The 72089-nt window shown below is 42.2% G+C and overlaps 1 protein-coding gene and 1 non-coding gene across 2 annotated transcripts; both read right to left on the bottom strand.

Moving 5' to 3' along the window:
• Positions 1-18211: 18211 nt before the first annotated feature.
• LOC124596013 (extensin-2) lies at positions 18212-46128 on the bottom strand. The gene is made up of 3 exons (XM_047134968.1): positions 46039-46128; positions 25195-25450; positions 18212-20582 (listed from the first exon to the last, which is right to left on the bottom strand). Exons 1-3 carry the CDS (start codon positions 46060-46062, stop codon positions 20155-20157), a joined length of 708 nt encoding a protein of 235 aa, XP_046990924.1. The 5' UTR covers positions 46063-46128; the 3' UTR covers positions 18212-20154.
• On the bottom strand, positions 24580-24654 carry Trnal-caa. The gene has a single exon. It is a non-coding gene; the product is annotated as a tRNA-Leu (tRNA).
• Positions 46129-72089: the final 25961 nt, after the last annotated feature.

Below are 72089 nucleotides of genomic sequence, written 5' to 3'. Positions count from 1 at the left end.
CTCTCCTGCGGAAGGCAAAGGTCCCGAGTTCGAGTCTCGATCCGGCACACAGTTTTAATCTGCCAGGAAGTTTCAGTTTTTCATCTTTATGTATTTTGCGCTTCACAGAAATGCTCGTAGCACATGCTCCTCTGTTTAAAAAGTTTTGTCAGTTAGGAATCTAACTGAAGCTCCCGCCGCGGCAAGTGAACATTGTACCACACTCGAAAATTTGAACTTTATTCAGACTGTTAAAAACACTCGGAAAACTTCAGAGGCGATTTTATCTCGAATTTTTGAGTGTTGCATCGAATCGCTTTGGAATATTTATATTTCATTCTGAACTTCACGTACCGTAAATATTAAAAAAAGAAATGAAAATCCCGATTACCGTGTGGTCTTGTCATATGCTGTGTGGAGGGGCAGAGTCACCCTGCCGCTCTCCTGCCACTCGTCCTTTTCCCAGACCTTAGAACCGCTACTCTCCACTCACGTAACTCCTCTGTGGGTATCACGAGACGGAGTGCACACCGTTCCAGCACTCCCACGAAGCAAAAATCCCTGGCAGTGCCGTCAACTGAACCTGGGATCTGCGCGTAGTAGTCACACACCCTCACAACTCAGCAACGGATCTGGATATTTTTGCACAATTACTGCAACCTATATCCAGTCGAAACTGCTTACTGTAGCACATCCTTAGTCTCCATAACAGTTTCTAACTGTGCATCCCCTCCCCTCCCACCTCACACACAAGCACACACATACCTCCCTCACCAAATTAACTATTCATTGTATGCATTTTATTGTATGTTAACCAGGGACCTAGAAACGACGAAGAGGCTCCATCCCCGCCGCAGCCGCAGTGGTCCACAACCCCACGACGACTACCACAGTCCACTTCACCCCTCCACCGCCCCACACCGAACCAGGGTTATTGTGCAGTTCGGCCCCCGGTGGACCCCCAGGGAACGTCTCACAACAGACGAGTGTAACCCCTATGTTTGCGTGGTAGAGTAATGGTGGTGTACGCGTACGTGGAGAACTTGTTTGCGCAGCAATCGCCGACATAGTGTAGCTGAGGCGGAATAAGGGGAACCAGCCCGCATTCGCCGAGGCAGATGGAAAACCGCCTAAAAACCATCCACAGACTGGCCGGCTCACAGGACCTCGCCGCAAATCCGCCGGGCGGATTCGTGCCGGGGACCGGCGTTCCTTCCAGCCCGGAAAGCCGTGCGTTAGACCGCACGGCCAACCAGGCGGGCTACAACTATTCATTGATGACTCGCGATAGTTCCTATCAACCAAAATCTTCTTTTATCCCCAATTCCGTCTAGTATTTCTTCGTTTCTTGACCAATCAAAACATCCAATCTTCACTGTACATTTCAGAGTTTATGTTCTTTTTTAGTACTGTGAAATATTCTTGTAAAACTTGTTTTGATATCGAAATGCTTAAATTTCAGTCTAGGGCTACAAAACTATGTGAAAATTTAGTTTTGAACGGAAATCTGTGGAAGTCCAGCTACTCGATGCGAAATTCAGGCTAGCCAGTACGTAAAAAATTCACTTGCGAGAAAGTGATTCGTTTTCAATGAAATTTACATATTAATATGTTGGCCCTAAGTATCGTTAATTTTCATGTTAGTCTTGCAAGCAATCACTCTATCAGAAATGTTATTGTAATTACAAATCATATGAAAATAAAAATTAACGCATCTGATTTTCTATTAAAACTGCTTGAAAATTCACCAGGTAGCACTTTACTGAAATCTTTTACTGGTATTAAGACTCAGAACTGATACTGATATTTTCACTAAAACGCCCTGGCGATCACTGGGCCTTGTAAAGGATATGAACTTTAGTGGTAAACAAATTTATTGGCCTACCTGCGCGTACGAATCGCTCGTCTTCTCTGCAGCCTGTCGCTATTAGGATAATGAAGTGTCTGTCCAAAATCAATTTTCATTTACTGTACTTGCGATGTGCAGTGCAAGACAGTATCTTATCAGTTTTCAGAAAAATGCTTCTGAATACACAACTCGTGATGTGGCATGCGAGTATGCAAACACAGTCATGAGAGCAAAGAATGAAGAATGAGGTACTAAACTTAACGAGTCATAAATGGGAACAAAGCCCCAAGTATAACTATGGTTCATTAAGCCATAATAATAATACACCTTTTCATAAAGTTCTCACACCTAACCAAGTTAACAAAAATATTTCTTAATAACGTTCTTGTGCACAATTGCTTCCTTGACGCTTGTTTCAACTATTAGACAAGTCCTTTAATTTTAATTAAATGACAGTTAAAATTAATAAAATCTTAATTATCATCTACAAAAAATAAATTTTACGTACGAGTGGCGTTCTGTAAATATTGCAACACATTTTTTTCTGAAAGCAAGTTGGTTTTATTCAGGATTCTAATACATCGTATTATTCTCGACTCTTTTGGCTACAAAATCCTGTTTCTCAACATGATCTCCGTTCAACGAGATTGCCTTACACCACCTTATTGGAAGGTCCTGTATGCCCTTGTGCTTCACTATAAACTTTAACCATGTTCCAACAATAATAAACTACACACATACAAATATAAAAAGACCAGATTCTTCATTCTTGCATTCACATCATCTCATTTCCTCAGAAAATTTTCTCAAAACAAAGTATTACAAAAATCATTTTTTATATATGAAGATAGTATCTGTTCTTTCTATTTCCGAAGGAACAGATACCATCGGTGACCATGCTGCTCGATAGAATGAAATTACAATGAAATGAATACCCCTAGCTGCATACAGGGATTGATATAAGTCAACGGGGACTTTAGAATGTGTACCCCGACCGGGACCCGATCCCGGACGGGATGTCCTGCTTACATGGCAGACACTGTATCCATCTGAGCCACCGAGGACACAGAGGATAGTGCGACTGCAGGGACTTATCTCTGGCACGCCTCCCGTGAGACCCACATTCCCAACTTATTCATAGTGCCCTTCCCATTATGTCCGAAAGAACAGATACCATCTTTATGTGCCCGAACTCTTACGGGGATCGGCAAAAAGCCGCGAGTAATGAGTATAATGGGCAGGGGCACTATGAGGTGCGGGACAATAAGCTGGGAATGTGGGTCTCACGGGAGGCTTGCCAGAGATAAGTCCCTGCAGTCGCACTATCCTCTGTGTCCTCAGTGGCTCAGAGTTGCCGGCACGGTAGCTCAGTGTGTTCGGTCAGTGGGTTTGCTTCTCTCTGTAATAAAAAAACTGAGTTGATGGGTCACTGATGAACTTGAGCAATCGTCATGGACCGTCCGCCACGAACAAACAGAACGAATAGTACCGAACACACAAAAAAAGAGAGAGACAGATGGGTATGGATAGAGCGTCTGACATGTATGTAGGAGATCCCGGGTTCGGGTCCCGGTCGGGGCACACATTTTCAACTGTCCCCGTTGACTTATATCAACACCTGTATGCAGTTAGGGGTATTCATTTCATTGTAATTTCAATCATTAAAAAGAATAATACTATATCCGCACACGGCAGGCCAGCTTCCAACGTTTTAAAACCAAGTGCATAGCCAGACTGTCCAACACACACTGCTTTCTACTTTCTTCAAAAGAAGTAACGTGTCTGCCCAACATCTGTGGTCTCAAGAACACACTCACTGCACGAAGAATATGGTTATATCGACACAATGGAGGTTGAGTGCATTTGTCAAATTCGCAACTTCATTCACATTTATGGGCAAAACTTCTTGAAAATCGTCATGGTGAATAAGACAGCGCCCTTTCAACTGTTTATCATTAACACTCACTCCCATATCTGACTACAGTCTAGAAACTTTCAGTAACACTTAAAATAATATTTGAATTTAATATATTTATCTTTTCCAGAAATTATTTTTTTTTGCGATTTCCAGTCAACATTTTATCCTGTTTATTCAGTCATTTGTCGGTTTTCTGCTAAAAGTGTTTCACTTCCTGATCTAATTATCTGTCACACTGCATCACCTTTTCTTATCTCTGTTACAGTCGTCTCATAACCTCGTTTCTAGGCACTAGCTGTTCTGATCTTGGAAGTCCTTTGTCATCCGTAACAGAATTACAATGTCACGGGGAAATCGTAACGTTTTTATTTCTGCTCCCTGAACATTAATTCCTTGCCAAGTTGTCCTTGGTATCCTTTACTGTTTTTGGTCAGATTCAGTAACCCTGCTCCACCCCATTCGTAATGCCTACTACCCTTCATGTCCTTCAGTTTTTTTCTATAATGTACCTCACAAACTTTTCAGTTCTATTTTTTCGCTTGTTTATTTTTTAGTCTGCATATTTTCACTGTTTCTGCTACTATACATGGACGTCTGTAGCTATGATTTTGAAGAGGGTGTTTCTTTCATTTCCACTCTTCTGCGTGCCATCGGTCTTTTTTCTCGTCATGAACTCATTGCTGTACAATGATTCCTGTGAATCCCATTACATAAACCATAACTAGCAGTAAACTGCAACGACATTCGAGTCACCAGATATGAATGAAATCATTTACACGTAAGTTATGTTCCATGCTGCATAAAGAAACGATGAAGGTACGTAGCAATAAAACAGTAATACTTGCCCACGTCAGATATGTGGGGCAGCCGTTATATGTTGCGGTAATAGCTCCTGGACGAGTTTAGTTTTATTGTTTGTATTTCTGTAAGCTGTTTATCTTGCATATCCTGCTACAGTGATTATTTACGTTTTATTATGCTAACGCTGTTAATACTCGAACCGCCATCACGATTACGTGATTCTATTTATGATTAACAGATACAAGTGCATTTGTACGCCTGCTTTACACAAGGTTACTGTAAATTGTAACATCCTGAAACACCAAGGTCACCTTATTTTGAAACTCAGCAAAATAATCCTGTTACAAGAAATTAGAATAAAAAGAAATGCTGTACATGCAAGGAGGTCAATTTTCACAAGCTGCAATTAGCCCGATGCGTTCCGAAATAGAGCCCGTGGTGAGCCATTACGTTCCGGCAAAGTAAAGAGCCTTCGAAATACGTTCGCTACGTGCATGACATGATCCCCGCTTTCGAGACAGGTTTGAACAATTACTCCTGCGTTCAGGTAGGCTACTAATTTTCCAAGAAGTAACTGCTGCAGTACAGCGTCAAACATTTGCCCAATGGCGTTTATTATAGTTGCAAATGTTTCTCATACAAGCGAACGTAATCGATTCAGAAACTGAGACAGGCTCTGAATATATGTTTAACATCACTGATGAATTTTTTTCAGAAATATGTGTGTTTGAATTTGTTTTTGCTCACGTGCTTGTATGTGTGTGAGTGTATGTGTGTGTGTGTGTGTGTGTGTGTGTGTGTGTGTGTGTTCAATGGTTCAAATGGCTCTGAGCACTATGTGACTTAACTTCTGAGGTCATCAGTCGCCTAGAACTTAGAACTAATTAAACCTAACTAACCTAAGGACATCACACATATCCATGCCCGAGGCAGGATTCGAACCTGCGACCGTAGTGGTCGCTCGGCTCCAGACTGTAGCGCCTAGAACCGCACGGCCACTCCGGCCGGCTTGTGTGTGTTTGTATCTGTTTGTGTATTAGAGGGTGATTAAAAAGTCATGTCCCTTAGGTGAAAGTCTACATTTTGCTCTTTTGACAGGAATTTTGGAGCCCGTGTTTATTATACAATTTTTTCTTGTTTTGGTCCATACTACCTCTTCGCAAAATGTGGAAATTCAAGAGCTTGCAACAGAAGCGATTCATTTCATAGTATAGAAGACGAAGAACTGCTCAAAGCTCTTAATGCATATATTTTAGATCTCATGTTCACTAGACACATTTGCTTCGAATGATTGTTCCTGTCGTACTCCTGGATACGACTTTGTCCTATGGGCCAAGGCTGTTGAAACATGAATGTAAACTTCGTCCTACGGGACATGACTTTTGAATCACCGTGTGAACAGGAAAGCCACCGACAAAGTTTCAGAGGTTGTTCTTGGATACCGTCTGAGTATTTCGATACCAGGGACGTACGGTCTCCAGCAGCTCGTTTCTGAGTAATACTGTAATTATGATCTATTCGGTTTGTTACCGCAACCACCCTTGTGTCTATGAAAATATCTACACAGCGGTGAAGATGCTTGTAATACGCAATAATCAAAACATACTACATACAACATAAAGTAATGCAACAATCCTCAGGCAATGCAGAAAGTACTGTGATTTGGTTGCCATCGGTGTGGAAACAGCTCAATGTAGAGTCGTATTGCCATTCGTCCACTGCATGTAGTGAACCCATAGAGTGAAGAGAATATTGGCCAATTCTTCATCAGCAATCCTACCTGTAGAAATACGGTCAACACTTGCACTTTTGTGCACTATTCTCAGTGCAAGTACACATAACGCCACTTCGGGCAAGAAACCGGACGCAATGCAATAACTGGTTGACAAGCTGTCAGAGACCGCCCGAGATCGTGGGTCCATTATCTCAAAATACTCAAAACAATACCCTGAACAACTTTTGAGCGTTTGTCAGTGGAGTTGTGGTTTACATACTAAATCTCCACGACGCAATTATATAGTTCTGCTCTTTGTCTGCAGGTAGGTACAGAGGTTAATATTTCTATTTTTGCTAGCTGCAGTCAGTCGTCTGCTTTACTTTTCATTCTTCTGTTTTGTTGATGCGATCTTCTGTCATATCGGGTGAACCCTAAATTTGCTCATTCGAGCACCACTATAAAATTCTCTGCATACTAACATTACATGCAAGTGTCTACCAGAATTTATATTTTCGGTAGAAAACGATCATCAAAAATGGCAATTTGGCAACACTGTACTTTCCAGTCTGCACTGTCTAAGTTGGCTGTACAGTTAGCGGATTGTGTGGAGATATTTGCTAGGATGTTCGACTTTGTGAGTTCAACTCCAAATCTACTTCTTTATTTTCTAGTATAGTTTTCTATGTTTTCTGGCTTCTTAATCACCATACGACAATTGCAGCAGTTCTATGTAAAATACATCCGACTATTTAATACTAACACAAAAATTAGATTCCAATTGTTTCTATCGTTCCATTGTTGAAGACGTATTTTGTCTTTCAACGTTTACGCTGTTATCTTTCGCACATTACATCCTTCAATGTTTTCCTGTCAATCGATACGCTATCCACGATGGTGTATTTCAGGTATTACGACATAGTGTATTTTAGATATTGCGACTGACCAATCTTACGTATTGTACTACTAGCTGATTACCCAGCATTGCCCGGATATGAATTTATTCCAGTCTTCTATTAATCCGCCTCCTCCTTCCTCGCCCTCTCTGTGTCAATCTCCTCTTCCCCTCTCTCTGGCCATCTCCTCCTCTTTCCTTTACGTTTCCATCTCAGTCTCTACCCTCTCTCGCTCCGTCTCCTCCTCTTAACTTCCCCTGTCCACTTCCTCCTCTCCCTCTCTCCATCCCCTTCCCCTCTCTCACTCTCTGTCCATCTCTACCTCCCTACTGTAGGTTTCCATCTCCTCTTTCCTTCCATCTCCTCCTTACCCCTACCTGTCTGTCCATCTCCACCCCCCTCTCTCTGTCCATCTGCGTCGAAATTCACCTCTATCTCTTGTGAATGTCGCCCTGTTGTTCCGTTCTCACGGCAGCTGAATGTTTATGATATCAGATCTCGCGAACAGTGTCGTACAATGACATAATTTTGTAGTAACATTCAACGTTACAAGTGGATGCCGCCTGCGAAATTTGTTGCTCATGGAGTTAGTAGCAAAGAAGTAATAAATACAAACGCCACGAATGATGCAGCAGTTTTTCACACACGTCAGTGTTTATGACTCCATGTCTCTTGAACTGTGTGTTGTACAATGATATAATTTTGTAGATACATTCAGCGGCATATGTGAATACTGACTGCGAAATGTATTAGTAGCAAATAGGTAACATAATTAAACGTCATGCACAGTGCCGGAGCTTTTCACGCATCTCAATTTTTATGACGCCATCTCTCCAGATACTTTCAGTGTAAACACGTATATTGTCTGCAACATTTGTAGCAAATAAAGCTAGTAGTAATGACGTAACAAATTGAAACGTCATATCTGTTGTTGCAGTTTTACTGCATGAACAGTGGAAATGTGGTCAGCTACGATTTTTTTTCCATTCATTATTTTTTGGGGGTTGTGAATCAGAAAAAGTTCCTTAAATGTTTGAAATTATGTGTCAAGTTTGCAGCAAGTCACTGAGCGCGTTCATTCTCAAATACTGGAGAATAAAATCTGGGTATCTTCATGTCAAGGTCTAAAAGACTTTTTATCCCCCTCTCGTTTGGTTGTCTTACTCCTAAGCGATTCTCACCGCGCAGTGATTGGTATGCATACCAAGTTTGGTTGAAATCAATCCAGTGGTTTAGAAGGAAATGTGGAACACACAAATGTAATTTGCGAATTTTTGGCGTAGCAGAAGAAGCATCGGTAAATACAGACGGCCTGCTTATACAGGTTGTACGTGAGGAATTAGGCACTGAACTCAGTAAGGCGGGCATTGACTGGAGCCATCGGGTAGGACAAAGACTATCAGGTGCTACGAAACCTCATCCAATAATTTTGAAGTTCGTTTCATACCGAAAAAGGGCGGAGATCTTCAGCCACAAGGAAAAATTAGCAAGAACAGGGCTTACAATAAGGTAAGCTCTTACGTAGCGACATCCAAAGGTTTTGAACAATGCCGTATCGCATTTCGGTCCTCAGAATGAGTCAATTCAGGATGGCAGAATAATTATCAAGGACGCAGCTGGAAAGAAGGTAGTTACAAACGCGACAGAACTGAATAGCATTCAGTGAAACTACGTTAGCCAAAGTGAAAATTTAACACCTCTCGCCTTGGTCTAATACTACTCTAGTGTAATATCCCTTATACTCTAAATACTGTCTTCCGATTTTATCAGCTTTGGAACTATCTTTATATCTGTGCCTTAACTTGCCGTTCTCGTAATTGTAACTCTGCAATTATTTTTGTGGTAGTGCCTTCACTTATTACCCATATATTAATCTTAACTTAGTATTTCTTAATTTTAAGTTATTTGCTGTTAACAGCATTTGCCTGAAAATTCTCTACTACTGATTGTTTTAATTTCATGTTTGACGCTGGGCTATAGATGACAAAACAATTTTTGCAAATTTATAGTTTTTGGATTTTTTCCTTTCTCTTGGTCAAATTTCTTGATTCTACGCCAACGGGAAATACCATATAGGTTTTGATGAGTGACTTTGCGTAAATCAAAATACGTGACACATATGACCGTATCTTTTGATTACATTGACACAGAAGCTTCAATTTTTATACCGCCATAGTTCTTAGTATGAGACATAAATTTCAACGAGATACATCTAACCGTTCCTAGGAAGTAGGGGTATTACCAGACGTACAGACTGTCAGAAAAAAAATTACAAACTTTTTCCCGTGGTATAATTGTAAATTTACAGTTTTCGGATTTTTTTCCTTGGCTGTGTTGTGAAATCTTGCTTCTTGCCAAATTTCATTACTCTACTCCAACGGGAAGTACTCCATAGCATTTGAGTTTGCGAGTGTTAAAATACGTGTCATAAATGGCCTTAACTTTTGACTGTATGGACGAAGAAGCTTCAATGTTTCTCACCACCAATGAACCAGAGACCTCAGTATGTGACACAAATTTCAGCTTGATACGTCTACTGGTTTTGGAGAAAAAAGGCTTTTAATAGTCGGACGGACAGAAAGACAGGCAGACAGACAGCAAAGTGTTCAAGTAAGGGTTCCATTTTTACCGTCTGAGTCGCGGAACCCTGAAAACTGGACCAATAATTCGGGAACGAAAACAAAAGTAATTAAGGTAAACCGCCTGGCTTTTGTAGAAGATTTTCCAATGCTTTCAGAAGGTCTGAAAGAAGCAGTTAGTGAAATAAATCTTCTAGGGAAGGTAGAGGACAGAACTGATCTCAAAAGTTCAGTTGAAAAAGCTAATTCATAACAAATATAAAAAAATGCCCGATACTACAAAGGAAGTAAAATAATTTAATAGAGCGAGTTTGTAAATTCAGATATCTCGGAAAAGTTATGCAGCAGAATAGACTAGAAAAATTTGCAGTAGGTATACGAGTTAATAAAAAGGAAAGGGCATAATTATGATTTGACAAAATGTATCTATATTATAATATGTGTACGTAGTGAAACAAAACTAAAACACTAAAACACAGTTGAAACACCAGAATGTTTATACGCATGTGAACACTTAAAAATGTACTCTAAACTGGACAGAATAGAGGTATTTGAAATACGGCTTATTAGAAAAATGATGAGTGCATACATACCACAGATGGTTGGAAAGTGAGAGGCAACGAGGAGATTTACAAAAATGTAGAGAAGGTATTATGAATAATAGCAAAAGAAAAATTAATTTTCTGTGGACACCTCTACAGAATAAAAGAGAACACGCTTGCGAAACAGATAGTCCTCTATTTCTGGAAAAAGGAACTGACATTAATATGGACTAAATATAGAAAATAAATGTAAACAAAAAGTCAAAGAATTGGAAATAACAGAAAGAAAACTTTATAAGAATAAAATACTGAATTCTGGGAAGATTCAAGGCAGACGAAATAAAAAATCGGGAACAACGTCGGCAGAAGAAAGGAAATGACAGGCAGAGGATGAAGGAGTACTGGAAAAATATTAATCAAGAAAACAAAAAAGAGGAATGGTTGTTGTTAGATGATCCTGGTTGGTCAATATGGTGATAAGAAAATGAAAATAAAACTTTGTGGCTAATGGTTTCCGTACTTTGCTCTCACCATGCGCCAGTGTGACGGAAAGTGTTCTTGATACAGATTACTGTGAGAGGTATCACATGGCTCCTCTCATGTGAAGCGAATGGGTTTCAGTGGAGAATGTAGCGACTGAATATTCCCATCGTCAGTGGAACGAGCAAAGGTTTGGGGCCTTTCGGCCACGATAACTGGTTCAGTGGAAACGTGCTGCCAGTTTGGAGATGGTGACATCAGCGGCGTGCCCACTGCGGACTACTGGAATTCCAGGGAGTCACCTTGCGCGCTGGAGGCCGGCCGGCGGCTTCTGCTATAATTACGGCCGTCTAGTTGGCAGCCGAAGCCGCGCCGCTGCATTTGGAGCAACAGGAGCGGTGGTTGCGAAACAACCGGAACGCCGCTCCTCACGTGCCCTTTAGGCGGTGCTCTTGAGTTGATCTACACCTGTCCTTCTTTCAAAATCTTCCTGTCGTAAATGCTGCCAAAGGTCGATTTCTCACCTGTGACCGTAATCTGACTGTTGGTGGCGTCATGTTTATGTCTCCAGCAGCTCATCAATCTGCAGATAATTTTTTAGGGAACAAAGAACGTTGCTGAAAATAAATATGGGATTTGAATCAATCACTTTGCTTATACTCCTCAAACTACAAAGTGGAAAACGGAAAACATTTGATGCACCTGAAGTCGGCAACTCGTCTTACATCATCCGCATCCGAGCTAAGTGATGTGAATTATGCTAACTCCTCACCATCAATGGGTTTCCCAAATTCCAGAACACATGAAATGTCTTTTGACATTATTTTGATGTCTATATTAAACAGAGAACATTCACTTTTTATATTCCTTCAAAAAATGGTTCAAATGGCTCGGAGCACTATGGGACTTAACATCTGTGGTCATCAGTCCCCTAGAACTTAGAACTACTTAAACCTAACTAACCTAAGGACATCACACACACCCATGCCCTAGGCAGGATTCGAACCTGCGACCGTAGCGGTAGCTCGGTTCCAGACTGAAGCGCCTAGAACCGCTCGGCCACAGTGGCCGGCGTCTATACTTCGAAATCTTGAAATTACGACTGTAGCGTCACGATAAACTAATTTCTTTTTAACTGATTATTACCAGAAACCAGATGACAGTTATAAGAGTCGAGGGGCATGAAAGGGAAGCAGTGGTTGGGAAGGGAGTGAGACAGGGTTGTAGCCTATCCCCGATGTTATTCAATCTGTATATTGAGCAAGCAGTAAAGGAAACAAAAGAAAATTTCGGTGTAGGAATTAAAATCCATGGAGAAGAAATAAAAACTTTGAGGTCCGCCGATGACATTATATTTCTGTCAGAGACAGCAAAGGACCTGGAAGAGCAGCTGAACGGAATGGACAGTGTCTTGAAAGGAGGATATAAAATGAACATCAACAAAGCCAAACGAGGATAATGGAATGTAGTCGAATTAAATCGGGTGATGCTGAGAGAATTAGATTAGGAAATGAGACGCTTAAAGTGGAAAATGAATTTTGCTATTTGGGGAGCAAAATGACTGATGATGGTCGAAGTAGAGAGGATATAAAATGTAGACTGCCAATGGCAAGGAATGTGTTTCTGAAGAAGAGAAATTTGTTAACATCGAGTATAGATTTAAGTGTAAGGAAGTCGTTTCTGAAAGTATTTGTATGGAGTGTAGCCATGTATGGACGTGAAACGTGGACGATAAATAGTTTAGACAAGAAGAGAATAGAAGCTTTCGAAATGTGGTGCTACAGAAGAATGCTGAAGATTAGATGGGTAGATCACATAACTGATGAGGAGGTATTGAATAGAATTGGGGAGAAGAGGAGTTTGTGGCACAACTTGACTAGAAGAAGGAATCAGTTGGTAGGACGTGTTATGAGGTATCAAAGGATCACCAATTTAGTATTGGAGGGCAGCGTGGAGGGTAAAAATCGTAGAGGGAGACCAAGAGATGAATACACTAAACAGATTCAGAAGGATGTAGGTTGCAGTAGGTACTGGTAGATGAAGAAAGTTGCACAGGATAGAGCAGCATGGAGAGCTGTATCAAACCAGTCTCAGGACTGAAGACCACAACAACATTACTCTTTATGAGTGTTTCTAACATGCCTGAGAAGTAATTCTTATGTTCAACATTAAAAACAAAAAAGCTTCAGTTGTAGGAAATGAGTCTTCTAAGAAACGCTGTGTATTACAGTATTATTGGACATACCGTAATTAGTAAATAAAAAAGTAGACCTAGATCTTGAATCCAGCTGTCTACCTTGGGTGTCCTAACGGAAAACTCTACGTACGCTCTACTTACACAGCACACCTACGCGGTACTGAATGACGATGACTGACGTTCATGCTGGATTGCAATGGTCCGTAGATGCCTTTCTTTGACCTCCATTTCCCACGGAAAATATGTATGGCATGAAGAGCATGTAATATGTGTTACGTGTTGGCCGCAAATTCCCAGGTCAGTGACAAATCCCGTATTAATTTTCTGCAGTGTATAATGATCGCTGCAAGGAAGCAGGTCACTCGAGTGGAAATGAATGGAAGCTTTGCAATGGCGTGTGATCAACTACGAATTAATTGCGAAAAAATGATGTCGCTCGATTTACTCGATTAAATATCCACGACGAACAATAATCTTGAATTGTAATAGAGGACAGTCCTCATAGTGACGTACGTTAATAACTTCTAATTCGGTTTTATACCTGCTGCTTGACAGGGATCCCCAATATCCCCCACCCGAAATTCTGTTGCTTCGTGGGCGAACTAATGGTAATACTGGTTGTCCAAAAAAGGGAGAAAGAACGGAAGTTGAAGTACAGCGCATCTTTAGCTGGGGAGCCTAAAAGACGATGCATTAGATCAGTTAAGGAGGATTGGGGAAATGGAATGGCCATGAATTTATGTATAAGACGTCCTGGTGTTCGCCAAGAATGAATGACATACACTACAGAAAACATTGATCGGGTGGACTGGAAGAGTTTTTAACGCAGCTCCTTCCGAATACCAGTCCGCCACTGTGTTGTCTCGTTCAAATGGCAGATCATGCAAAATTTGTAAATTTTCCGGTGTTGCTTTGGTTTTTGTCTTCTCCTCTCACCGAGCGAAACTACTTCTGCTGCCTATGCAGCGTAACAAAAGCTTGCTAGACACTCCGTATACACTTGAATAAACTGAATCTCCCAAACAGTCATCAAGATAAAAAATATTAGTAAAAAATACATTACTTCTGAAAAATATTGCTCGGCAAGGTAAAAGTACTTTCCTCCTCATAAATTCTCGTGGCTTTGCTAAAGGAATGCCACACCTTCCCACATGCGCAGCTCATTGTTCCGTGTAAATGTCAAGGACGTGTTGGCACAGGGATGTGGTGCAAGAGTACAAGGAAATGGAGCGTTTCCTCGCGGTTCTCAGTATAGTAAAAACATTACCCACTTAAATTCTTTAACGCAAAGCTTATTCTACTTCAACCCGTAATAGCAGGATCATGCCATACACATACAGGGTGAACCAAACTTCGGTCATTCGGATGCCACACTGCATTCCTTATATGCTAACAGTACAAAAATGACTCTACGAAAATTTATTTGGCACGGTGCATATTTTTGGTAGAAAATGTAGGTTAAAGAAAGGCAATTTGCAACACTTGCAACAAGTCTCTTCAGTCAATATTTGGTCACCGCTGTGCAGTTTTTGTACTGAGTAGAATTCTCCTTTAGAATACTGGAAATTTCTAGAATCAAATTTCGGTTCTAGATTCAATTTCTTCATTTTCTATTTTTAGACTGCATGATCGATTATCGGACTTCTTTACAGATTACCACAATTACAAGGTGCATTTAAAAAAATACATATAATTATTTAATAATAATTCAGAAATTACATCCTAATTGGTTTTATATTCCACTTTTAAGACTTATTTTGATTTTAAATGTACACGCTGTTCTCTTCCACGCAGTGTACCCTTACATGCTTTCCAGTTCATTAACGTGCTGTGACTGATAGTGTATTTAAAATATTACAACTGGCCACTCTTACTCTACGTTTAACATCTCAACACTGTTAATTTTTTTTTAGTTATTTCAGTCCTGTAACAGCTAATTTCTTTTTATTTCTTCTTAAGCGTTTATTACTCTTCATGAACATTTCAAACACGCCTGAGCAATAATTCGTATTTTCAACATTTTAAAAAAAACTTTAGCTGTAGGAAATGTGTCGTCTAAGAAACAGTGTACACCATAGTATTACTGGACATACCATAATCAGAAAATAAAAAATTAAAAAAAAAAACGGCTATGCAGTACTGAATGACGATGTTTGAAGTACGCTCGATTGTAGCGCTCCCTCGTTGGCTTTATTGGACCTCCGTTTCCCACCAAAAAGCACGTACGGCCTGAAACTTTACTGAGGTAGTTTTGACTGTCGGTGTACAAGGGTTTGGCCAGTGGCGACCGGCGGTGCAAATTTTGGTTCCCCATTACAAAAACAGGCTGTCCCAGAAGGGATATTCGGCGATATTACAGGAGCGATCGTTCGAAGCAAAAAAGGGTAGTAAACATGGGCTCTAAAATGCATATCTTAAGAGCTGTGAGTTGTGCACCATCTTCAATACTGTGGAACAAATCCCTTCTACTGCAATCTTTTTCCTTTCCATATTCTAACGGTTGCTAGTATGGATCAAAAGAGGACGAAACTTTCCGGTAAAAACGGGTTGTAAAGTGCATACCTTAAGGACTGTGATCAGTTATTCCTCTTCGCTTCTGTGAAAACCGTCTCTTCTCCTGAACAAGAGCTCGTAGCTGTTAAGGTATGTATTGTAGTGTCTACGTTTAGTACCCTTTTTTGTTTCGAATGATTGTATCTCTCGTATCACTGGATGTCCATCATTGTATTTATAATAGGGGAACCAAAATTTTCGTACTCGCACGCCGCCATACGCAGGTGTAACAGGTAAAAGTGCTTATATTTTTATATCTTTTACCTTAATACGTACACTCATCGGTGTGTTGGTTGTTTTATCTTTGTGACGAACAGTGTTTCCAGAAATACGTCAAAACCTTTACGGCCTGATGTTTTGTGCGTAGTTGTATTGTACCACTAAGAGGACTGCGCCTGCCAGTATGGACTAACCGTTTCGCCGTCACGTGTCGACACTTCAACACCTGACGTGCTGCCCTTGGGAAAATAACCATCAATGATTTGCTCTTGCCACATGTACCTGTAGGTATTAATCAACCTACAAACAATCGACTTGTAATGGCTATAATTATTAATCTACAAACGACGTAAATACATATGGCAAGGAGCTATTGTTGTCAGTTAAAAGCTAGGCTCTTACAAATGTTCATATAACTACTTCTTATGTCAAGGTCGCTAATTACTACAAACATTAACATTACCGGTTTAAGCACATTATTGTCTTCAGGTGTGACAGAAATTCACAAAACTTCATGTTACATAAAGCAGTTATAATTTAATTTTTTGCTAAAGAATATTACATGCATACTTGCGAGTAGTATGGACAATTCAGTTGAGATTTTTAATTCAAAGTTCTAGATGCACTTCTACACGTAAATGAAAAGTGTTGGCTGCCACATAAATAGGCCTTTATTGATAAAGACAAATCACTAGCTTTAGCAATCAGCGATCATCTACATCTGCATCTACATCTACATGATTACTCTGCAATTCACATTCAAGTGCTTGTCAGAAGGTTCATCGAACCACAATCATACTATCTCCCACCATTCCACTCCCGAACAGCGCGCGGGAAAAACGAACACCTAAACCTTTCTGTTCGAGCTCTGATTTCTCTTATTTTATTTTGATGATCATTCCTGCCTATGTAGGTTGGGCTCAACAAAATATTTTCGCATTCGGAAGAGAAAGTTGGTGACTGAAATTTCGTAAATAGATCTCGCCGCGACGAAAAACGTCTTTGCTTGAATGACTACCATACCAACTCGCGTATCATATCTGCCACACTCTCTTCCCTATTACGTGATAATACAAAACGAGCTGCCCTTTTTTGCAACCTTTCGATGTCCTCCGTCAATCCCACCTGGTAAGGATCCCACACCGTGCAGCAATATTCTAACAGAGGACGAACGAGTGTAGTGCAAGCTTTCTCTTTAGTGGACTTGTTGCATCTTCTAAGTGTCCTGCCAATGAAACGCAACCTTTGGCTCGCCTTCCCCGCAATATTATCTATGTGGTCTTTCCAACTGAAGTTGTTTGTAATTTTAACACCTAGGTATTTAGTTGAATTGACAGCCTTGAGAATTGTACTATTTATCATCACGACGCTATTGGATGAAAACGGTATGTATTTCTTACCTTACGTCTCTTCAACGTCACTCAACGAAAACACTCGTTTTGGCGCTGTAATTGTATAAGGATGACGAAGTTAGACTTTCCTGATTTAGACTTAAGCCTTCTTGCCTTTTTCCTAATCATTTCAAAAATTTGTTGGCGTGATTATAGAGCGCCATAGTGTTTTTCTACATCTCTCCCCTCCATCCGTTGTCCAGGTGGACGAGAATTTCTTGGTTAATGGCCTTAACGATCATGAGACGTCCTCCCTTCTCTCTTTCTCTGAAAACTTTTCCGCGGATCACCCTATCTAAAAATAATGTGTGGAGTAGTACGAATCTTGGAACACTAGAGTAAAACACGTCTTTTTAAACGCAGGAGAAATGGGTTGTACCGTGACTTGGCCTAAAAAGTATGTTCACATACCTGTGAGATTTACTGCTCGAGAAGAAATCTAGAAATTTAAAACAACCTGATCCAGTCAATTTACTACCCGATAATCATCTTAAATAGATGGCTTTAATGAAGACATTAAAACTTTACCTTACGATATTACCTTATTATTACGTCACTGGGAACAAACCTCTTTCTCACAAGAGTATCAGGAATGATAATGTGGATAGAACATAAGCAAAATAAAAAAAAAAAAATGTTCCTGCCTCCCCAGCCGACTCCGTTGTCCGGCACAATATTTTGAAGCCTGCCATATCCAGCTTACATTTACGAGTGATGGTTCGTCCTGAAATCGTCGCCGCTACTGCAGAAAGGCAACATATTTTATATCTGTTACATGTCGAAGACACAAGTAAGCCAGCAGATTATACTTCACCGTTGGTCATAAGGCGTGGTCAGATCCTTCTAGAGAAGAGCGTTGGTCTTTTATCCTGACGGATCTCTTGTCTGTTGTCTGGTGGTGACACATCGGCCTAGAACGTCAGGAATTTAACGAATATTTACTGACATTTACTCACAGTTTCATGCTCAAAAGAGAATCAGATACCGAAACCATGAAAATTACAGGGAAGGTTATGTCAGTAAATCTGTGATATTTCTTTACGTTCTTTGTATGAGTATGTAACTTTGCGCATTGGTAAATAAAAGGTGCATGTGTGCGTAAGTCTTTATTCAACGTGCAAGAACACAGAAGACTTCTTAAGTCGTTTAAATACTTACATACAAAAATCTTACAGTACAGTATTTGTACAAATATTGACTTCTCTCAGATAGAGATTACACTGAAATTAAATGGCGTAATGTGTCACACGTATTCCCCTCTAAGTATCTGTGAATGACATTGGGCCTCTGAGAGTTCGGGGAAATTACAGTGTGTGTACAAAACAGAGTGACACTGAGATATGAAAAATTATACAGTATGAGTGATATCCCATTCTTAGTTCTCATTATGAGCGTAATAATTAAGCGTAGTTTAGCACCATATACATTAATTCAAGGAAAAGTAGATTTAAAATATATTACGCGTTCATAACATTGACGTGTGAGAAGTTTATGTAAAGTCGCTTGCTATGAAAGGAATACAGGTTGCTTCCTTACCGTGCCGTATTAAGGAACGTAGAAAGGAAATAAAGTGATCTATTTTACGTTTTGGTAATGCTTTATTTATAGAAAAACTGTTTGAAAATTCACTTCTAAAATACTGCAAAGACTAGAAAAATAATGAATAGAAAATGTACGGTCCTGTTCAGCGGCGTAACTCTGATAAATATTTTATCAAATTTATAGGTGAAATAACTTTTACTACAATTTAGGTCTTTCTGAAACAATAAAAGAACTAAGCGTTGCATGTGCGGCCCGAAGAATCTGTTCAAAAGGCTCTCTATAAATTGTATGGTAAAATATACGTAGACAATGTGCATGTCGTATATATGCTTCCAAGAGACATTGGTATCATTTTTAGTGTTGGTATAGTTGAAGGAGGAAGATAAAAACATATGTTTCAGCTATCCTTTAAATATTTCAGTTAAAGTTCTCGTTTATATTGCATATATAAGTTATATATGTTTGACTCTGCGTCAGTTTGGGGCGATCTGGAAGTTATATTATTCTTGGAGAATCAAGGTGGCCAAGATCGCTAGCAATTATTTTTGACCAATTTCGAGAGATCTAAGTTGTCATCATCGGATGTTGTAACGTTATTAGTTGTACATGCTTGTTACAATACTGAATGTCACGTAGTGATGTTGCGTCAAGTACAGCATGGCAGAGAACATCAGCTAGTCATCAATACAACAACGCACAACTGAAACATATAGCTGTTGTGCTGATGTCCCAGCATGCACTCAAGTGTGATAGGACATCAGCACAGAATGCTGTATGTTTTAACTGTATGTTATTTCGTTTGTGGCAAGCTGATGTTCCCTGCCACGTTTTGTTTGACGCTACGTGACTATGTGACTCCCAGTATTGTAAATAGAATCTACAATTAACAGTGTTACAAGATCCAATGATGACAGCGTAGATCTGCCGAAAGCGGTCTTAGCAACAACAAAATTGCTAGATGTCTTGCTAACTTGATTCATCAAGAACAACACGTATAAAAACTTCAGCCATCCAAGTAATGACGTCTGCGCCAAATTTACATAACTTATCGAAAGGAAATAAAGCTGTATAATGTTATTAGGGAAGTTGTTAAATAGTACAAACAATAGGATAGTTCTTGGTTCCTAAAACAGGAATAAGGTATGTTTAATATGTAATTTCTTTACATCATTTATCAACATGTCTGTCGGTCACCAAGTTATTCAGCGTTGTCAGAATAACCTTCTCTGACGTTTAATCTGGCAGCTGTTATCGGGGTGGTTTCATGCTATCATTACAGTAACGAGCTCGCAACTTAAACCAGTGGTGACCTCCATTGACAGGAACAAATATTTCCGTTGGCACGATGCAGTGGCCAGTCTACCTCCTGCTTTAATAACGATAGAAATATGAGGAGGAAGAACTGAATATATATGGTGTAACTTGTGGATACAATAAATAAAGCATAGGTTTTATTGGTGGAAACTTCGTTAGGGGACAGAGAAGAGGAAGAGGTCAGCGACCGGAGTAGGTGATGGTGTAGGACCCAGTGTTGACGTCAAAGTTGCTGGCGGGGTGTCCCCGGAAGATGTTGGGGTCGACGCTGATGGGCGGCCGGGGGTATGAGGGCTGGTTGAAGTAGCGGTGCTGCTGCGGGGGTGGGTTGTAGTAGTTGTTCTGCGGGGGTGGGTTGTAATAGTTGTGCGCCGGCGCCGGAGCGGGGGCAGGCGCGCTGTACTGTGGGGGTGGTGGGGGCGGCGGGGGCGGCGCCGAGAAGGCGGGCCGCGAGCGGAAGCTGCTGCTGGGACGGCTGTTGTAGCCCTCCGACTTGTAGTAAACGCTGGGGTCCTCGCGGTACTGTCCGTCGTCGTAGCCGTCCGGGTTGTCGTAAGACGGCGACGCCGTGTTCTGCAGCGTCGGTGGAGGCACGTTGATGCCCGTACCTGCAACCACGCACACAGCATCGCGCTCAACGTACAGTGTAAGAACAGAGGATAGAATATAAGTTGTCACTGATAGAAGGAAATTCTTGGTTACACACAGTACAGGGCAAAGCTTATCCCTTATGGACATTGTAGAGTCCGTGACTGTTAACTGAATGTAAATACATAAAACTGCAACCAGTCACCTTTTTTAATAGTTATTTATTATTCCACGAACCCGTTTTCGAACCTTTTCAGGTTCATCTTCAGATGGTATTTTGGAAGTTACATCGCTATTTCTAGCATAATGCTAGGTGCTGGCTTGTGATAGTATAGGCGGCTTTTTACTGTTAGTGTCCATCTGTCTGCTTCCATTTTGGTGGCCAGTTGGTACATCACTTCACACGCTTTGACACAAACTGTATGCATTTACACTGTAATAGCGAAACTTTGCCAGTATGCAGCATGTGCTATACAACTGTTGCTGAGTACAGCACATGCTGGCCACCTAAAATGTCGCAAGCCGTCACCCAGCATTACGCTAGAAATAGTGATTTAACTTCCAGAAAACCATCTGAAGATTAACCTGAAAAGGTTCGAAAACCGGTTCATCGAATAATAAATAACTATTTAAAAAAGTGGCTGGTTGCAGTTTTATGTATTTACATACATTACAGGATTATTCACAAGGACCTCTGGGGTTTCAGAGGACTACTACATGGAAATTATGACATACAAGAAAATGACACATTTCAGTGGATAGGACATCTCTACAAGTTTAGATTCATAATACGCGGTGTGGAAAAATTGTAGAGCGCCCTGCCAAGGAGGGGCTACAGTTTTAGCCATGTGATTCTCATCGGAAGAGTACGCATGTGCTGTATTGTATGCTAGACAAGTGGACGTACCACTCATTGAATCACATCACATCATCACTGACTGTTTGTGACCGGCGACTGACAAGCTGTACTTTCTAGCCGGTATCGCTCCGCTAGCGAAATGGCAGCCAAGAAGGAAGAAACGAAAATATTCACTTCTGCAGTGTACCGTTTTTTTGGATACCAAACATCCTGCCGCGACTGAAATAGAGCAGAAGTTCCCTGCACAGAACAGAAAACCCCACAAAAACTGCAATAGACTAGAGTAGAAATATGACAAGAAAAAAAAATGGCCACTTCTGAGACTGGTCTATGCCAAGGCAACAACTTTTCCAAAGGCTGGCAGGAGATCTTTGGACTGACTACTTTCACGAATTGCAAGAAGCAAAAGCTACAATGGTAGATGGGAATTATCAGACGAACCGGGTGCGCCGGCCGGGATGGCCGAGCGGTTCTAGGCGCTACAGTTTGGAACCGCGCGACCGCTACGGTCGCAGGTTCGAATCCTGCCCGGGCATGGATGTGTGTGATGTCCTTAGGTTAGTTAGGTTTAAGTAGTTCTATGTTCTAGGGGACTGATGACCTTAGAAGTTAAGTCCTATAGTGCTCAGAGCCATTTGAACTACTTTTGAACTGGGTGCTGTACGATTGTTGACAAGAGAAAACTATCGCTCTCCCTCTCTGTCATACAGTGCTACTGTGCACTATGCGCCATGCACTATTTAGGAGCACAAGAAGGCTAACGCACAACCACCAAATAAGACCAACTTTTGGTCTAAAATTTCTTAGTCATATAATATTCTACACAGTTTTTAGTTTAAAAATTTGCCCTTACAAATTTCATCCGTTGTTTGTTGTTATGTGGCGTGTTTTTTTTTAAGTAAGGCCCCTTTTGTTGTAGACACTATAGTTCAATTCTTTTATCTTGGCGGCTCACGCATGCCCGCCTAGACGCGGGAGATTGCTGCGTTGCCAGTTGCACACGACGCACGCGCCAAGAGAAGCAGCACCATAATGGCTTAGTTCGCAAGCTTACGTTTAGGGGGGAGCGCGCAGTTCATGAAGTAAAGCCACCACGGCCGCATTAACCCTTTCGCTGCTACAAAGACGTGCTCCCTACATTCCGCGCTGTGGGCGATTTTGTCACTGCACTGCTCGCCTGTGCAGAAACATTGTGTTCTGACTGCTTTGACACTCTTTATCATTCGATTCCACAAAAACTATTTGGCTCAAAAATTAGAGTTTTACCTATCTTCTTGACTGATACCTTCCCCCCATAAATGACTTAATTTTGTTTCGATGTTCAACGCAGTTCTTATGCAGCATTAAATATAGTAAACCATAGCACGAAATTTTGAAGAGTTTGCAGAGGTAAAGTCCATAGAGTATACTTTCCGGATGATCGATTTTAGTTGCCACAATGTTGAGAATGAAATGTGGACAAGATATATGACGCGCACTTTATTAGTACGGGCGCATACCGCAACGAGCGCGTGCGTCGTGTACCGGCATGCCTCGGGAACAACTAGGCTCCGTTTCAGCTCTGTAGCTAACCTGTACGGTTCTGTTCTGTGCTTTCAAAATGTTTAAGATTATCAACTCGCCCGCTGCGTGTGAGGTTCGCTCAGTAATACGGTTTTTGTCAGCAAGGAACATGTCTGCTGCAGAAATTCATCGACAGATTTGCGAAGAGTCCGGTGATACTGATAGGAGTGAAAGCAAAGTGCGTAAGTGGGTACGAGAATTCAAAGATGGCCGTGACATCGTCCATGATGAGGACCACTCCGGTCGCCCTTCTTTGAGTACAGACGATTTGGTGGCTTCAGTTAAAGCGAGGATTCGCGAGAACAGGCGCTTCACAATAACAGGTCTCTCAAATGAATTTCCTGACGTGTCGAGAACAGTGCTTTACGACATTGTTTCTGAACACCTAAATTTTAGGAAACTGTGCTCCGGTTGCGTCCCGAAACTCTTAATAGAGGACCACAAAAACCAAAGTTTGAGTGTGAGATGAAGTACTTCACTCGTTATCACGAAGATGGTGACTGCTTCTTGAGTCAGATCGTAACTGGAGACGAAACATGGGTTTAGCATATCACGCCTGAATTGAAGCAACAGAGCATGGAATGGAGACACACACACTCGCCTGTAAAGGTGAAGGCCAAACAGACTCTGACCCAGTCAAAATCATGGCGTTGGTGTTTTGTGATAGGCAGGGTTTTTTTGTTGGTCGACTTCATGCAACGAGGAACCACTATCAATGAAGAAGCATACTGCCAAACCCTGAGAAAGCTACGCAGACCGATTCAAAACAAAAGATGCGGCATGCTGACAAAGGGAATTGTACTTCTCCATGACAATGCAAGACTTCACACTGCAGGTCAGACCCGCAGTTTATTGGACAGTTTTGGCTGGGATATTTTAGACCACCCACCCTACAGTCCTGATCTAGCGCCGAGCGATTACCATCTAACCGTTACATTGATGACGACGACGTGAAAACTATCAATGAAGAAGCATACTGCCAAATCCTGAGAAAGTTACACAGATTGATTGAAAACAAAAGACAATCTAACAAAGGGAATTGTCCTTCTCCATGACAATGCAAGACCTCACACTGCAGGTCAGACCCGCAATATATTGGACAGTTTTGGCTGGGATATTTTAGACCACCCACCCTATAGTCCTGATCTTGCTTCGAGCGATTACCATCTGACCGTTACATTGATGACGACGACGTGAAAACTATCAATGAAGAAGCATACTGCCAAATCCTGAGAAAGTTACACAGAGTGATTCAAAACAAAAGACATTCTGGCAAATGGAATTGTCCTCCATAACAATGCAAGACCTCACACTGCTGGTCAGACCCGCGATATATTGGACAGTTTTGGCTGGGAAATTTTAGACCACCCACCCTATAGTTCTGATCTAGCGCCGAGCGATTACCATCTAACCGTTACAATGATGACGACGACGTGTAAACGGCAGTGAACTCTTGGTTATCGGAGAAGGCGGCAAGTTTTTATGAAGAGGGTATTTTAAAATTGGTAGAGAGGTATGATACGTAGAATGAAATTTTCACTCTACAGCGGAGTGTGCGCTGATATGAAACTTCCTGGCAGATTAATTAAAATAGTGTGCCGGACCGAGACTCGAACTCGGGACCTTTGCCTTTTGCGGGCAAGTGCTCTACCAACTGAGCTACCCAAGCACGACTCACGCCCCGTCCTCACAGCTTTAATTCCGCCAGTACCTCGTCTCCTACCATCCAAACTTCACAGAAGCTCTCCTACGAACCTTGCAGAACTAGCGCTCCTAGAAGAAAGGACACTTGCCCGCGAAAGGCAAAAGTTCCGAGTTCGAGTCTCGGTCCGGCACACAGTTTTAATCTGACAGGAAGTTTCAGGTTTGATACGTGTTCGAACAAACTTGGCAACTATGTCGAAAAATAGAGTGAAGTATGTATCTACTTTCTGAAAATAAATTTACTTTTTTGTAATAACCTTTCGTTGTGTACTTATGTTCAAACGGACCTTGCTTAAAAAAAAACACGCCTCGTATATGCAAGAGTTTTTTTTCCTCTCTAGCACGATCAAAAGGAAAGTGAACCAAATTTTTGCCGTCCCTATTTGGAGATGCCCGTTCTTCGGGTTTTTGAGGTACGGTGGCCTCGCTGGCCGACTCGTAAGAATCCTTTCAAGGGCAGAGTGAGGTCGCGAGGAGATGAAGGTGAGCGCGGCAGCTGCGCTTACCCGCAGGCTCGAATCCCCTCCTGGAGGCGCCGTACTCGATCTCGCGCAGGTGTCCCGAGTCGTCGACGTAGCCGTACTTGCCGTACACCTCGCCCGTCGGGTGCTTCGTCTCGATCTTGAAGGAGCCGTCGGCCGCCTCGTAGCCGTAGCTGTAGGAGCCGTCGTCGTTGTGGCGGTTGATCTGCTTCAGGATCGGCACCGGCGTCGTCTGCGGGCCCTTGTACTGCGCAGCCGCCACGGCGGCCAGAGACACCACCTGTCCCAACACACACGTACACACTCCTATTACACCATACAGTGAAGGCTTTCACCACCGGTCGTGGTAGCTGCCAGCGGATCTTCATCTACATCTACATCTACATACATACTCCGCAATCCACCATACGGTGCGTGGCGGAGGGTACCTCGTACCACCACTAGCATCTTCTCTCCCTGTTCCACTCCCAAACAGAACGAGGGAAAAATGACTGCCTATATGCCTCTGTACGAGCCCTGATCTCTGTTATCTTTGTGGTCTTTCCGCGAAATGTAAGTTGGTGGCAGTAAAATTGTACTGCAGTCAGCCTCAAATGCTGGTTCTCTAAATTTCCTCAGTAGCGGTTCACGAAAAGAACGCCTCCTTTCCTCTAGAGACTCCCACACGAGTGCCTGAAGCATATCCGTAACACTCGCGTGATGATCAAACCTACCAGTAACAAATCTAGCAGTCCGCCTCTGAATTGCTTCTATGTCCTCCCTCAATCCGACCTGATAGGGATTCCAAACGCTCGAGCAGTACACAAGAATAGGTCGTATTAGTGTTTTATAAGCGGTCTCCTTTACAGATGAACCACATCTTCCCAAAATTCTACCAATGAACCGAAGACGACTATCCACCTTCCCCACAACTGCCATTACGCGCTTGTCCCACTTCATATCACTCTGCAATGTTACGCCCAAAGAATTAATCGACGTGACTGTGTCAAGCGCTACACTACTAATGGAGTATTCAAACATTACGGGATTGTTTTTCTTATTCATCTGCATTAATTTACATTTATCTATATTTAGAGTTAGCTGCCATTCTTTACACCAATCACAAATCCCGTCCAAGTTATCTTGTATCCTCCTACAGTCACTCAACGACGACACCTTCCCGTACACCACAGCATCATCAGCAAACAGCGGCACATTCCTATCCACCCTATCCACAACATCATTTATGTAGATAGAAAACAACAGCGGACCTACCACACTTTCCTGGGGCACTCCAGATGATACCCTCACCTCTGATGAAAACTCACCATCGAGGACAACGTACTGGGTTCCGTTACTTAAGAAGTCTTCGAGCCACTCACATATTTGGGAACCAATCCCATATGCTCGTACCTTAGTTAGGAGTCTGCAGTGGGGCACCGAGTCAAACGCTTTCCGGATGTCAAGGAATGTGGCATCCGTCTGATACCTTTCATCCATGGTTCGCAAGATATCATGTGAAAAAAGGGCGAGTTGCGTTTCGCAGGAGCGATGCTTTCTAAAGCCGTGCTGATGCATGGACAGCAACTTCTCTGTCTCAAGGAAATTCATTATATTCGAACTGAGAATATCTTCGAGAATCCTGCAACAAACCGATGTTAAGGATATTGGTCTGTAATTTTGAGGATCCGTCCTCCTACCCTTCTTATATACAGGCGTCACCTGCGCTTTTTGCCAGTTCTCGGGACTTTACGTTGGGCAAGAGATTCGCGATAAATGCAAGCTAAGTAAGCAGCCAATGCAGTAGAGTACTCTCTGTAAAACCGAATTGGAATCCCATCAGGACCTGGCGATTTATTTATTTTCAACCCATTCAGTTGCTTCACAACCACAGGGATGTCTATCATTATGTCCTCCATACGGGAATCTGTACGAGACTCAAACGGCGGTATGTTTGTACGATCCTCCTGCGTGAAAGATTTCTCATATGCTAAATTTAAAATTTCAGCTTTCGTTTTGCTGTCTTCCGTTGCCAGGCCAGACTGATCAGTGTGTGACTGGATGGAAGCCTTCGACCCGCCTACCATTTTACGTAATACCAGAATTTCCTTGGGATTTCAGCAAGATCTTTTGCTAAAGTATGACGGTGGTAGTGGTTGAATGCTTCGCGCATCACTCTTTTTACAAGAGCACGAATCTCTACTAACTTTTGCCTGTCCTCATTCTCCCGATATTTCTTGTACCGCGAGTGCAACTGTCTTTGCTTCCATGTTGTGTGGTCGCGATCTATTAAACTTTATCGTTCCTGACGTTTCGTCCTAAACTGCGCTGGATATCTTCAGAGGTGCTCCTGGTTCTACTGTGTCTTGCCCACTGACGGGTTGGGCGTTGGAGAGTGACTTAAATCCTGTGAAGAAAGGTCTCAGTACAAGTTTACAGGTGACTGGCACAGGTATGCGCGTCACAGACTAAACTAAATTATCGAGTTGTCGTATGTCAAAGATAAAGTTTGTATATCGATTCTTTAGAGCTGCTGGCCATGTATCACTAAATTTCATCTCTTCTTCTGTCAAAATTATCACCATGTTATGTATTTCGATGGCTTCTCGAATAGACGTGGATAATACAGGGTTATTCTAAATGATAGGCCCGTTTTCAAAACTTCGTATTTATTCAAGTACAAATCCAAATGAACTTGCTTTATACCAATGAAAAGAGGAAGTTCGAATATAATGTTTTATATCAATTTTATAAATTTAATAATTTGTTATCAATTAGTTTTTAATAATTATTTAATAATTAGAAATGTGATAAACGTTAAACGTGGTCACCGTTGGCTGCACAGCAAACATCGACGCGGTAGCCAAACTCGTCCCACACACGCGAAAGCGTATCTGCTGTTACTGAGTCACGGCAGCAGTGATCCGGTTCTGCAGATCGTTCACAGTGGTTGGTAGAGGCGGGACGTAAGCAGCTTCCTTCACATAACCCCTTAAAAATAGTCGCAGGGTTTGAGATCAGGAGGTCTCGGTGGTCAGAATTATAGAGCCAGGACCTCAAGTCCCCTGCGTCCGATCTAGCGCTGAGGAAGCGAGTCATTGAAAGAGTCTCCTACATCACGGTGCCAATGAGGCGGAGCTCCATCCTAATGTAAAATAAAGTCCTGGGAATATTCCATAAATAGAGGGAACAGGCATTGTTCCAAGATGTCCAGATACGCGTTGAAACAAAGCCTATACCGTGCCCGAAGCTATACTGAAGTTACCAGGGAAAACTGCTTGAAAATTCTAGTTCATTTTGAGACTGGAGTGTTCAAACAGACAGACAGATAAGAAAGTGTGAGTCAAACATTAATCTACGGTAACTTCTTTCTGCCACTCGATTTTTGATGAAATGAAGCCTATGTGTTGCCCCAAGCTACACTTAACTTACCACTGAAAACAGCATAGAAATCCGTCTAGTAGTTTTAGTGTTGAAAAGCGGACAAGACGGTTTTACAGTTTTATTATTAGAGTAGATTTTATTTGGTAAAATTAGGGCCTTAAAACCCTCCCTTACATGTAACAGATATATTCTGGGAGTCAACGCTACAATATGCATAGTATATGAGCAATATACAAGGTTATTCAGCTAAGCTGTTTCTCTGAGATGTTTCCTTAACCTTTTAAGATATCGTAATTCTATTTTCTCCCACATGAATAGCGAAAAAGTCCTCATTACAGAGATATCGGTCTAAACCTCGCTTTTTCAAATGCAGCTATAGTAATTTCTCCTGCTAATATTGGAGTCTTAAAAGTGTTTCACTTTCAAAATTCGTTTTCTGACCTTAAAATGTTCAGAACTGAGTATTTGTCTGTTTTGGTCATGAAACCACTTGTTCTCTTACGCGGAGCTCGCGCCAGGCTGACGGGGCTGTCTAGCTTGATGCAGATAAGAGTGTCTACTTACTTAGCGGAATAGTGGGAAAAATTTAATTCAAAATGTACTAATCACACGTGCTTACATGAGGTTGAACCGAGACGCGAACTTGAAGCAGAGGATGGTTCACCAGTTAACTACGGTCACAGTTCTGCTCTGATTTGCCGTAGCCTTTAACAAAACGTTTACTTCGAAGATTGAATTGAACAGTAAAACAGGGAATTCAACTATAGAGATTGTTAAATAATTTCTTCGCATCATGAACACACTTACATTGTAACAGAAAGAAATTTACAAAACTGACTTTGATTCTCTTGTACTAGTAGACACTGCATTAACCGCAGCAATGTAAGAACTCCATTTGCTGGAGATGACAGTAAAAAAATGGGAACACAACGAAAATGCACACCCGTTATACACTCGGTAATGAAGTTAAACTAATAACTATACAGTGTTTCGAAAGGATAGGCTAAACACACTTGACGGTGGCGTGTTGATTGTTGTTAGAAGTAGTTTATCTTGTAGCGAAATTGAAGTAGATGATTCCTGTGATTTAGTATGGGAAGAGGTCATTCTTGGCAACCCGAATGCAATAATAATTGGATCCTTTTACCGACCTCCCAATGCAGATGATATAATTGCTGAAAGGTTCAAAGAAAATTTGAGTTTAATTTCAAACATCTACCCGACTCATGCAATTGTAGTTGGTGGTGACTTCAGTTTACCGCCGATATATTGACGAAAATACATGTTGAAATCCGGAGATACGCATAAAACATCATCCGAAATTGTGCTAAACGCTTTCTCTGAAAATTATTTCGAGCAGTTAGTTCACGAGCCCACTCGAATAGTAAACGGTCGTGAAAACACACTTGACCTCTTTGCAACAAACAATCTTGAGCTAGTAACGAGCATCAAAATGGATACAGGGATTAGTGAACACGGAGATGTCGCAGTGCGACTGAATACTGTAACCCCCAAATCCTCCAAAAATAAACGAAAAATATTTCTATTCAAGAAAATACATAATAATTCGCTTGACACCTTCCTGAGAGACAATCTCCACTCCTTCCGAATTAACAATATAAGTGTAGACCATATGTGGCAAGAATTCAAAGAAATAGTATCGACAGCAATTGAGAGATCTATACTAAATAAATTAGCAAACGACGGAGCTGATCCCCCATGGTAACCAGACCGGGTCAGAACATTGTTGCAGAAACAACGAAAAAAGCATGCCAAATTTAAACGAATGCAAAATCTCCAAGATTGACGATCTTTTATAGAAACTCAAAATTTAGAGCGGAGACATCAATGCGAGATGGTTATAATAGTTTCCACAACGAAACTTTGTCTCGAAACATGGCACAAAAACCAAAGACATTCTGGTCGTATGCAAAGTATGGTAGCGGCAAGACACAGTCAGTGCCTTCTCTGTGCTATAGAAAAGGAAATGCTGTCGACGACAGTGCTTCCAAAGCAGAGTTACTAAATACAGCCTTCCGAAATCCCTTCACCAAAGAAGACGAAGTAAATATTCCAGAATTCGAATCAAGAACAGTTGCCAACATGAGTAACGTAGAAGTGGATGTCCTCGGAGTATTGACGCAACTTGAACCACTTAACAAAAACAAGTCTTCCGGTCCAGACTGTATAACAGTCAGGTTCCTTTCAGAGTATGCTGATGCAATAGTTCCGATCCGTAGTCAAACGCCAGAAAGATGCACATGTTACAGCAATATTCAAGAAAGGTAGTAGGAGTAACCCACTAAATTAGAGGCACTTATCACTAACGATGATATGCATCAGGATTTGGGAGCATATGTTGTGTTCGAACGTCATGAATTACCTCGAAGGGAACGGTCTACTGGCACATAGTCAACATGTATTTAGAAAACATCGTTCTTGTGAAACACAACTAGCTCTTTATACGCACGAAATGAGTGCTACTGCAAGAGATTCCAAATTGATTCCGTATTTCTAGAGTTGAGAAGACTTTTGGACTGTACCACACTAGCAGCTTGTAGTGAAATTGGATGCTTATGAAATATCCTCTCAGTTATGTGAGCGGATTCGTGATTTTCTGACAGAGAGGTCACAGTTCGTAGTAATTGACGGAAAGTCATCGAGTGAAGCAGAAATAATATATGGCGTTCCCCAAGGTAGTGTAACAGGCCCTCTGCCTTTTCTTAACTATATAAACGATTTAGGAGACAATCTGAGCAGTCGTCTCAGGTTGTTTGTAGATGATGCTGTCGTTTATCGTCTAGTAAAGTCTTCAGAATATCAAAACAAATTGCAAACTAATTGAGAAAAGATATCTATATGATGCGAAAATTGATCCTAAATAATGAAAAGTGTGAGGTCAACCACATAAGTGCTAAAAGGAATCCGTTAAACTTCGGTTACGCGATAAATCAGTCAAATCTAACGGCCATAAATTCAGCTAAATACCTGCGAATTACAATCACGAACAAATTAAATTGGGAAGAACACATAGAAAATGTTTTGGTGAAGGCAAACCGAAGACTGCATTTTATTGGAAAAACACTTAGAAGATGCAATAGATCCACTAAAAAGACTGCCTACACTGCGCTTGTCTGTCCTGTTTTGGAGTACTGCTGCGCGGTCTGGGATCATTATCAGACAGGATTAACAGAGTACATCGGGAGTTAAAAGAAGAGCAGTACGTTCTGTTCTATCGGGAAATAGGGAAGAGAGTGTCACGGAACATGACACAGGATTTGGGGTGGACATCATTAAAATAAAGGCGTTTTTCGTTGCGGCGGAATCTTCTCAAGAAATTTCAATCACCAGCTTTCTCCTCCGAATGCGAAAATATTTTGTTGACGCCGACCTACATAGGGAGAAACGGCCATCATAATGAAATAAGGGAAATCAGTGGTCGCACGGAAAGATACAGGTGATCGTTTTTTCCGCGCTCTTCGAGATTGGAATAATAGGGAATTATTGTGAAGGTGCTTCGATGAACTCTCTGCCAGGCACTTACGTATGATTTGTGGAGTATCCATGTAGATGTAGACGTAAGGTGATGAGAAGAGAAAGGATCAACATTTCTCAAACGCGCAGCAACTGTTTATGGGACGTGTGTCCATCATCACCAACAACAGAATAAGCAGCAGAGCATCGTCTGGAAACATCCATGATCGCCTACAGCGAACATTTCAGAAGTCCAATTTCTGTAAGACAGTTGATGACAGTGTTTTGGGATATGAAACGTCCATGGCTAATTCATTACTGTCCTAAATTTCGAATAGTGAACAGTGTTAGCTGACGTGAGCTACTGCGAGTTATGAATTCCAAAATAAAACTAAAAGGATGCGACAGAGTAGAAAAGGTGTTACATCAGATGACAATAATGTTTACCGTTATATAGCTGTGAAAAGTGTAGCGCACTGAAAATCCATGTTTTGATCTGCTGGAGCACCCACCATACAGTTCTCACCTAGTTCCGAGTGCTTTTCATCTGCTTGGTCCAATGAAAGAGCACCGGCGTGAGTCCAAGTTTTAATCGGATAACGTCACATAGTTAGAAAGACTAACTATGTGACGAAAAGATGTATAATTCATTGACATGGTTTATACCACATCAGCATGTATAGCAGGACGAAGCTGTCAGTGGATTAATCAGATTTAAAGATGACAACAGAAGGCCGTAATCGGTAATGTAAGAACTGTCATTATAAGCTGATCTTGTAGTAATAAATTAATCATTACATAAACATTTGTGAGCCTCAATAACGTCCGTCCAAAGACATGATACGCCACGTCCCTACAAATATTTTGTGCCTTTGCTTGTGTGGGTATCATCTCCCATATCGTAAAGTATTTCAAAGATGCTGTATACGCTAAATGAAATACAGTCAGTCTTAATAAAGCCATATCAGAAATACTGTCGGTCCAAGAGAAAAACGCCCCCTCTTCTCAAACAACACATTTTCTGATTTTGCTGTTTCAGTGTCGCCTTATTTTCCAAAGACGTAATGCTGGCTGTAATTTGTTTGTTGTATTTCGCAGGTATAAGTTGTAAAGAAAAGCGGGTACTACACAACATGTGTAAGAATCAACAGGAGACAATAGGAAGGAAAGACCAAAAACGAAGTTCTCGGATTAAAAACCTCACACAGGGATGCATTGTTTGTCACAGTGTTTCCCTCTTACTGTTCAGTCCAAAGCAACGATGGAAATAAAATACAAGTTCAAGAGCGGGGTCGAAATTTAGCGTGAAAAATATTAATGGTAAGATACGCTGATACCATTGCTATGTTGTGTGAAAGTGAGGAAGAATCACGGACTTAGTGAATGGAATGAACAGTCTGCTGAACATAGATTACGGATTGAGAATAAACTGAAGGAGGACGAAAGTAAAGAACTGTACCACCTAGCTTAATATCAAAGTTGGGTACCACAAACTGATGTGAAGGAATTCTGCTACCTTTGAAGCAATATCGCATATGACAGTCGAAGAAGCAAGGAGGACGTAAAAAGCAATTAGTACAGTAAGAAAGGGCTCTCGTAGCTAAACGAAGTCTACTAGTTTCGGACACAGGTCTAAATTTGAGGAAGAGGTTTCTGAGAATGTACATATGGAACAATGGGCGGAAATGAATCATGGATTGTGGAAAACCTCAAAAGAAGAGAATTGAAGGGTTTGATATGTGACGCTATAGAAGGATTGTGAAAATTAGGTGAAATAAGAGGAACCTATGGAAAATATTGACTAAAAGAAGGGAGTGAATGACACGAGATTTGTTAAGATATCAGGGAGTAACTCTCATAATACTAGAGGTAATAAATACAGGGGAAAACAGGGATTGGAGTATAACCAACAAACAACAGGGGACGTTGAGTGCAAGTGTTGCTCTGAGATGGAGAGGCTGGCATCGAAGAGTAAATCATGACGGGTCGCATCAAACCAGTCAGAGGCATGATGAATAGCTCCTCCCCCACCTCTCCAGAAAGATAAAGTGGAAATATTTCAGCCACCAATAGCATTTGTCGAAGAACACGTCTCTTTCATTGCTAATGTGTGAGACATTTCCTGTCCTAACGATCGCTGCTGTAACAGTCGTCCTTTGTCCAGCATGAATAATTTATGCCGATATTAGTGCATTGTTCTGAATGTCAGACAGCGGAGGCCAGGGAGGGTGACATTTCGCGCCGACCTTGCCTGCCGTTCTCACTTGCTGTTACTCTGGAATGCCAATAACGGTAGCAGCGAGCTGTTAGCTGCTCTGACCTGCCACTCACCACGTGACGCTGTTGTGTACTCACTTCCTTCTCTCCGGGCGTCTTTCAGCGTAGGCGGTGAATGCGAGAAGCGGAATTGGTCGAAAGAGCATACCGTTTTGAGCTTTCACAAGGCTGTACAGTGAGATACGTAACAATAACTCAGCTTATGACTAAGCACACTAACAGTGTGCTCACATGGAATAAAACCTTGAAAGATCTAGATAAGTTACCTGCTGTGGACTGTACTACTCAGGTTTCTTTGGGAAGGAAGGAACGTGTTTTTCGGGTTGTATGGTCTATGAATTTGATAAAAGCTTTGTCTATGTTAATAAGGAGAGAATTAACTTGATTTGCTTTTAGAACATACTTCATTTACTTTTCCATGTAATAACCACCGTTACCCGCCACATTGCCGTATAAACATCACCGATACCCGTGACTTTTTAGGGTGTGGAACTAAGCTTAGGCAGTCCAGCGTATTCCGCCTGATTTGTCACCCAGGTTATAGCTGCGTCTAGAGATTCCACGTCACCTGCAGAAAAACTGTCATGCAGATATATTTTATTATTTTAAACAAGGCTGCGCTTCAGCGACCCTGCCTACAGAAATTTGATACGATTGTAAAATAACAGCCAACCAGATGCAGTTTATTAATGTTTTATCATGGTTTAGACAAATAAAAATTTGTCTTGTTCAGAAGGGAAATGGACTCTTAGAACCACAGATTGGAGCCAAAAGGCTCTTGCCTACTGCAGTGTGCATTTCAACCGCAAATATCAACAGTTAAAATGCGTAATTGAAGATAACAACCCAATGCTGCAGGGCTTTGTCGTAAAACTTTTAAAATAAAACGCATGTGCCAATGGATCCAGTATGGCACATCGTGTCGCTAGCCACGTATGTGCCATACCAAATGCCAGCTGGATCCAGTGTCACGTCTGTTTTGTTTTAAAAAACTTACGTCAATGCCATACTAAATCTCAGCTTGATCCATTGGCAAGTGTGTTTTATTTTAAAAGTTTTACGACAAAATCCTGTAGCTACTGGGCTACTACAGGTCCAGCCATGACGTGCCAAATTTCACATATACAGGGTGTGTGAGCTGCGGGCGTGGCAAGCCCCTGCCTGTCACTCGGGTTTGCTCGCTCCTTCTCGGAAGTACCCGGAATAGGGCACAATTTATCTAGCATTGCAGTGAGTTCGGCAGCGCTGTTTACCCTTCGCTGTTTGTTCATTGTATGAAGGACGTCCACAGGTGCAATGGCTGTTTGCTCAAAAAGAGGCAATCTATCGATCTATCGTCACAATCCTTGAATGGAAATGACAGAAGAGAGAGTTCAGAATTCTCAGCTCGCATTAGCGACGGGTTCTGCTTATTTACTACGAAACGACATTACTGTACCATACAGAGAGAATTTAAACATTTTGATGACAACGAAAGAGCAAAAAATTACAACGATCAACAGATGGGATTCATTGTTGCATACATCAAGACGTACTTTACGCTAAATTTACAAAAAATGTGTGTGAAATATTATGGGACTGAACTGCTAAGGTCATCAGTCCCTAAGCTTACACACTACTTAACCTAAATTACCCTAAGGACAAACACACACACCCATGCCCGAGGGAGGACTCGAACCTCCGCCGACACCAGCTGCACAGTCCATGACTGCAGCGCCTAGACCGCTCGGCTAATCCCGCGCGGCTAAATTTACAGGCAGAGAGTACTTGAAGAAATTGATGGTACGAATAGTAAAATTCCAGAAGTGGCCATCATTATACCGCTGTCAGTTGCGACAGTCTTCAATGGAAATGAAAGAAAAGTACGGAGACTTCATATATTAAGTTGTTGAAGTCAGGGGGCATGCCTGGAAAGATTCTTTGGTTTAAAACTCACCGTTGTTGAATTTATGAAATAAAAGGGGCGGAGGAACAAAAATTAGTACATCCGGAATGGATTGCAGACTTCGAATTTTAAATGCACTTGACTGCACAGTGCCCACAGTAAAACATTGCAAGATAACTTCTTTCTGATTTGAAAGGGATGCGTTTAAAAAGAAAATCGAGTTTTTGAAGGGATACATTCTGACAAAGACAGTCCAGTTCCCTAAGCTCACTAGAGTTAAAGAAAGCGTGAGGTTTGAAGAATTCATTGTGGCCTTGCAGAAATTAAGAGGATAGTTTTATAAAGGTTTTGAGGTCGCTGTCAGTCTTATATCTCTTTTCGAGCTTTTTTGGAGGCCGTTTGCCTTTTTAGATGAAATCACCCTGTACATGTGCAGACGTAACTGATTAACTTTCCAGTTTCAGTGATAAATATTTTTACGTTAGAACTGTCCAGGGCGTCTACATTTCCCTCATCTCCATAGTGAGGTTGCAAAAGTGCTACATTATTTCGATCGACATATTCAGGTGAAAAACTTTTTTCGATTATCAAACGAAATGAGTCAGAATTGTGTGGCAACTTGAGTCCGAAACTCTGTAGAATTGTCTGCGTCTGTCCGTATGCCGACAGTTTGTATAAATAAAATGTGTATTATGTCTTCTGCTCACCAAAAGTAATTAATTACCGAAAACTTGATTTTTTTTTTGGTTCTATGTTGTTGAGAAGCGTGAAATTGACTGCACTGCCATTTAAATGCAGCGCGTTCGCTGATTTCCCCCCTTCCCCCTCCTCGCACTTGGACAGCGTGGAGTGGCGGCCGGCAAAACGTGATGCGAAGCTGAGCACTTGGGCACTCGGACCGGGGCATAGCCCACGAACCGAAATCTAGGGCACCTTGGTGCTACTGTAGACAAATTTCTATTTATCGAGACCATGGTAAAGGGTTCATAAGCCTTTAATGCTGCAACTGATTGTCTGTTATTTTCCAATCCTGTGAAGTTTCATGCAGCTACTCCTTCAGATTTGGATAAAAATAAAAATCAGGCTGTTATCATGATTGTTGTATCAGTCTGAAGCAGAAGCATCCAAATCGTACATCAGAGTGAGAACACAGCTAATGTGGTCAACAAACGTGGTTCATGGTTCTTGCTCTTTACAGTGACACGATACACAAATTACAGCACCTCCACTATGGTACACGAGCAGCGCGATGCATCTGTGCGGAACGATTTTCTTTGTAGAGAACACCAGATTGTCCAGTGTTCACGACCGTCTTCCCCGTCTCAGAGAAGAACGAATTTTTGCCAAGCGTGTCTTCCTACCAGATATACTATACTCAATGGATTGCGAAAGTGACTAGCGTTGTAATCCAGCGGATACAATGTAAACTATAGATCCTACATTGCTGAACTCGCAGTGTGCTACCTAGCGAGACACCGGGGTGAGCTGCATATGGATTCAATCCACATGGAAGATTAACGCTCGCTGGTCTTGTTCATCAGCCAGCTTGAGTGTGGGTTTTAGGCGATTTTTCACGCTCATTTTAGCAAATAATGGGCTGGTCCTGAATCTCTACCGCAGAAAATACGATACACAAACAAAATATGTTATGCTGATCAAAGTTTATGCGTTTCAGACTTATGTCGCAACGCTTAGGTTAAATGATGACTCTGGCGACACAAAAGGCATCATGGCTCTAAGTAAAACTGTTAGATCTTGAAAACATCGAACACCGTACTACGAGATACACCCAAGGAGAGATATGTAAAGATGGAGCAGCAACAAGAGAGAAGTATTGGACTAAAAAGGCCGTACGACAAAATTATAATCTTTCTCCGTCATTGTTCAGTCTGCACATCGAAGGAGCAATGACGATAATAAAGGAAACCTTCAGAAGTGAGATTAAAATGCGGGATGAAAGGAGAACAAAAACAATATTCGCCAATGAATTTACTACCACTATTGAAAGTGAAAAAGAATTACAGGGCCGGTTGGAGGTAGTTGAGAGCGTAACGACAACAGAATATCTACTAAGAATATACCAAAGAGAGATGAGATGAGATAAGGAGTGAGATTAGTGATAAAGTTAGTAACAAGACTGGTGAAGATGCGAAAGTGTCCTGCTATCTTGGAAGCAAATAATGCATGATGAATAGAGCAGAGGTTAGCACTGGCAAAGAGAGCATTCCTTAGTGACAAAAATCAACACTAATTTTAGGAGGATATCTGGGAATTTATGTCAGGAGTATTTATACACTATGAGTTTTCACCATGACATAGGTGTAGCGCCTTTGATTACTAAATAAATCATCCTGGGCCCGGGTTCTAACTAAGCCATTGGTTAAATTTTGATTAAAAGTCACCAGAAATGGCGGCCGAAGACTTTCGTCATAAGAAATCACGTTCGTTCTCCCAACAGTCTTGTCAAAGAGAGTGGAGGAGCAGACAAAGGTTCAGGACATTTTCTTGCCCTGGCTGTGCGAAACTGCCCCTAAAAGACTGAAGAATCTGCAATGATCAACGGTATGAAGACGCATAAGGCAACAGAAACCACTGCACTGATGACACATCATACGTAACCACGGGATATGTGATCTACAGTTAATAAAGTGTCATAAAATTCCCCCCACTGGCTAATGATAGCGGATTAGTCCTTCATTCAAATTGCCGGGAGGGCCGCCAAGAGAGACGTATATTAAATAATTAATGAAAGCGTTCAATTCTATGAGTCGAAGATTCGAATGTAAGAAGTCTTTAAATGATAGGGAAGCTAGAAAGTCAGAAGGAAAATGCAAAGTATCAATCTAGATACACTGGTGGTCAGCGAAGTGAATTAAAAAGAAGATAAAGATTTCTGGTCAGGTAAATATCAACTGCAGCAGAAAAAAGTGCAACGGGAGTAGGATTCGTCATGTACAGGAAGGTACGACAGAGAGTGAGTTACCGTGAACAGATCAGTGATTGGTCCATTTCCAATAGCGGCGACAGTGGACCAACGCTAACAACAATACTTCAGATATATGTATCAACTTCAGAAGGAGGAGGAAGGTAGAATGTATGAGAATATTGAACGGGTAAGTCTGTAAAGGGAGATGAAAATCTAACAACCATAGGTTAGTGGGACGCTGTAGTAGGGAAAGGAACAGAAGATACAGTTACAGAAAAATATGGAATCGGTAACAGGAATGAGAGGGGAGAAAGTGTAATTAAGTTCTGCGATAAATTTGAGCTGGTAAATGTGATCAAACTGTTTAAAAATGACAAAAGAGAGAGGTGTATTTGGAAAAGGTCTGCTTGGCAAGAGTTATAGGAAACAAACAGCAAAGGATATGAATAGTTAACATCAGTTATTCGTCTGTGAGGACGAAGATGTGGAGCAAACATTGATGAGACTCAAAAACATTGTACGATACGCCTTCGACAAATACAGGGTGGTCAGAAACTGTCGGAAAAGCATGTAAAGGGTATTTCAGGGTAGGTTATGCTGAGAAATAATTGTTAAGGAAAGATTTCGGTACGTTGCGCTACCAAACTGCTCGGTCGCACATCTTGGTATGATGCTCGATGACTTCTTGAAGGCTTTCTAGACGGCACCGGACTATCGTTTAGAACGCAAAATACGAGCATACCGAGTAACAGACAAGATTTGTAATTGGATACAGGACTTTCTAGGAGATAGCTTTCAATTCATTATTCTTAACGGGAAGAAATCGACATATGAAAAGATAATTTCTGGGTATAACAAGGGAGTGTTGGAGGTCCATTACTGTTTATAAAATGCACATAAATGATGTGGTAGATAACATTGGAAGTTCCATGATGCTTTTTTTCAGACAATGATGTTGTCTACAGAAAGATTGTAGTGGTAGAAGTAGTAGCAAAATATAAGAGGATATGAGGAGGATCAAAGATTGGTGCAGGGCCTGGAAGTTGACCATGAACGTAAGTAAATACCATAACATATCGCCGATAAATAGGCGAAGAGAGCCATTATTGTCCGACTACATTATTGGCGAAACTGGAAATAGTAATAACCATAAAATAACTATAAGTGACCTACTGAAAGTGTAGGAAATGTTCAAATGTGTGTGAATTCCTAAGAGACGAAATTGCTGAGGTCATCAGTCCCTAGACTTACACACTACTTAAACTAACTTATGCTAAGAACAACACACACGTCCATGCCCGAGGGAGGGCTCGAAGCACCGGCGGGAGCGGCCGCTCAATCCGTGACATGGCGCCTTGAACCGTGCGGCCACTCCGAGCGGTGAAAGTGAAGCTACCACCGAAAACTAATAGTTGGAAAAACAGATGCCAGACTGAGATTCACCGGAATAATGTTAAGTTAATGTAATTCATCCAGAAGCCTAACAAAACATTAGTTCGGTCGGTTCTTGAGTATTGTTCATAAGTATGGGGCTCTTACAAAGTCGGATTAATAGAAAATGTAGGTAAGATCCAACGAAGAGTGGCTCGTTTCGTCACAGGAATGTTTACTCGGTGTGAGAACGTTACGAAGATGGACAGCAAACTCCAAGACATTCGCTACAAGAGAACAGTTCAACTGAGGCTGAATGCTGCATAGTAGATATTGTTGTCACACCCTTCATGAACAGGTTAGGCATTTTCCAGCGGGATAAAGCAAGATCCCACACTTAACTCACATTAGAAATTCCCTGAGGAATATGAAATGATTGACAGGCCTGGCCAGTGTTCCTATTTTCCACCTGTAGAGGATGTCTGGGATGCGGTGGGCAGACGTGTATTTCATACAAAATTCCAGACAGCAGACTTCACAAACACACCCAGTATGTGTTTCAGGCATGGTGAGTAATTCCTGAAGATGACATTCGCAGGTTGTTGGCATCCACGCCATGACGAATATAAGTCTGCCCATACCTGTTGGGGTGGCACCATTAATGTTAAGTAGGTAACTGAAAAAGTAACTGAAAAAACCGCATTTTAACTATTAGATATTTTTATTTTAACCTTAATATGTACCTGTTTCGGTCGTGGACCATCTTCACAGGATATACTTGGTCTGTTTATGCCTTATATCATTGAAGATGGTCCACGACCGAAACCGGTAGATATTAAGGTTCAAATAAAAGCATCTGATGGTTAAAATGTCCGCCCCCGGTAGCTGAGTGGCCAGCGCGACAGACTGTCAATCCTAAAGGCCCGGGTTCGATTCCCGTCTGGGTCAGAGATTTTCTCCGCTCAGGAACTGGGTGTTGTGTTGTCCGAATCATCATCATTTCATCCCCATCGACGCGCAAGTCGCCGAAGAGGCGTCAAATCGAAAGACTTGCACCCGGCGAATGATCTATCCGAGGGGAGCCCCTCCTCACACGACATTCTTATTATTATGGTTAAAATGCGTTTTTCCCCGAAAATTTAATCATTTAATACACGTTCATGACGATCGTCTCCTAAAACCTTGTTAAAAAGGCTCGTTGACTTGTGCTTCATGTTATAGCACGTTCCACGTCTGTCAGTTCATAAAATTAAGAAAGAAGTCTATGCTTAATGCAGATGAACCACCACTGTCGATAATGACTGTTGGAGTATGTATCGATTTTACATTGTTGCGCGTCTTTGAAATACGTTATTGTTGACAGCGAAAGTGGATTCCTGAGGCAGGAGACAGTGGTGCCCGCGCCTGCGTGGTTAGGCCGCCAGCGACGCGCGTTTCGCCGGTCGAGCGAGCACGGGACGAAGTGGAGCGGTGAGGTGAGGTGGGCTGGGGGCGAAGAGCGCAACGGGAGGCAAGGAAGGCGAGGCGAAGCACACGCCTTTGTGGCTCTCAAGGCCCGCGCTGACCGCTGGCATTCCGCGCTGGGCAGGTCCAACCTTGGGTGTGGCCAGCAGGTCGCGTGTTGCTTGCAAGCTGTTGCCAGGACGCGGCACTACACCTCCTCTGCAGACAAGAAAACGACGAGGGCCAGCCGTGGCAGACCAAACGATGGAGTACAATATTTGCACACAACGGAAGTTCCCGTAAATCAGTTCTGAAGCAAAGGATTGGTATTTAAAATTTCGTCGACGACTAGATCATTAGTCACTGAGCGCACGTTTGTACTGCTGAACGATGGGGAAGATTGCAAAGGAACCATCCTGACGTTTGCCCTAAGTGATTTAGCGAAACCACCGAAACCGTAAATCTGGATGACCCGACAGAGAAGAATCGTCCTACCAACTGAGGATCCAGTGGCTTACCACTGCGCCACTCAAGTTGACAGATTATGCAAGAAGTGAAATGTTCACGGAAGGAATAGGCCTTTGGTAGAATGAAAAGATACAAGAGAACACAGGAGAGGAATGGATGGGAAGCTAACTCAAATGGCTCTGAGCACTATGGGACTTAACATCTATGGTCATCAGTCCCCTAGAACTTAGAACTACTTAAACCTAACTAACCTAAGGACAGCACACAACACCCAGCCATCACGAGGCAGAGAAAATCCCTGACCCCGCCGGGAATCGAACCCGGGAACCCGGGCGTGGGAAGCGAGAACGCTACCGCACGACCACGAGATGCGGGCTGGGAAGCTAACTCTTAAGGCCCGGTGAACATTCAGGGCGTCACTGACAGAGGTAATACACACATGGAACGATTTCAAAACACGTCTGTCGTAATATCTTTGAACGGACAGTCCTTGCAAGTATCGTTAAGGAAAAAACACGAACATCGTTTCCCGGAACAAGTTATAGGTTGGTTCAAATGGCTCTGAGCACTATGAGACTTAACTTCTGAGGTCATCAGAGAACTACGTAAACCTAACTAACCTAAAGACATCACACACATCCATGCCCGAGGCAGGATTCGAACCTGCGACCGTAGCGGTCACGCGGTTCCAGACTGAAGCGCCTAGACCCGCACGGCCACACCGGCCGGCAAATTATAGGTCAATCACACGACTGTTAAGGCATCCGTTACTACAGAAATAATACGAATCGAGAGAAACAGCGACTGTTGCAAATTTGTGTGCGATTCTTTATTAGCTTCACAGTTACGATATAATACTGTTGATTATAAGTTTCGGCCGTTACAAAGCATCTTCAGATCTACAAAAATGAAAGATACGAAACTACTGCATTCAACTTAAAACTTGGTGCACATATGGCTTATAGTAGATCTGTGGCGAAGCACATGGCAAGACTCGTCACGTTCTTCGCTACAGATACACTGTCAGCCATATGTGCTCCACGTTTTTCGTTCTATTAACATAGTTGTTCATGGTATGATTCTTGGTAAAACCATGGTTTGTCGTACATCTGAGTATGTCACATTACGTCTGAGAATGGTCTGTTTATGATCGAAACTGACTGTTTAATACAGTCACAATACAGCTGTGTGAAATCCACGATATTCTAAAAATTTCTAGACTCTGGAAATCATTCCCTCCGCAAAATAATAGTTATTTTCTATACCCACACCGCTATTTTAACTCCCAGGAGTATAATCAAGAATAAATATATTAAATATGATTGAGGTTGAAGAAGTTAATAAAAGAGAAAATATTTGAAAATATATTTTGCTACAGAAACCACATTAATATCCAAAACAATAATGACAGAAATGTAAAGCGTTACTTATCGCTCGATGTAGGGATATTAATACAATGTTTTCAGCAAGGGTCGTTGAAGTGGGTGAAAGGAATTTATTTCCAGTATTCGAATGGCTGCTCGAAATTAATAGTATTAAATGCAGATTCGTAAGCAGTTAGGAAAGATTTATCTGTTTTAATGTTTCATTAAAGGGAAGCAGTGGTTGGGAATGGAGTGAGACAGGATTGTAGCCTATCCCCGATGTTATTCTTTCTGTATATTGAACAAGCAGTAAAGGAAACAAAAGAAAAATTCGGAGTAGGAATTAAAATCCATGGAGAAGAAATAAAAACTTTGAGGTTCGCCGATGAGATTGTAATTCTGTCAGAGGCAGCAAAGGACGTGGAAGAGCAGCTGAACGGAATGGACAGAGTCTTGAAAGGAGGATATAAGATGAACATCAACAAAAGCAAAACAAGGATAATGGAATATAGTCGAATTAAATCGGGTGATGCTGCGGGAATTAGATTAGGAAATGAGACACTTAAAGTAGTAAATGAGTTTTGCTATTTGGGGAGCAAAATAACTGATGATTGTCGAAGTAGAGAGGATATAAAATGTAGACTGGTAACAGCAAGGAAAGCGTTTCTGAAGAAGAGAAATTTGTTAACATCGAGTCTAGATTTAAGCGTCAGGAAGTCGTTTCTGAAAGTATTTGTATGGAGTGTAGCCATGTATGGAAGTGAAACGTGGGCGATAAATGGTTTAGACAAGAAGAGAATAGAAGCTTTCGAAATGTGGTGCTAGAGAGGAATGCTGAAGATTAGATGGGTAGATCACATAACTAATGAGGAGGTATGGAATAAAATTGGAGAGAAGAGAAATTTGTGGCACAACTTGACTAGAAGAAGGGATCGGTTGGTAGGGCATATTCTGAGGCATTAAGGGATCACCAATTTAGTATTGGAGGGCAGCGTGGAGGGTAAAAATCGTAGAGGGAGACCAAGAGATGAATACAGTAAACAGATTCAGAAGGATGTAGGTTGCAGTAGGTACTGGGAGATGAAGAAGCTTGCACAGGATAGAGTAGCATTGAGAGCTGCATAAACCAGTCTTTGGACTGAAGACAACAATGTTTCATAGTTTACGTCAGAATTTATCATGTATTCTCGAAAATAAACACGATAACAAAATTTTTAAAAAATGTCGATTTAAACAGAACGTGTAGTAACTCACTGTAAGTAAGAGGAAGCACTAGAATTCTGTGGATATCATACACAATAGTGTTTCGATATTAATATCAATTGTTGGAGACATGCTATGCATAATAACTAAGAGTAGCAAATAGACATTTCGTGAAGTAAGTACAGAAAGTAAATAGCTCTACAGTGTTTCTAACGTTTAAAAATTTTATAGTGAAGTAATTATGCTAGCTTCTACACACATGTAAACAAATACAAGAAGAACAGCAAGTTGGGGTAACTCTCTGTAAGCATTTACAAAACATTAATAATGGTCCTAATGCTTCGAAAGTTTGAAACTTTTGTGCAAAAATAAACGTATATGTCATGAAATACATAAGTTGAAGCAGAATTTTCGTTGAGGTGATTTTCCATGGGCAAATGCAAAAGATAAATATTGGCTATAATGCTCCCGAAATTTAGAACTTTTATGCACAGATAGTCACACAATTTTCCTGTAACTTATTAAGAAATATTAATAATGGCCTAAATATTTGGGAAGTAAAAACTTTGAAAGTGAAGTAAAATTGAAAGTTAGCTAGGCACAGTTTAAACTTTTGATGTAAAAATAATGACGTAATATTGTTAGTAAGCACAATGAAGTAAAACTATATGTTGGGATGACTTTCAGGAAGGAATCGGAAAATATGAGTAGTGCGGCTTTAATCCTTGGGAAGTTTGAAACTTCCATACGTAAATAATCATGCAGGCTTGTCAGTATACATACTGAAGTGAATCTGTAAGTTCTGAAGATTTTCAGGAAAGAGATTAGATAAAAAGTGGCTTTAATGCCGGGAAAGCCTGAAATTTTTATACACAAATAAACTTCTTAGTGTATAAATAAACAAACTGACGAATGTTAAATGATTTTTTGTGAACTGTTAGAAAAAATAAATGGCGACTTTAATGTTACTGAGGGTTAAAACTTTGAAAACCAAGTAATCATGAGATATTGTAAACGCATAAATAGAAATAAAACTGAGGTAAGTTAGAAAGGGAGGGCAGAGAATGTAAGGAGGCAAGACAGAAGCGACTTACGATAGCGAGCGTGGCCGGCGACATGTCTTGCTGTTAGCGTGCGTCGGGCCGGAGTGCGGCGGCGCGGCCACACGCCCTGTATATATAGCCTCGCCTCGGCCGACGCCAGCCAAGCCAAGCCAAGCCTCGTCGCTGTCCACCAAGGCTGGGGCGCTCCAAGGCTGCGGCGGCTGGGGCTACGACGGCGACAGCAGCAGCACCACTCATCTCCTGCGCCGGGTGGGTGTGCGTGCTGGGTGTTCCTCCCTGCGTGGACCGCGGACAGAGGCCACGCGTCCTGAGGATGTCTTCACAAACGCTTCCTGCTCGCCTCCGTATGGCACCCAGCCTTGACACGCCTTACACGTCCGCCGTTTCTCTCTTTCCGCTTACGCAGCTGTGATCCACAGGCTCCGACAAGTGAGCTTTAGGTGCTACCGTCGTCATTCCTGTTGAGCTGCTGTCCAGCTGTCGACTGGTGCCTCCAGCTGCATATTTAATAACTACAAGTTTCAGATTGGCATTCAAATCCTGTGACCAACAACAAAAATGAACAATAGATTGGAATTAAATAAAATGAGGCATGCTGCTGCTAAAATATTAAAACTAGGAAAACGGAAAATCTAAAGAGGAACTGGCGATTTCGAATGTTAAAATAAACACATTAATCTTTTATATATAAAATTACATTATATTATATCATAAAATGTATCTTCGTATGTATATACGTATGTTCCACATACTCTCTTGCTACACATAACTTACAGTCTGGGAAGAATTGTGTAGGGGTAAGAACCACGTACCTACAAAACGGCTGGGGTGGGGATAAAAAGAAGTACACATCACGATGCGCAAATACGCAAACTTCACACAGCCAGAGTTAGAGAATGAGAACAAGCAGTGACTAGCAACAAAACTTTATACACTACTGGCCATTAAAATTGCTACAGCAAGAAGAAATGCAGATGATAAACGAGTATACATTGGACAAATATATCATACTGGAACTGACATGTGATTACATTTTAAATCTATTTGGGTGCATAGATACTGAGAAATCAGTACCCACAACAACCACGTCTGGCCGTAATAACGGCCTTGATACGCCTGGGCATTGAGTCAAACAGAGCTTGGATGGCGTGCACAGGTTCAGCTGCCCATTCAACTTCAACACGATACCACAGTTCATCAAGAGTAGTGACTGGCGTATTGTGACGAGCCAGTTGCTCGGCCACCATTGACCAGACGTTTTCAATTGGTGAGAGATCTGGAAAGTGTGCTGGCCAGGGCAGCAGACGAATATTTTCTGTATCCAGAAATGCCCGTACAGGACCTGCAACATGCAGTCGCGCATTATCCTGCTGAAATGTAGGGTTTCGCAGAGATCGAATAAAGGGTAGAGCCACGGGTCATAACACATCTGAAATGTAACGTCCACTGTTCAAAGTGCCGTCAATGTGAACAAGAGGTGACTGAGACGTGTAACCAATGGCACCCCTTACCATCACGCCGGGTGATACGCCAGTATGGCGATAACGAATACACGTTTACAATTTGCGTTCACCGCGATGTCGCCAAACACGGATGCGACCATCATGATGCTGTAAACAGAACCTGGATTCATCTGAAAAAATGACGTTTTGCCATTCGTGCACCCAGGTTCGTCGCGGAGTACATCATCGCAGGCGTTCCTGTCTGTGATGGAGCGTCAAGGGTAACCGCAGCCATGGCGTCCGAGCTGATAGTCCAAGCTGCTGCAAACGTCGTCGAACGGTTCGTGCAGATGGTTGTTGTCTTGCAAACGTCCCCATCTGTTGACTCAGGGATCGAGACGTGGCTGCACGATCCGTTACAGCCATGCGGATAAGATTCCTGTCACCTTGACTGCTAGTGATACGAGGCCGTTGGGATCCAGGATGGCGTTGCGTATTACCCTCCTGAACCCACCGATTCCATATTCTGCTAACAGCCACTGGATCTCGACCAACGCTAGCAGCAATGTCGCGATACGATAAACCGCAATCGCGATAGGCTACAATCCGACCTTTATCAAAGTCGGAAACGTGATAGTACGCATTTCTCCTCCTTATACGAGGCATCACAACAACGTTTCACCAGGCAACGCCGGTCAACTGCTGTTTGTGTATGAGAAATCGGGTGGAAACTTTCCTCATGTCAGCACGTTGTAGGTGTCACCACCGGCGCCAACCTTGTGTGAATGCTCTGAAAAGCTAATCATTTGCGTACCACAGTATATTCTTCCTGTCAGTTAAATTTCGCGCCTCAGCACATCATCTTCGTGGTGTAGCAATTTTAGTATAGTAGTATACATAGTTTCAAACCTTTACGAAACATCTTCTCTCTGACAACCCCAACAAAATTATGAATGGAATAAAAGTTTGTCGCTAACTAAATTTTCGATCTTCATGCAGTAAAACTGCCATATGAGGCACGACATTTTAATTAGGTAATTACTTCTTTACTGCTAAACGTATTCGCGAAAAATTTTGTAGTCAGTATTCACATAGAGTACTGAATGTACCTGCAAAATCATATCATTGTACGCACATATTTCGAGAGATGTGATGTCATAAACATTGAGTTGTGTGAAATTGAAACTGCAGGGTGAAATTCGCTAAAGATGGAAATACATGTGAAATACGTAAAATATATGTGATATATGCAGACAATCCCACTGGTAAAAAGGTCCTCCTAAACTCCTGGATTTCAACGAAATTTGAACACATATTACTTACTATCCGGAAAGAAATACCGTAGGGGTAAGTATCTGCAGCCTTCTATTGGGGTGGGGGTGATAACGTGGCGAGAGACGGGGAAAGAGAAGACAGACTGACAGAAAGGAGGAAGGAGAATACGGAAACAGATACTAGGAATGAGGAGATTTACAGAGAGAGAGGAGGTGATGGACAGGGAAGAGGAGGAGATGGAGAGAGAAAGAAAAGAGTAGGATGTGGACAGACAGAAGAGGAAGGAGGAGAGGAACAGCGAGATGGGAAGGATATTGACAAAGAGAGGGGGAGGACGGACGTGGTCAGAGAGGGAAGCAGCAGATGGACAGAGGAACAGGAGGAGATGGAAGGAAAGTGAAAGGTGGAGTAGGTGTACAGAGATAGGGAGGTGGAGGACATGGACTGTGAGGGAGGAAGGGGGATATGGACAGAGAGGAGGAGAAAGAGGAGATAGACTAATAGAAGACTGGAATAAACAGATACCTAGCCAATGCCAGGTAATCAGCCAGTAAGGAATAAAAAGAATGATATACGAGTAAACTGCAAAATAGATTATAAAAAATCTCCTATAAACAAATAAGTGCTCAAAATGGGAGATTTTGGACAGATACTTCAGTAATTTATGGTAAGAAGTATATGGAAGTCAAAGTAAATCTGAAATACAGTATTCCTCAACATAATATCAGAAAGAGAGTGGTCAAATTATTTGAAATCCTCGGCGGCGAGTAATCAAGAAGAAACTGAAACAAGAGGAACATGCTGAATCTTATCTGAATAAAGCGACTGAAGTCATTAAGGACGTGGGAGATAAGAAATCACTGGGCGCAGGCAATATCAATATCGAATTACTCAAACAGACATTACACGGTTTGTTACAGAGACGTTTACACTTCGTGATCATTGGTTGACAAACGGAATATGTACCAGGAGAGTGGAGTAAAGCTCTGATGTATAATACATCAGGTAACAATGCGAAATTTTCAGTAATTAAATATAATTCAACAGCAGTAATAAAAGATTAGTCCTTATTATCGGTACACGAATTTCAGTTGCCCAACGTGTCTTCAGAAAGACAAAGTGATGTTCAGATTGGATTTTTACTCTCATATAAATAACCGAAAAAATGGAGAGAATTCAATTTACTGTTACAATACGTTCATACATCATACAAGGCAGATAGTGTGAAACGAAACCTGTTATACGAAAAATTTGGAAACATAGGAATCCTAGCGCACTCATGGTCAGCTCTTCAATATGTGTAAAACAATATAAAATTTTACCCTCTGAAATGTTGATCAATCTCAGAAAACATTTACCACACTGTCAGACACCATTGTGAACGGTCACCTGCACGTTTCAGTATTTACATTCATCATGCTATAAGATACTGTCATAAAATGGAAAGAATATTTCTGTTATTAACAACATAAATTTTAGAACTTTATTGTTTGCTAACAACCAGGTCATAATAGGCAATACTGAGAATGACAGACTGGAAGCAGTACACAGAATCATATTGCTGCTACAGAGGTGATGAAATTTCGAGAACTACAAGTACTGATAGCGAAGATTGTAATAAATGTACAAATAATCGGCCAAATAAGTGAATTTAACTATCTAATGTATCATTTTAAGTATACTAAACCAGGTAATGGAAGCTTCTAAGATTTTCGCACTTCTGTGCCACACTGCAACGACCATTACAACGCCATGTTCTAAACGAAACCGTGCTCAGACAACACAAACTTATTTCGTCCATTATTGTCAGTATGGATGCAGAAGTTGGACCCTAGTTTCTGGCGGAGTGAGACAAATGGTGTCGTCTGAAATGAGGTTTCTCCACTATGAAACGGTACAATCGTTCCTACATCGTAAGAAGGTTATTGATAGTAGGCAGTAATTAAATGTCGAATCAGGTTTTAAGAAGGAATACAGAACAGATATGAGGAGTCACGTTCAACATTTGGAAGACAAAAGAATCAGTAACATTGCTTTGTAATATGGTAGCAGAGAAAGACAAAATATGGGTGTCATTTATAAAGACGGCGTGCTCGGTTTAAAAAGGGTGTAAGACAAGTAAGCAGTCCTTTGCCCATATTGTTCAATCTATACAATGAAGAAGCAGTGACAGAGATAAAAGAAAGATTCAAGACTGAGATTAAAACTAAGTGCGAAAAGACGTCAATAATAAGATTCGCTGATGACGTCGCCATCATTAGTGAAAGTGAAGAGTTACAGGATGTGTTGACTGGAACGAATAGACTAATGAGTACAGAATATGGATTGAGAGTAACCCGGGAAAGGTTAAAGTAATGAGAAGTAACAGAAATGAGAATAATGAGGAACTTAACGTTAAATTGGTGGTAACGAAGTAGGCGAAATTAACTTATTCTGCTAACCTACAAGCCAAATGATCCATGATGGATGAAGCAGTGAGAACAGAAAATACACATCGGCACAGGCGAAGGGGTACTCCTGGCAAGGGGAAATTTTAGTGATATGAAACATAGGCCTCAATCTGAGGAAGAAATTCTGAGAATGTATGTTCGTAACACAGCGTTCTATAGTAGAGAACCACGGACGGTGGGAAAACCGGAAGGGAATCGAAGCGTTGCGGAGTCGTGGTACAGACAAATGTTGAAAATTGGGTGGACTGATAAGCTAAGAATGAGGAGCCGCTCCCCAGATTTGACGAGAAAAGAGATTTATGGGAAACAATGACAAGAAAAAGGTTCAGGATGATAGGTCATGTATTAAGGGACTAGGAAATAGCCTCTACGGTAATAAAGTGATCAGTAGAGGGTAAAAACTGTTGAGGAAGACAGAGATTGGAATACATAAAGCAAATAATTGAGGACGTAGGATGCAGGTGCTACTCTGAGGAAAAGAGGTTGACACAGGAGAGGAATCCATGGTGGCCACATGAAACTAGTCACAAGACTGTCGATTAAATCATAATTATGCTTTCATTCCATTCCCCATTTTGTTTTCTTAGTTGTCTCTTCCTACACTACTGGCCATTAAAAATGCTACACCACGAAGATGACGTGCTACAGACGCGAAATTTAACCGACAGGAAGAAGATGCTGTGATATGCAAATGATTAGCTTTCACACAAGGTTGGCGCTGGTGGCGACACCTACAACGTGCTGACATGAGGAAAGTTTCCAATCGATTTATCATACACAAATAGCAGTTGGCCGGCGTTGCCTGGTAGAACGTTGTTGTGATGCCTCGTGCAAGGAGGATAAATGCATACCATCACGTTTCCGACTTTGATAAAGGTCGGATTGTAGCCTATCGAAATTGCGGTTTATCGTATCGTGACATTGCTGCTCACGTTGGTCGAGATCCAATCACTGTTAGCTGAATATGAAATCGGTGGGTTCAGGAGGGTAATACGGAACGCCCTGCTGGATCCCAACGGCCTCGTATCACTAGCAGTCGAGATCACCAGACATCTTTTTCGCATGGCTGTGACGGATCGTGCAGCCACGTCTCGATCCCTGAGTCAACAGATGGGGATGTTTGCAACAACCATCTGCACGAACAGTTCGACGACGTTTGCAGCAGCATGGATTATCAGCTCGGAGACCATGGCTGCGGTTACCCTTGACGCTGCATCACAGACAGGAGCGCCTGCGATGGTGTACTCAACGACGAACCTGGGTGCACGAATGGCGAAACTTCATTTTTTTGGGATGAATCTAGATTCTGTTTACAGCATCATGATGGTCGCATCCGTGTTTGGCAACATCGCGGTGAACGCACACTGGAAGCGTGTATTCGTCATCGCCATACTGGCGCATCACTCGGCGTGATGGTATGGGGTGCCATTGGTTACACGTCTCGGGCACCTCTTGTTCGCATTGACGGCACTTTGAACAGCTGACGTTAAATTTCAGATGTGTTACGACCCGAGGCTCTACCCTTCATTCGATCCCTGCGAAACCCTACATTTCAGCAGGATAATGCACGACCGCATGTTGCAGGTCCTGTTGGGGCCTTTCTCGATACAGAAAATGTTCGACTGCTGCCCTGGCCAGCACATTCTCCATCTCTCCATCTCTCACCAATTGAAAACGTCTGGTATATGATGGCCGAGCAACTGGCTCGTCTCAATACGCCAGTCACTACTCTTGGTGAACTGTGGTATCGTGTTGAAGCAGCATGGGCAGCTGTACCTGTACCTGTTTGACTCAATGGCCAGGCGTATCAAGGCCGTTATTACGGCCAGAGGGGGTTGTTCTGGGTACTGAATTCTCAAGATCTATGCACCCAAATTTCGTGAAATTGTAATAACATGTCAGTTCTAGTATAGTATATTTGGCCAATGAATACCCATTTATCATCTGCATTTCTTCCTGGTGTAGCAATTGTAATGGCCAGTAGTGTAGTAATCCCCAACGTGGATCTCCTATTTCTTCGATTAAGAACTCTCCCTTTTGAATAGTTTCTGATCGTAATCTGTATGTGTATTTTGAAACTGGTAGAGATAACTTTACGTATCTAGCTCTCTTTCCACGTGTCACAGACATGATATTGGAGTGGCAGTCATTAAAACAAAGGCGTTTTTCGTTGCGACGGGATTTTCTCATGAAATTTCAATCACCAGTTTTCTCCTCCGATTGCGAAAACATTCTGTTGGCACCCACCTACATACGGAGAAATGATCATCACCATAAAATAAGAGAAATCAGGACTCGCACAGAAAAATTGATGTGCTCGTTTTTCCCGTGTGCCGTTCGAGAGTGGAACGGTAGAGAGACAGCTTGAAGGTGGTTCATTGAACCCTCTGCCAGGCACTTTATTGTGAATAGCAGAGTAATCACGTAGATGTAGATGTAGCACTTTATGTAGAAGTGAGGAGAATTTAGTGGGGTGATCAGCCGCTCTGGAGGTTTACAATTAGTATATTAAAATGGTCATTTAATTTTGATATTTAAGCAGTAAGTTTCCAGAGCAGTTGCTCTGTCCACCTGTTTCAGAAACGGCCTGCTGCTACGTTATATTTCAGGAGTGATTTAAAGACGACTCAAAAATAAATGATACTATGCATACCTTTTCCTCAGTCTTTGTAAGCTATGGAGTTGTTCGTTTTATTACCGCGACCTCAAACTTCGGCCTCTGCTGCTATGCGTAGCTAGTGAGAGGCAAGACACGCGTAGCATAGGCAATGCTGGCACCTTGGGCAGAGGCGGAATTTGTGAAAGCCACTTCTCCGATTGAAGTATTCCAAGGTCGAAGACTGCTGTTACCGCTATTGACGAAATTCTGCTTTAATCTGATACAGATTATAACGGGTAGCTGTGAGCTTGCAATAAATTACTTATTTGTACAGTGTTAGTTTCACGATGGTATCTCGATATACGTGTATACTTTACACGTTTCGGGGGGGGGGGGGGGGGGGGATATTTTATGCCATATGGAGTGCGGTGTAGGGAAGTTTTGTTCCAGTATCCACAGCAGCGAAACACTCTCACACACTACCAAAAACTTTTGCGCCCAGATGACGATGTATACAAGATGCGTCCATATCGTCTATATTGAATATCTTGTTATTGAATGGCGTAGGACACTCCCAATACATGAACCCAGATACCAGTCTTCCATCTGAAAAGTTTGTGGCTGATCTATAACTTGTCTTAGTTGAAAATGGTTTTCAGAGACTGTTACCAGTCTGTGAAAAACCTTTCGATATTTTTGAAACAGTTACGGTCGATTAACAAGCAAAATGGCTTTAAACTTTTATAAGTTATTAACTGGCTCCTTACCAGCTCCGAATTTTTATAACTCTATATAAACAAACGGCAAACTACAGTTCAGTACTTGCTGAGAGGTAATTCGTACAAGTATTAATTAATTATGCATTACAGTAGGATATCGATTATACGATACAATTAGGGACGTTAGGGAGTTCGGATAACTGATTTTTCGGGTAAGCGATAGTTTTCGAAAGCACTTTGTACCAGTTTTCATGAAAATATGAAAGAACTACAGTGTATTAATGTTGTTAGCAGGAGTGGTGGGGTATATGAAGGGCATGAACTGGGGCGTATGTGGAGTGATGACTGTGAAGAACACTAAAATGCCACGCACTCATGTGAGACAGCGTTATCGGCATGTGACATAGATTTAAAGATGCCGCAATGTTACACCTGGCGTCTAGGTGTGAGGAGCTATCTGGTATTGCTTCAGGTCATGGCTAGTACTGATTGAGGGGACTCCAAATGCCTAATGATACGTCACGGACACCCTATGTCATCAAATGTTTCGGTTCGTGCGACGGTATCGTTGTGCCATTATACAACAGGACAAGGCTCTTCCACGCCCACGCATGGCACGTGTCCCTATGAGCTCTCTACGCGATATTAACGTACTCCATATGTCAAACAGTTCCCAGATCCGTCCCCGATAGAATGCGTGTGCGACCCGCTTGGACGCCAACTAAGCCCCATTGTCAGTATAAAGGATATCAAAGGCCAGTTACAGAAATTGTCCTGCCAGTCTGCCCTTCCCAACGAAATATTCATCCAGGCCGGAAAGTGTGCAACATTCAGTGATAAGTGGGCTTATACTGCCAAATACTAGTGAATACAGACAGTAAAATAATATCATATACCTTGGACGTTTCATCCCGTTTTTCTTCCACTTATTGTCAGACTGTGTACTTTGTATCATCTATGTTAACAAGTTACACAGAAAGTTGACCACATAGCCTAATTCTGAAAGTTAAAAATGGTCGTACAGTTAAGTTATGAAACAATTAACGGAGTGCATCGACAAAGGTCAAAGGAGGGCAGCACTTTTTGTATTATCGCGAAATAGGGGAGTGAGTGTCACTGACATGATACAGGATTTGGCGTTTCTCGTTGCGGCGGAATCGTCTCACGAAAATTCGATCACCATCTTTATCCTCCGAATGCGAAACTATTTATTTGACGCCAAGCTATATAGGGAGAAAGGATCGTCATAATAAAATGAGAGAAATCAGAGCATGCATAGAAAGATAAAGCTGTTCGCTTTTTCCTCGCGCTCTTCGAGATTGGAATAATAGATAATTATTTTGAACGTGGGTCGATGAACCCTCTTCCAGGCACTTAAGCGTGATTTTCAGAGTATCCAAGCAGATGTAGATGTAGATGCAATTCAGCAAAAGAAATCAAAATTTTTTTGTTTGGTTCAGAGTTGAAACGTTGATTTACAGATAAATCTCACAGTCCTTTTAAAGACAATAATTGGGCGGTATTTTGTTGTTGTAACCAATTCACCGCCGTGAAAAGCTTCCTCAGTAGTTGGTTCTTTCTCAGAATGGTCGTTGGCGGAAGGCCTTTCTTCATCATCGCAAAGGTCTTGGTCGTCGATGAAAATATTTTGTAATCCGTCAGCTCTTGATAGCCAGTGTCATCCAAATCGCATTCGATTCAGTGTGAAATATTTTCCTAATCGTATTCTTTAAAAGCCACAGACCCTTTAATCAGACATACAGTTCTGATACAAACGGACCAAACCGGCGAGGTGTGTGTAAAAATTTGAATTTGCCGATTGGTAGCACAAATCCGTGTCTAAAAAGCAACAGGGTTCGTTTTTCTTTATTTTTTTCTTTCGAATTGTAATGTTAGGTTGATTGGGATTGTGCTCCCTGTGTGCAAACGCAGGAGGTTCCTCGCGGGGTAGCCGTGCGGTCTGAGGCGTCTTGTCACGGACCGCGCGGCTCCCCCCGGCGGAGGTTCAAGTCTTCCCCCCGGCATGGGTGTGTATGTTCTTCTTAGCGTAAATTGGTTTAAGTGAGGTTAAGTAGTGCGTAAGCTTAGGGACCAATGACCCCAAAAGTTTGGTCCCATAAGACCTTACCACAAGTTTCGAAATTTTTACCTCCTGAAGGAAAAATCCATTCTAAAGCTAATCTAAATACTGATAATACTTTTGAAATGGGATGAAATTTGGTGCCACTGCTCACAAGTCACACAGGGGGGAAAAGCGTACCACGCAATATTCAAATGCAAAAATGGGGCAACTAAACTGTGGCCAGCCCACTAGAGTAATTAATATCCAGCCTCCAAAGAAAAGTAATGGCAAAAAACATTAATCAAATAATCACTGACGTCTCACACTTTTCCACAACACAACAGCTCACAAGAAAATAAATTAATCAGAAAGCACTGAACCTGCAGGTACCCACTCTCCAATAGTAAATTTTGAAAGCAAAGTTAGATGTAGTAGCTGGCTAAACAAATGACCAACTCGAACTGAAACTTTGTTACGTAAAAAATTACTTTCAGCAACCTCAGCGTATCGTAATGCAATATTTGGAAAAAGACGAACAATTTAATTTTAATTATTGAACGATTGGACTGCTCTTACTTTAAGCAAATGAGCAGCCGATTTGCTTGTAATATAAGAAAAATAAAATACGTATCAATCCAGCAGAAGTCGCTAGCTAAGCTAAATAGAGACTAAATGAAATTTCGCACTCGTAATTTGTACTGTATCTCTAGTTATCAGTTTTTGCCAGTGAAATTTTACATTATTTCAAATCCGTGGAGTTAATATTCAAAATTGCAAATTAGTTAAGCCTGTGTTGCGCAGTACAAGAATGAACAGTTACTGGAGCAATAAAATTTAGACTGAAACTAGTCGTTAGCAAACAAACAAAACTGGCAGTAAATAGTTAATCAGTTTTCATATTTTTATGACACTCTGTGACTGCATGGATAGGAGAGGGACTCTGCTTGGTGATAATGTCTGAGGACAATGACTAGACAGGTGTCCTACAAGTTTTAACTATTGCAGGCTTTTAGCCAAGAAAGCTAATCATTAAAGTTTGTTAAAGAAATGCCACTGGGTAATGCCTGTACAGTATTAGCAACAGTTAACAGCCTTACTATTATGTAGATGTGCATGCGATGAAGAATGTAGCCAGTGACAATGCTGGGCTGCTGCTGTTGGCTGAGAACCACGAGTCGTCTCCAAAGGCACGGATAATTATGGGTCAGGCAGTAGTTTGAATTGCAGCTTCCTCCGCCTGTCCACTCAGATCGTACTTTCAATGTTCGTTGGTTAAAAAAGTAGGTGCGCCTACATTAGCGCCATCATAACTGCACACTGCATCCGCGGGAGCGCCAAACAAAGACTCCCGCACTCGTTCAAGACTCAAGCTGCTGTCTCTTCAGTGTGCTCGTAGCGTGACAGGGACTCTACATATGCAAAGATAAACAACGGCAGAGTTACTGCCATTTCGTCATTGCTATCGATACATTCAAACAAAGTTCCCTTGCCGATTACCCAGCAATTTACAATATTTACATTATAATTACGATCCATGATATATATCCACAAATAAATATACTATTACATCCATTACATACACTATGTGATCAAAAGTATCCGAACACCTAAAAAACATACGTTTTTCATATTAGATACATTGTGCTGCCACCTACTGCCAGGTACTCCATACGAGTAGTCACTAGACGTCGTGGGAGAGTAGAATGGGACGCTCCGCGGAACTCATGGACTTAGAACGTCGTCAGGTGATTGGGTGTCACTTCTGTCATACGTCTGTGCGCGAGATTTCCACACTCCTAAACATTCCTAGGTTCACTGTTTTCGATCTGATAGTGAAGTGGAAACTTGAAGGGATTCGTAGAGCACAAAAGCGTACAGGCCGACCTCGTCTGTTGACTGACAGTGGCCGTTGACAGTTGAAGAAAGTCGTAATGTATAAAAGGCAGACCTCTATTCAGACCAACACACAGCAATTCCAAAAAAAAATGGTTCAAATGGCTCTGAGCACTATGGGACTTAACATCTATGGTCATCAGTCCCCTAGAACTTATAACTACTTAAACCTAACTAACCTAAGGACAGCACACAACACCCAGCCATCACGAGGCAGAGAAAATCCCTGACCTCGCCGGGAATCGAACCCGGGAACCCGGGCGTGGGAAGCGAGAACGCTACCGCACGACCACGAGATGCGGGCAGCAATTCCAAACTGCATCAGAATCCACTGCAGGTACTATGACAGTTTGGCGGGAGATGAGAAGACTTGGATTTCATGGTTGAGCGGCTGCACATAAGCCACACATCACGCCGGTAAATGCTAAACGACGCCTCGCTTGGTGTAAGGAGCGTAAACATTGGACGATTGAACAGTGGAAAAACTTTGCATTGAGTGACGAATCACGGTACACAATGTAGAGATCCGATGGCAGGGTGTAGGTATGGTGAATGCCCGGTGAACGTCATCTGCCAGTGTGTGTAGTGCCAACAGTAATATTCGGAGGCGTTGGTGTTATTGTGTGGTCGTGTATTTCATGGAGGGGGCTAGCATCCATTATTGTTTTGCGTGACACCGTCACAGCACAGGCCTACATTGATATTTCAAGCACCTTCTTGCTTCCCAGTGTTGAAGAGCAATTCGGGGATGGCGACTGCATCTTTCAGCACGATCGAGCACCTTTTCATAGCGCATGGCTTGTGGCGGAGTGGTTACACGATAATAACATCCCTATAAAGGACTGGCCTTCACAGAGTCCTGATCTGAATCCTATAGAACACCTTTGGGATGTCTTCGAACGCCGACTTCGTGCCAGGCCTCAACGACCGACATCGATATGTCTCCCCAGTGTATCACTCCGTGAAGAATGGGCTGCCTTTCCCCAAGAAAACTTCCAGCACCTGATTGAACGTGCGCCTGCGAGAGTGGAAGCTGTGATCAAGGCTAACGATGGGTGAACACCATATTGAATTCCATCATTACCGATGAAGGGCGCCACGAACTTGTAAGTAATTTTCAGCCAGGTGTCCAGATACTTTTGATCACATAGTGTATTAAATATAGTTTTATGTAATAAAGCTTACATATTCAGAAATAGCAGTATATTACATTTTATCAACAGATATAAAACGGCGAAAAATATTGGATTGTGTAGAAGGTATTTTATCTGCATTTTCTGTGTTACCAGTTGATCGGGATCTTTGATTTGGGGCATAGTGGAAGGTCTTAACCAGTCGATCCGTCGATTTCCTACTGTCTTGGCTGCAGATTTTAGGACCTGTTATGGAGTGGAGAACTGTAGGATTCCCATCTATGGGTCGGCGATGCACTACTCAGAAGAAGCAACAACTCGACAACTCGGGAAGCAGAGTACTTTTGCGGAGCGCTTCATTTGGGCTAGGCCCTAGTTTGAGGTTCGCCTTCCAACATAACTAAAAAATGACAAGACATTCGTAACAGGCATCTATGAGCCTAAGGATCTAATTTGACAATGATGAAACATAAAGGCCGCGTGCCCGCAGTAATTTAGCAAAACCGTGAATAAGCTAAGTCAGGATGGTTGGATTAGAGCCTCTAAAAAAAAATGTGTGTGAAGTCCTATGGGACTTAACTGCTAAGCTCATCAGTCCCTAAGCTTACACACCGAGGGAGGTGGCGCAGTGGTTAGCATACTGGACTCGCATTCGGGAGGACGACGGTTCAATCCCGTCTCCGGCCATCCTGATTTAGGTTTTCCGTGATTTCCCTAAATCTCTTCAGGCAAATGCCGGGATGGTTCCTTCGAAAGGGCACGGCCGATTTCCTTTCCCATCCTTCCCTCACCCGAGCTTGCACTCCGTCTCTACTGACCTCGTTGTCGACGGGACGTTAAACACTAATCTCCTCCTCCTCCCTAAGCTTACACACTACTTAACCTAAACTATCCTAAGGACAAACACACACACCCGTCCCCGAGGGAGGACTCGAACCTCCGCCGGGACCAGCCGCACAGTCCATGACTGAAGCGCCTTATTAGAGCCTCTAACGCCGGGAGGTCAGTCTGTACAAACGAGTACAACCATTTGGATTACCCACACTGTAAATCAGGGTATTGCTTATCCATTTCTGCAAAAGAACTTACTTCATAACACAAAAAGAAACAAAAGAAAAAAAGGGTTGCTTCTGGTTTCCAGCTGTGTAAAATGAAAAATGGTTCAAATGGCTCTGAGCACTATGGGACTCAACCGCTGAGGTCATTAGTCCCCTAGAACTTAGAACTAGTTAAACCTAACTAACCTAAGGACATCACAAACAGCCATGCCCGAGGCAGGATTCGAACCTGCGACCGTAGCGGTCTTGCGGTTCCAGACTGCAGCGCCTTTAACCGCACGGCCACTTCGGCCGGCCTCCAGCTGTGTAAAGACAGGATATTCTGAAGCGGAAATTTCGTTCGCTCCTTTCCCTCAGACAGCTGCGCGGACCCAAAACAAAAGCATCGTACCGTAGCGGGCGGCCCTCTCGCTCCAGATATTATACCAGCGGCCGCGGGCGCTTGCATTGTTCACCTGGCGTTTCGTCACGTAAGCGGGCGACTCCAGTGGCAACGGGGGGAAAGTTCTGGAAATGCGAGGCGCTGCGCTGCGTGCCACAGTGACTCAGCTTCCGCGGCTTTGTTGTCGGCGGCGGGCCTTGATCTTTGGAGGCACTTTATCTCCACATCAAGTTCAGCGCGAGTCACTTGTCGCGCAGGCACGCAAGCGTCCAGTGGACGGTCGCAGCACGACGCCGCGCTGGAACGCAGTCGCGTAAATGACTGCGGCTGGCGGCCTTGTCGATGTTTACCCCGTATACAAAGACGAGTTGTTACTCTCCGGTCATTGCACACAGTACGATTGCTTCTCAAGAATCTGCACATATTACTTGTTCTGTTAAAATTTAATCATTATCGGTAAATCGACGTCCAAGGCTGAATAGAGGTCTTTTAGGGTCTTCAGCTCAGACACGGATCCAGGGCTTAGTTCTCATGGTTAGGATCACAGCCTGTTATTCCTCACCCCGTCCCATCCCTCCCCCACCTCCCCCCTCCCGCCCATGCAACGCAAATGGCCGGTAGCCCCCCTTTCAATGTGCCGAACAATGTAAAAACAAAATCAATACCGACACGAATTATTTATGGGAGAATAGAAAAACTGTTGGAAACCGACCTCTAGGAAGATTAGTTTACGTTCTTGAAAGTAATCACCCAGTGACTTATTTGGCAAGGGACGTTAAGAACCTTTTCTTAACACACGTTTACAGCATTTGTATACAATTTAAGACAAAAATGGATGCACCACGAAGGAATTATCAGAGTGGGACGGTAATCAGTAGATGTAATGTACATGAATAGATAAACAAATGATTACAATTTCAGAAAAGTTGAATGATTTATTCGAGAGAAAGAGCTTTACAAATTGAGCAAGTCAATAACACATTGGTTCACCTCTGGCACTTAGGCAAGCAGTTATTCGGCTTGGCACCGACTGATAGAGTTATTGGGTGTTCATAAGAATATCGCCCCAAATTCTGTCCAACTGACGCGTTAGATCGTCAAAATCTCTGGCTGGTTGGAGGGGACTGCCTAAAAGGCTCGCAATGTTGTCATTTGGGGAGTTATCTGGCAACCTCGCTTGCCAAAGTAGGGATTGGCAACCACGAAGACACCAGTGGAAACACTCGCCGTATTCTGACGGACATTATCTTGCTGAAATGTAAGCCCAGCATAACTTGCTATCAATGGTAACAAAACGGGGCGTAGAATATCATTGAAATATCACTGAGCTGTATTAGTACCACGGATGACAACCAAAAGGGTCCTGCTATGAAATGAGATGGCGCACCAGACCATCACTCTTAGATGTTGGGCGGGTGACAGTCATGACAGTATTCCACCGCTGTCTGGGGCGTCTCAAGACACGTCTCATTAACTTGAGTAGAAGGTTTTCACTGATCAGTCCCGCTTTGAATTAAGCCCCGATGATCCATTTCCGACCCATTGGGATAATACCTCAGTGGTGCACCGTTTTTTTCTTAGAGTGTATATTGGTAGAAATACATTCTTTGAAAATATGAAGGAAGGAAGGATTAAATAAAGAGAGCGAAAGGTTGTTTGCAGCTTGTTGAGAAACCAAAGGGTAGCAAGAGACGATGGATAAGAAAGGGAAGCTGTGCTGAAAAGGGAATGAGACAAAGTTGTAATCTGTCACCGGAGTTATTCAGTCATTGAGCAAGCGGTGAAGGACATCAATGGAGAATTTGGAAAGGGAATTAATTTTCAGGGACAGGAAATACAGACGTCGGAGACATTGGATGTCACCGCACTTCTCTCAGAGATGAAAATGGAGTTGGCAGAACAGCTAAACGAAATGAATAGCCTTTTGAAAAGAGGCTATATGATGAAGCCCATCAGAAGTAAGAAAGGGTAAAGGAATGCAGTCGAATTATGTCAGGTGATAATGAGGGAATTAGATTAGAATATCACACGTAAAAAGTAGTGAATGAATATTGCAGCACTATAACTGTGATGGCAGAAGTACATAGGATACAAAATGCAGACAAGCTATATCAAGAAAATAATATCTGAAAAGAGGTATTTGTTAAAATCGATTGTAACTTTTGAGAGTCAGGAAGTCTTTTCTGAAAATTTTTGCCTGGAGAGTAGCCTTCTATGGAAATGAAAAGTAGGTGATAAACAGTTTAGACAAGAAGAGAACAGCTTTCGAAATGTGTTACTGCAGAAAAATGCTGAAGGTTACATGGTCAGAACGTGTACCTAATGAGGACGCAGTGAATCGAATATGTGAGACAACATTTTGTAGCAAAACTTGTCTAAAAGAAGGAAGACGTTGATAGGACACATCCTCAAGCATGAATAAACTGAAGTGACAAAAATCGTGGGACAGCGATATGCACATATTCAGACAGCGGTAGTATCGCGTACACAACCTATAAAAGGGAGTGCATTGGCGGAGATGTCATTTGTACTCAGCTGATTGTTGTCAAAAGGTATCCGACGTGATTACGGCAGCACGACTGGAATTAACAGACTATGAACGCGGAATGGAAGTGGGAGCTAGACAAATGGGATATTCCATTTCGGCAATCATCAGGAAATTCAACACTCCGAGATCCACAGTGTCCAGAGTGTGCTGAAAATACTAATTATCAGGCATTACATCTCGTCACTGACAACACAGAGGCCGATGATCTTCAGTTAACTACGGAGAGCAGCTGCGTTTGCGTATAGCGCTAACAGACAAGCAACAATGCCTGAGATAACCACAGAACTCAGTGTGACACGTACGATGAAAGTACCTGTTAGGACAATGCAGCGAAATTTGGCTTTAATGGGCTATGGCAACAGCCGACATCGCCTGCAGCTCCTCTCCTGGGGTCGTAGCCATTTCGGTTGGACCGCAGACGACTGCAAAACCGTGGCCTGGTCAAATGAGCCTCGATTTCATTTGGTAACAGCTGATGGTAGGGTTCGAGTGTGGTGCAGACCCCAAGAAACCATGGACCACAGTTGTCAACAAGACGCTGTGAAAGCTAGGCTGCGTTTATATCGAATGAACTGAGTCCTCTGGTCGAACTGAACCGATCATTGACTGGAAATGGTTATGTTCAACGATTTGTAGACCATTTGCGGCCATTCATGGACTTCATGTTTCCAGACAACGATGGGACTATTATGGATGACAATGCGCATTGTCATCAGGCCACAATTGTTCCCAATTGGTTTGAAGAACATACTGCACAAATCGACCGAGTGATTTGTTCACCCAGATCGCCCGGCACGAGACATAATTGAGGGGTCATTTCGTGCACAAAATCGTGCACCGGCAACAGTTTCGCAGTTATGGACAGCTACAGAGGCTGCATGTCTCTGTATTTCTGCAGGGGCCTACAACGACATGTTGAGTCCATGCCACGTCGAGTTTGATTGCACTACTCCGGAAAAAAGGAGGACGGATACGAATTTCGGAGGTTACCTAATTGTATAGTAAGCAGTGTGAAATTTATGTAGGTTGTAGTAATTATACAAAGGTGAAAAAGCTTGCACAGCATAGACTAGCACGGAAGCAGTCTTCTGACTGAAGACCATATTAACTCTAATAAATTGTGTAAAATATTCTAATAAGACGATAATGATCTACTTACATAAATTTCAAGTACATCGGTATAGTATATCATCCAAGAAATTGAAATACAGAAAAATAGAATGCGTGAACAGCATACGTCTCAAAAATTTGGAAAACAAAGAATTAAAGAACCGTAATAGCAATAATTAATTCTATGCCACAATTTACACAACATAAAATTGAAGTATGTACTTACATTCATTAGCATTTCACTTAGCACTTAGAAAGTGAATTCAGGTCTGCAGAATATGGCGTGCTCACGTGTAAATTGGGAGAATGATGTTTCTTCCACTCCTTTCCATCAACGTGCAGAAAATCAGTCACTATTTTGTTTTTCTTAGTGGAGGGCCTTTCGCTTTCTGACTTCTCTTGCTCATCTACCTTTGCCTTCCTCCGTTCTACGTGTGGAGTCAAGAATGGTGTCGGATTTGTTGTTGAGAGCAAGTAGGGTCATCCTGTGTATGTACCGACTTACTTAGCTTCAGAGGCACCCGTCGCGCCTCAAGCGAATCCACGTGGAGCTCAGGTAGGCAACTGAAAGTATCTTGTAGCACGTAGTAGTCTAGAATTATTTCCCATTTTTGAGACACTTTCTTTCATGCTCTTTATTATCCGAAATTTAACTGACAAATTGGGAAACTCATATAGGAAAAAAATGTACGTGTTTAGCTAAACAGTCTTCTTGTGTTTGTGGGGGAGGAGGGAGGGGCAGGACACCCCGCCCCCTACCCGCTCACCCCCCCCCCCCCCCCCAACCCTACCATTTGTGGAATCACGTCTGCTTCAGCTGTGTGTATCCACATTACCTCTCACATGTTTTTTAATGTCATCTACTGACCTATCATTAGGTAAATGTCACGGCCTGTTCGTCTTGTGGTTGTGGTGGTGGAGGTGTTGTTCGGTATGAAGTCTGGTTTGATGCAGCTCTCCACGCCAGTCTATCCTGTGCAAGCCTCTTCATCGCTCCGTAACAACCGGAACTTGTCACTTCGAAGCTGCTTACTGTGCTCATGCCTTGGTCTTCTTCTTCAATTTTTATCCGCTCCACCCTCTCCTTATAACAGACGTACATCCCTTAGCATACTGACGATTCCTTGATGCCTCAGGATATGTCGTATCAACCGATCGCTTCTTCTAGTTGTACCATTAATTCGTTCTTTTTCAAGTTTGATTCCATAGTTTCTCGTTAGTTAGTCGACGAACCCATCCGATTTTATTCTCCACGCGAGTCTATCCTGTGCAAGCCTCTTCATCGCTCCGTAACAACCGGAACTTCGTGAGTTCGAAGCTGCTTACTGTGCTCATGCCTTGGTCTTCTTCTTCAATTTTTATCCGCTCCACCCTCTCCTTATAACAGACGTACATCCCTTAGCATACAGACGATTCATTGATGCCTCAGGATGTGTCGTATCAACCGATCGCTTCTTCTACTTGTGCCATTAATTCGTTCTTTTTCAAGTTTGATTCCATACTTTCTCGTTAGTTAGTCGACGAACCCATCCGATTTTCACCTTTCTTCGACAGCCCATTTCAAAAGGTTCTGTCCTCTTCTTGTCTGAAATTCTGGACTGCTTATCGTCCACGTTGTACTTCACACAAGGTTTCACTCCGCGGAAATACATTCAGAAGGCCGTTTCTCGTTTCTTACAATTCAGAAGATAACGTCCTTGGTCCTTTTACCACCCAATGGGCTTGCGACATGTCCTGCTCATTTTCATTATATTCATAATAAGATCTTCCACACTAGTTTCTTACCTGACCTATTTCTTTACAAGTCTCTCCTAAGAATTCCGGAAATGCACTTTCTCACTAGTATAAGTTACACTGAAGCGCCAAAGAAACTGGCACAGGCATGCGTATTCAAATTCAGAGATATGTACACAGGTAGAACATAGCGCTGCGGTCGGCAACGTCTATATAAGACAACAAGTGTCTGGCCCAGTTGTTAGATCGGCTATTACTTCTGCAATGGCAGATTATCAAGATTTAAGTGAGTTTGAATGTGGCGTTATAGTCGGCGCACGAGCTATGGGACACAGCATCTCCGAGGTAGCGATGAAGTGGGGACTATCCCGTAAAACCATTTCACGAGAGTACAGTGAATATTAGCAATCCAGTAAAACATCAAGTCTCCGACTTCACTGCGGCCGGAAAAAAAATCCTGCAAGAACTGGACCAACGACGACTGAAGAGAACCGTTCAACATGACAGAAGCGCCAAACCTTCCGTAGACTGCTGCAGATTTCAGCGCTGGGCCATCAACAAGTGTCAGCATACGAACTATTCAACGAAACATCAGCGATATGAGCTTTCGGAGCCGAAGGCCCACTCGTGTACCCTCGATGACTGCTAGACACAAAGCTTTACGCCTCGCATGGGCCCGTCAACAACGACGTAGGACTGGAAACATGTTGCCTGGTCGGACGAGTCTCGTTTCGAATTGTATCGAGCGAATGGACGTGTACGGATATGGAGACACCATCATGAATCCACGGACCCTGCATGTTAGCAGGGGACTGTTCAAGCTGGTGGAGGATCTGTAATGGTGTGGGGTGTATGTAGTTGGAGTGATGTGGGACCCCTGATACGTCTAAATACGACCCTGACGGGTGACACGTACGGAAGCGTCCTGTCTGATCACCTGCATCCATTCATGTCCATTGTGCATTCCGACCGATTTGGGCATTTCCAGTAGGACAATACGACACCCCATACATCCAGAACTGTCACAGAGTGGCTGTAGGAACACTTTTCTGATTCTGAATTTAAACACTTCCACTGGCAACCAAAAACACCAGACATATATGGGATGCCTTGCAACGTGCTGTTCAGAAGAGACATTCACTCCCCCGTACTCTTACGGATTTATGGACAGCCCTGCATGATTCATCTTGTCAGTTCTCTCCAGCACTACTTCAGACATTAGTCGAGTCCATGCCACGTTGTGATGCGGCATTTCTGCTTGCTCTCGGGGGTCCTACACGATATTAGGCAAGAGTACCAGTTCCTTTGGCTCTTAAGTGTATATGTACTGTCTGTTCTTTCGCATATGTCCGAAGGAACAGACACAATTTTGATGTTGCAGCCACTGTGAACCAAGACACAAAGGAATTAAGGACATTAGGTGCCTGTGGTAACTGCTTTATATCAATGGGGAAACACGATAATTTGTGCCAGACTGGAATTCGAACCCGGATATTCTGCTTACCAGGCAGATACACTGACCATTGAACCACCCAGACTCAGTGGTCATCGCAACTGCACGGGCTACCCTAGCACGCTTCCTGTCACACCTAGATTGTCAGAAAGAACAGACACCACATCGCTTCAGAGTGAATGAACACCATGATCGAGCTCCTACGGGAATCAGCGAGATGCTGCGAGTAATGAGGATAATGGACAAGAGGCACTACATCAGTGGTGTACGGAATTTGGCTCTTACGAGAGGCATGCTTGGGTAGTCCGTGTAGTTGTGATGGCCACTGTGTCCAGACAGCACAATAGTTAGCGCATCTGGCAATAAGCAGAATACCCGGGTTGAATACATGTTCTGGAGGAATTTTCAACTTTCCTCGTCGATTTAAATCGGCTACCACTGGCAATTAATGTCTTTAATTCCTCTGTGGCTTGAAGTTTATTTCATTTAATTTTCTATTGGGTGGAATGTAGACATCCTGTATTAACATTTTACGATTTTTTTGAATGTTCTTTTTTACGGTGTTCTCGAATTTCCAATATTCTCATAAAACAAATGAAAAAAATTTTTCAAGCGAAGCGGGTCTTTTTCAGCCAATAATACGATAAAATAAGATACGTTTAAGACACTGAAGATTTTATTCGGAAAAGGAAGTGAGAGATTGGTAGAGGGTTAAAGCAGGCTCGGGAAACGGTAGATGACCATATCGCGAGCGGCCTGCCTTTAAGGACGAGGCTACGACTAAAAGTAAAGCTGTGATTAATTAAATGGGTAAAAGAAGATAGGGGAAAGACGCAGTGCGGTTCACCTGTGCTGAACTGGGAAGTGGCTGCAGGTGCCATCATTTAATCGCGAATGTCGTGATTTTTAACAAGCTAATGACAGGAAAATAGTTGGTGGAAATGGAGCCTCCAGGTTGGCCATTCTTCTTATCCCGAGGAGGATAGTTTCAAGGACAGGACCAATCACACGGCTAGCTGATCTGGAAGGAGAAGGAGTTGTTTCAGACAAGGGCTAAAGCGTAAATTGAAGGCTCTGAATTAGTCATTGTGTCAGTTAAAGACGACTGATTCGCACAGTGAAATGTGATTTCATTGGCATACTTACTTTATTGATAGGTCCACTACATACAATGACTGGATATATCGTTTTATGAGCGTGTTCTGTTGCAGTTATGACGATTTGCTCCATCTTAACGTGTCATATCCAGCAGTTTCCTGATAAGCATTGGTGTGATAAATACAGCTTTGGTTCTGATTCTGGGATTTGTCATAGTGGTGACCTTGCAAGGAATCTAAGATCAATATCTAAATTATTCTAGTAGTAGGCCTATTTCACGTGACTGGATCCCTGGATTCTTTCTGCAGAAGCGAAAATTGCACACATAGTGTTTTCTTAACTTACCGACAGTAGTGTCCAGACACTGGAATGAGTTTTTAAATATTATGTAAAATATAGACTGGTACATTTGGAACCGCACTGTAGGCTTAGCTCCATTTCTTTAGTATTTCCCTTCAACAGAACTTAGTCAAATTGAGGATTAGCAAAGGGCAGCATTAAGACTATATTTTCACTAAGCAGAACATCTTGACCTCAAGGAAAAGAATCAAGCAGCTGGAAGCTCCAGATTAGTTATCGAGGTCTATGTATTTTACCAACTATCATCTCTCGCATTACGTGACGTAACCATTTCGATCCCAAATAAGGGCCGGCCGGAGTGGCCGAGCGGTTCTAGGCCCTACAGTCTGGAACCGCGCGACCGCTACGGTCGCAGGTTCGAATCCTACCTCGGGCATGGATGTGTGTGATGTCCTTAGGTTAGTTAGGTTTAAGTAATTCTAAGTTCTAGGGGACTGATGACCACAGCAGTTAAGTCCCATAGTGCTCAGAGCCATTTGAACGAACCCAAATACGGTAGGCAACCATTACAATCTCCGTCACATACAGAGAATTATATCGGTAAGTCCCCTTGCCTTTTATCATTGGAGTACTTGATTTCTGAGTCTCCTTGCCTTTCACCATATACTTGCAATTCACAGTCCTTTTATCTTGTGTACATGAATTACACACACGAATTTATAAAAGTATCGAAAAGGAAGGTTGTCTATTTGAACATTTATTTTGGATTACAATTACGGACAGAGCCGTGGCGACTCACCGAAATCAAACTGCTACATCCACGTCGTTGTTCCTGGATCACCCTAAACGTATTTTTTAACCAGGCAATGAAACAGCTAACCATACTGTGCTCTACAAACAAATTTGCGATACTAAATTTCGAACTTAAATATCAACCGTTAGAACACAGACGTTTACATTTACATCGCAAATGAATTGTAAATCAGGTTCTCAACTGCAAAACATCGCACTTGGTAATTTTCGATTAGAGCGCCATCTACCACGAATGGGAAGCAATAAGTTGAGTAAACCGTACGTATTTTTTAGCGTAGAATCCGAATATGTAACAAAAAGGTATGGGCGGGGGGAAGGGGGGCGTTGCCATTTGGAAAGACAAAGTTAACACTGCCCACGCAAGAGGGGCAGTTAGGAGTTGGCCAGTTGTAGCACAGACTAATGTACCGTTTACCAATATTAACTTTTTATCTAGAACATTTTTTTGTACGATCCCTAGTTTCCGAGATATTTAAGTGTCTCCATTTAAAACACCCTGTTAGACAGGGCACAAAAGATGGATTTGTGCCAACTGAAATTTTCATTGACGGTTTCTAAACGCTATGAACGTTTACAAATTATGGTCAATGGATATTACTGTGCAGGCAAATAATGTTGTCGTATAGATAGGTTTAGCACATTTGTTTTTAATACAGGTTAGCAAACTCCTTGCAAGCAACTTGTAAATGGAAAAGAATAAATTTAGAATTTTTTGATAGATTTAATACACGTATACTATAGTTTTTCAAATCTCTAACTGGGAAACAGGTTTTAAGATGCCAGACGCAATACGTGAAAGTTATTTTCGTGTAGCAAAGGTCCAGGTGTGGCAACCGGCTCCTCTGGCACGCGTTCGGCATATTGAGAGCAAGAGTGGCCGGCTGTACCTGACACGGACAGAGGACAGCCAATGCCAAGGCCCCGCACCTGCTGCCGCCTACACACGGGGCGTGACATTTTCACAACACGGCGCCAGATGTCGTTGTGAGCGGCCGTCGCAAAATTGTTCTGACTGCAGAATAAACCGAAAAGACTGTAAAATTGAGGCTTATAAGCTGTGTAACTGAAAATGCAGGCGAAAAAAATTAAACTTTTCTTAAAAATACTTTTTCGCATCAGGACGTAGACAACATCTAAGCCAAACTCGTGGCGAAGACAGATTACACTACTCTTCAGCGAGAGCAGGCATCACTTGCAGAGGGGACAGTGACTGTTAGAAATACGTTATGGAGCAACCACAACTTACCTTTATTACGACTTTCACTCGTCAGACTAGAGCATATGCAGAAATTTGGCAGTCAGCGGCTTCATGTTAAATACGTCTGGCTGTGTATAGAGCCGGCGTCAGACATAAAAATATTTTTTGGACTCACCACGCCAACCGTTCAGATACCAAATATTGGAGCGACATCTGCTTGATTGCTTTTGACTGAAAGCTCTTCGGTGAAATTTGTTTTATTGTCATTAGGCAGTGGTCCTAGGCGTATTTCTATGTCTATCGCTTTCTCTCCTAAGGCTGGAGAAATTATCAGAAGCTCTAGACTGAGATAAAGGAACTTGTTTAGGTTTGACAGTTTTGCATTGCTTTCATAACCTCCTATCATGTCTTCAGCATTAAGAGACGAAACGTTAGGCAGGGAAATATGCATTTGACCACTGCCCATTGCATATAAAACAATATTGTTCCAAGTGTAAATACCGGCCGTGACAGTTTACATTGTGTGATGAAAGCTCTTCGTTACTTTCGTAAAAATTTTCACATATTTAAAGTTGGTGAAGATGCAGCATCAAAAACACATTAAACGACAACGCGACCTTTCTTTTAATTTCCTGTCTCTTTTGATACCAGTCATTTTACATGTACATTCTAGTACAAAACAAAACGACGCACCACGAAAGAATTATCTCAATGGGACGGAATTTTTTAGATTTGATGTAGATGTAAGACAAACAAATGATTACAATCACAAAAACTGGATGTTTTTTTCAAGAGAAAGAGCTTCACAAACCGA

The sequence above is a fragment of the Schistocerca americana genome, chromosome 2, assembly GCF_021461395.2.
Source record: "Schistocerca americana isolate TAMUIC-IGC-003095 chromosome 2, iqSchAmer2.1, whole genome shotgun sequence".
Lineage (NCBI taxonomy): Eukaryota > Metazoa > Arthropoda > Insecta > Orthoptera > Acrididae > Schistocerca > Schistocerca americana.
The sequence above is the reverse complement of the archived record's forward strand: the minus strand, read 5'-3'. Positions and strand labels throughout refer to the sequence as shown.

Excerpts from the sequence above, each read along its gene's own strand:
- LOC124596013 (XM_047134968.1), bottom strand. The coding sequence starts at position 46,062 with ATGTCGCCGGCCACGCTCGCTATC. Across the intron at positions 25,451-46,038 it reads CGCCGGCCACGCTCGCTATC|GTGGTGTCTCTGGCCGCCGT; the intron begins GTAAGTCGCTTC and ends GTGTTGGGACAG. Across the intron at positions 20,583-25,194 it reads GAGGGGATTCGAGCCTGCGG|GTACGGGCATCAACGTGCCT; the intron begins GTAAGCGCAGCT and ends GCGTGGTTGCAG.